The sequence below is a fragment of the Mustela lutreola genome, chromosome 15 (assembly GCF_030435805.1).
Source record: "Mustela lutreola isolate mMusLut2 chromosome 15, mMusLut2.pri, whole genome shotgun sequence".
NCBI lineage: Eukaryota > Metazoa > Chordata > Mammalia > Carnivora > Mustelidae > Mustela > Mustela lutreola.
Genome location: NC_081304.1, coordinates 53,338,736 through 53,400,863, shown reverse-complemented (window position 1 = coordinate 53,400,863; position 62,128 = coordinate 53,338,736). Strand labels below are relative to the sequence as shown.

The 62,128-nt window shown below is 43.6% G+C and overlaps 1 long non-coding RNA gene across 1 annotated transcript; it reads right to left on the bottom strand.

Moving 5' to 3' along the window:
* Positions 1–2,247: 2,247 nt before the first annotated feature.
* Positions 2,248–31,177, bottom strand: LOC131816238 (uncharacterized). The gene is made up of 3 exons (XR_009347984.1): positions 31,061–31,177; positions 14,007–14,190; positions 2,248–2,368 (listed from the first exon to the last, which is right to left on the bottom strand). It is a non-coding gene; the product is annotated as an uncharacterized LOC131816238 (long non-coding RNA).
* Positions 31,178–62,128: the final 30,951 nt, after the last annotated feature.

Below are 62,128 nucleotides of genomic sequence, written 5' to 3'. Positions count from 1 at the left end.
TTATTCATGCACTGATTTCTCATATTTTTGATTCTCCATTTCCTTTTTTCTTTCTTTTTTCAGGTTTTTTTTTGGAAAGTCATACATGCCCTTTAAAACTTCGAGGACTCTAACCTAGGTGACATCCCCCTGTGCTGTCTACCCACTTTCCCGCTCCTTTCTTTTTTTGTTTTAAGATTTTATTTATTTATTTATTTATTTGACAGACAGAGATCACAAGGAGGCAGAGAGGCAGGCAGAGAGAGAGGAGGAAGCAGGCTCCCCGCTGAGCGGAGAGCCCCATGCGGGGCTCAATCCCAGGACCCTGGGATCATGACCTGAGCCGAAGGCAGAGGCTTTAACCCACTGAGCCACCCAGGCGCCCCAGAAGACACTCTATTTCAACTCATTTTACTCCCTTCCAAGTTTCCTGATGCCAAATGGCTCACAGATCCCATTTGATTAGTGGATGCATGGTTCCTGCTAAAGTCTCAAAAGTTTCTGGACGTTAATCATGTCAAAAATAAAGATTCAAGGTAAGTTAAAATGAGATTTTCTCAGGCTGAGCGCACAATGAAGATTAGCTCAATCTGTGATGAAAGACCGTTTAATTCTATAGAGAAAAGTACCCAGTTGTCTGCAGCAAGTTACAATTGGAATTGTGTAGAGGGACAACATTCTTTTGTTAGTACTAATTGTTAATCTAGTACTAATTTCTTATTACTAATTTAGTACTAAATTATTTTATTTTATTTATTTCTCAAGATTTTATTTATTTGACACAGAGAGAGAGCACAAGCAGGGGGAGCGGCAGAGGGAGAGGGACAAGCAGGCTCCCCACGGAGCAGGGAGCCTTACCTGGGGCTTGATCGCGGAACCCTGGGATCATGACCTGAGCTGAAGGCAGAGGCTTAAGGGACTGAGCCACCCAGGCACCCCAATACTAAATTGTTTTAAGGTATACTGCCTTTTAAAATGTTTTAGTTAATCCATTTATTTAGAATCTATTTCTTGAAGACCAACCATATCCTGACCGTGGGCAAGAGTGTGGAGAAAGGCGTGTGACCTCTGACCTCAGGCAGGTGACACTCTACTGAGAAGTAAAAGGAATCCTGTCTCTGTTTCAACGTGTGGTTTTTTCCAGGACCAGCAGGCAATTAACGTAGTTCTGACCCTGTCGACCCAAGACAGCGTTGGATCCCACAGGTTAAGGTTCAGCCTCACGGGCTGCACCTCACCACCGACTTCAGAATCCAATCAAAAGTCCAGCGGGTCACCTATGCTTCTGACCTCTCCTTGGGTGGGGTTAATTTACTACGGTGGCTCCCAGAGCTCAGAGAAGTATTTCACTTACAAGATGACCAGTTTGTGATAAAAGGATATAACTCAGAAACAGCCAGATGGAAGAGATGCACAGGGGCGGGTGTGGGGAAAGGGCATGGAACTTCCATGATCTCTGGATCTGACACCCGCCCCATCTGGCACATGTTCACCAACCCAGAAGCGCTCCCAACTTTATGGAGGTTTCATTACACAGGCGCACTTGATGAAATCGTGGGGCATTGGTGACTCAACCTGCAGCCCTTCTCCTCTCCAACAAGGTCCAAGAGGGACTGAGGGTTCCAAACCCTGATCATGTGGTTGGCTCCCCTGGCAACCAGCCTCCCTCCTCAGGTGCTCTCCCCCACCCGCCAGAGTCGGCTCATTAACATAACAAAAGACACATTAATCACCCTCATTACAAGAAATTCCACGGTTTTAGGGAGTCCTGTGCCAGAAGTGAGGAAGAAGACCACACATAGGTATTTCTTATTATAAATCACAGTATCACAGGAGGAGATGAGCAGTCAAGAGATAACCACAAGTAATTACAAATCAATAGGCAATTGCAAAGTGTGGTAAAGATTCAGAAAGAATACATGCCTTTATATGTAGGGGAGCATGATTTCATCTGAGGAATTCAGGAGAGGATTGTGAGTGAAAGTCTGAACAACAAACAGACGGGAACGAGTAAAAGAAAAAGAGAAAAGAATAATGCAGATAAGTAAACTCTACACAAAGGCTTTCATATCCAGATAATATCACAGAACTCATGATTTAAAGCTACCGTCGCTTGAGGACTATCATTTTGTGTGGATGGGCAGCTTTGGTTGGTGGTCCCAAAGATGAATGATTTTGGAGCACTTTTCACAATAATAGCCATACCCTTTTGAATGTCTTAAAAAACAAAATTCAACTGAGTATGTTTAAAAGATCTCATTGGCTTTATTCAACAGTTCATGCATGAATCAGGGAGCTTCCCGTCCAGCACCTCGCCAGGAGCTTGGAGGAGCTGTGCAAAATGGTAGACCTTCACAGGCAGAAGGGGGTCAGAACAAGGAAGCCATACCTGCCAAAAAAATATAGGTTGGTTATTGCAAGGTCACTAATTTTAGGGGATGACGGGGGTCTGCCAGGCAGTTGGCCTCACTCGTGCTGATCAGGTGATTCCTGACTGCTTTGGGGTTCTGTTTCTGGGAGAGCTAAGACTGTCATTAAGTCTCCGTTTGGTGATGTGGGGCTCAGCAGAAACAATTCCATTTGGGGGCTTGTCTTGTCTTTTAATGCCTGCAATTTGCCAGACACACTGCCTTAGGTTTCTGATCCAAAATTGGCTTTATGAGCTGTCTGCTTTTATTACTATGCCTGTTTTAGAGAAGGGGGTGGGAGAGATGAAACAACTTATCCAAAGACCCCTGGCTCAGAGCTGGAGTAGCCAAGTCTTGAACGCAGTCACCGGATTCTAGAACTCCTACTCACTGGTACGTTGCCCTGCCTCCCATGCTCGGAATACGACCCATTTTTATGCTCGAGTGTTCAGGGAAGGTAGCACATGGGTTAGCTGAGGATATGTATTATTAGCCTCTTTTCTATTCCACTGTATTGTTTAAATAATAAGTATTTATGAAACCTACAAACGCCACAACTTACCCCTATTAACGCAGTGTCGTTTATAAAAATAACAACGTACTTGGTAGTACCAATGGACTGCGAGGAACTTCCTTTCTGCCTCAGGGACAAAGCAGCAAGAGAAAGCCCTGTTTGGGCAATGGCCTGAAGCCTGCTCTCTAGTCCCGAAATAGTACTTGGCCATGGGTGGGAGTTTCACCACTGCTCTATCTTCTCGTACCTTCCTTCTTCCCATCTGACCTCTGCCCTTGAAACGTATATAATCCCGGACTTAAACCGGAGCCATCTGTGGGAGCCACAAGGGCTACAGTGAGTATTTGCCGCACGTTCGCTTTGTTTGAGTACATTGACACACTTTTCCCAGAGCATACATTTATAAAGATATATAAATATATTATTTTTAGGGCGTTAGGCTTTTTCCAGAACATGTCCTTTCAAACTTGTTTCAATAGAATGTAGAAAGAGATGGAAAAACAGCTTCGTATTTATTGGGCCGATTCGAATGGTAAAAATCACCTACTTTCCCTCCATCCCGACTGATAATTTTCTGTGCATACATAGGTATGTGAGGTATGTATACAATTGTGTAAAACAGTCATTATTCCTTAAAAAGGGCTCTGTTGGGCACTTGAGTGGCTCAGTCAGTGAAGCGTCTGCCCTAGGCTCCGGTCGTGATCTCAGGGTCCTGGGATACAGCCCCGCGTCTGGCTCCTTGCTCAGTGGAAGCCTGCTTCTCCCTCTCCCTGAACCCCCACTCCCGTTCACGCTCACACTCGCTCTCTCTCAAATACACAATTAAAATCTTTAAAAAATTGCTCTATTAAATAAATACTTTTTACTCAAGAAAATATCGTGCTGTGTCAATAGAACCATTTTGAAGTGTAGGATTCCCTGCTCCACGATTTTACTGAACTATTCCCTTGGTGGTTTCCAACATTTTACCAGAATAAAAATTGTTGCAGTGGATATTTCTACACATGTGTATTGCATAGTTTCAGATTCTCTCCTTAGGGTAAAATCAGGGACAGAGGACTTCTGGTTAAAAGTGTAAAATAAACATGCTAAGCTGTTTGATGTACATGGCAACGCATCTCAGCAATGAGAATACACCCATTTTCCACCAAATCTTGTAAGAGTTCCTGTTGACTCGTATCTCCCAACAATGGGATTCACCACTCTTTCAAACACGTACCTCCCTTGTAGACTAGGAACGATAGCGTGTTCCCATGTTGTCCGGTCGGTCTGCGCGAAAAAGCTTCAGAGACACCGTCTAAAGGAAAAGACTGGCCAGAAGAAACGGACCCTCTTCTTTGAAGATCCAGAAACTCACTCTTTCTCCCTCGCAAGGATCTGATCCCAGGAGAGTGACTCTCGCCAACTAAAATGCACACGGTGGTGAGAATGATATCAAGATATCCATTACTGATGGTCAATGGAAACCATGACCATGGCAAAGACCAGAAATCCATATGTGAATAAAACCAGTGTATTTGGCCTCAGAATGCTATACATGCACTGAATATCCATCGGAGACCTCTCTATGATTTTGTGTGTGTGTGTGTGTGTGTGTGTGTGTGTATTACTGTCAAAGGGAATAGAAAAAACCATGAAATCCATGTCACCAGCATGGTCATCAAAAAGTTGTTAGATGAACATGGGATCAAAATTAAGGCGAGGAGAGAATTCGATTCCATCATAGATGGGTGGGTTTGCCGGAAGGAACAGTGTTTGGAGGCTGTTGGCTATCATCTCTCCACTTTGGCACCCATCTAAGGACAGCCTGCGGTTGAGATGGGGAACATTTGCAAGAGGTGGTTACCTGGGGCAGCATTTGGATAGAGATGACACTTATTTTTTTTTTTTTTCTTCCTATGTTGATTCATGAAGTGGGCTGTCGTGGAATTTTGCTGACCACCCAGTGCATGGAGCTCAAAGTAGGGCTCGATCTCATGACCCTGAGATCTCCACCTGAGCCAAAATCAAGAATCGGATGCTTAACCGACTGAGCCACCCAGACGCCCCTCCTCTTTTTCATTCAGCAAATCAATGGTATGCTTATTTGCTATATTAATAAGGATAGAACCCTGGCTTGGCTTAGCTCAGAGAAAAAGCAGGAATGTTTACTGGCTCAAAAATGAGAACCAAAGGAGTGAGGTAGATGGGCTGGTGGGCAGCCAGAATGGAGATCCTAATGCCATCCAGTTCTTGGTTTCTCAGTGTGGCGCTCAGTTGCTCTGGTTTCATGCCACAGCGGGCCAGGGAGAGAGGGTGTGAATGTGTGTGTATGTATCAGTGGGGCAGGGACAGTTTATAGATGTGACTCCGGAAAGTTCCAGACTCAAGGCTTTCATGACTTGAACAGAGACCCAAAGACTCTTCTCTGCCAGATACCGTTGAAATAAGAATCCTCCTCCTCCCCCGCTTTTTTAAAGACTTTACTTATTTGAGAGAGAGAGAGAGCGCAAACATGAGCGGGGGGTAGGGGAGGGGCAAAGGGAGAGGAAGAAGCAGATTCTCAGCTGATCAGGGAGCCTGATGTGGAACTCGATCCCAGGACCCTGGGATCGTGACTTGAGCCCAAGGCAGAGGCTTCACCAACTAAGTCACCCAAGTGCTCCTGAATAAAAATTCTTAAGAAGAATTCCATTCATCCAGCTTGGGTCCCCTGCCCCAAGAAAGGTGAGTAATATATCCATTAGCAATACCTACTTGAGGAGAACATTTTCCAGTAGAATTTGGAGAGTCTTCTGCGCAGGTGAAATAATACACATTCGCCATGTGTCTCTATCATTAATAAATAGTGGGACTCCATTTCTAGTTTGTCTGTATTGACTCGTCTATTCAGGCTGTGATTTTTCACAGCTAGGTTTTTATGAGACTGACACGCTGCCTACTGCGCTAAGGAGGCACCTCACAGCTAGGTTTTTTTTTTTTTTTTTTTTTTTTTTTATAATCTGAAGCCATCTATTTACTTTATAAGTTATAAAACTTTTATGAACTCACAAAATATAAGAAATACTGGAGTGTCTTCATTTGGAAATGTTTTTTTCCAAGCTAGTGTCATTTTTGGAATGTCTCCTTTCTGGATTCTTTTTTTTTTTTTTTTTTTTTTTATTATTTTTTATAAACATATATTTTTTATATACATATATTTTTATCCCCAGGTCTGTGAATCACCAGGTTTACACACTTCACAGCACTCACCAAATCACATACCCTCCCCAATGTCCATAATCCCACCCCCTTCTCCCAAACCCCCTCCCCCCGGCAACCCTCAGTTTGTTTTGTGAGATTAAGAGTCACTTATGGTTTGTCTCCCTCCCAATCCCATCTTGTTTCATTTATTCTTCTACCCACTTAAGCCTCCATGTTGCATCACCACTTCCTCATATCAGGGAGATCATATGATAGTTGTCTTTCTCTGCTTGACTTATTTCGCTAAGCATGATACGCTCTAGTTCCATCCATGTTGTTGCAAATGGCAAGATTTCATTTCTTTTGATGGCTGCATAGTATTCCATTGTGTATATATACCACATCTTCTTGATCCATTCATCTGTTGATGGACATCTAGGTTCTTTCCATAGTTTGGCTATTGTGGACATTGCTGCTATAAACATTCGGGTGCATGTGTCCCTTTGGATCACTACATTTGTATCTTTAGGGTAAATACCCAATAGTGCAATTGCTGGGTCATAGGGCAGTTCTATTTTCAACATTTTGAGGAACCTCCATGCTGTTTTCCAGAGTGGCTGCACCAGCTTGCATTCCCACCAACAGTGTAGGAGGGTTCCCCTTTCTCCGCATCCTCGCCAGCATCTGTCATTTCCTGACTTGTTGATTTTAGCCATTCTGACTGGTGTGAGGTGATATCTCATTGTGGTTTTGATTTGTATTTCCCTGATGCCGAGTGATATGGAGCACTTTTTCATGTGTCTGTTGGCCATCTGGATGTCTTCTTTGCAGAAATGTCTGTTCATGTCTTCTGCCCATTTCTTGATTGGATTATTTGTTCTTTGGGTGTTGAGTTTGCTAAGTTCTTTATAGATTCTGGACACTAGTCCTTTATCTGATATGTCGTTTGCAAATATCTTCTCCCATTCTGTCAGTTGTCTTTTGATTTTGTTAACTGTTTCCTTTGCTGTGCAAAAGCTTTTGATCTTGATGAAATCCCAGTAGTTCATTTTTTCCCTTGCTTCCCTTGCCTTTTGCGTTGTTCCTAGGAAGATGTTGCTGCGGCAGAGGTCGAAGAGGTTGCTGCCCGTGTTCTCCTCAAGGATTTTGATGGATTCCTTTCGTACATTGAGGTCCTTCATCCATTTTGAGTCTATTTTTGTGTGTGGTGTAAGGAAATGGTCCAATTTCATTTTTCTGCATGTGGCTGTCCAATTTTCCCAGCACCATTTATTGAAAAGGCTGTCTTTTTTCCATTGGACATTCTTTCCTGCTTTGTCGAAGATTAGTTGACCATAGAGTTGAGGGTCTATTTCTGGGCTCTCTATTCTGTTCCATTGATCTATGTGTCTGTTTTTGTGCCAGTACCATGCTGTCTTGATGATGACAGCTTTGTAATAGAGCTTGAAGTCCGGAATTGTGATGCCACCAACTTTGGCTTTCTTTTTTAATATTCCTTTGGCTATTTGAGGTCTTTTCTAGTTCCATATAAATTTTAGGATTATTTGTTCCATTTCTTTGAAAAAGATGGATGGTACTTTGATAGGAATTGCATTAAATGTGTAGATTGCTTTAGGTAGCATAGACATTTTCACAATATTTATTCTTCCAATCCAGGAGCATGGAACATTTTTCCATTTCTTTGTGTCTTCCTCAATTTCTTTCATGAGTACTTTATAGTTTTCTGAGTATAGATTCTGTGTCTCTTTGGTTAGGTTTATTCCTAGGTATCTTATGGTTTTGGATGCAATTGTAAATGGGATTGACTCCTTAATATCTCTTTCTTCTGTCTTGCTGTTGGTGTAGAGAAATGCAACTGATTTCTGTGCATTGATTTTATATCCTGACACTTTACTGAATTCCTGTATAAGTTCTAGCAGTTTTGGAGTGGAGTCTTTTGGGTTTTCCACATATAGTATCATATCATCTGCGAAGAGTGATAATTTGACTTCTTCTTTGCCGATTTGGATGCCTTTAATTTCCTTTTGTTGTCTGATTGCTGAGGCTAGGACCTCTAGTACGATGTTGAATAGCAGTGGTGATAATGGACATCCCTGCCGTGTTCCTGACCTTAGCGGAAAAGCTTTCAGTTTTTCTCCATTGAGAATGATATTTGCGGTGGGTTTTTCATAGATGGCTTTGATGATATTGAGGTATGTGCCCTCTATCCCTACACTTTGAAGAGTTTTGATCAGGAAGGGATGTTGTACTTTGTCAAATGCTTTTTCAGCATCTATTGAGAGTATCATATGGTTCTTGTTCTTACTTTTATTGATGTGTTGTATCACATTGACTGATTTGCGGATGTTGAACCAACCTTGCAGCCCTGGAATAAATCCCACTTGGTCGTGGTGAATAATCTTTTTAATGTACTGTTGAATCCGATTGGCTAGTATTTTGTTGAGTATTTTCGCATCTGTGTTCATCAAGGATATCGGTCTATAGCTCTCTTTTTTGGTGGGATCCTTGTCTGGTTTTGGGATCAAGGTGATGCTGGCCTCATAAAATGAGTTTGGAAGTTTTCCTTCCATTTCTATTTTTTGGAACAGTTTCAGGAGAATAGGAATTAGTTCTTCTTTAAATGTTTGGTAGAATTCCCCCGGGAAGCCGTCTGGCCCTGGGCTTTTGTTTGTTTGGAGATTTTTAATGACTGTTTCAATCTCCTTACTGGTTATGGGTCTGTTCAGGCTTTCTATTTCTTCATGGTTCAGTTGTGGTAGTTTATATGTTTCTAGGAATGCATCCATTTCTTCCAGATTGTCAAATTTATTGCCGTAGAGTTGCTCATAGTATGTTCTTATAATAGTTTGTATTTCCTTGGTGTTAGTTGTGATCTCTCCTCTTTCATTCATGATTTTATTTATTTGGGTCCTTTCTCTTTTCTTTTTGATAAGTCGGGCCAGGGGTTTATCAATTTTATTAATTCTTTCAAAGAACCAGCTCCTAGTTTCGTTGATTTGTTCTATTGTTTTTTTGGTTTCTATTTCATTGATTTCTGCTCTGATCTTTATGATTTCTCTTCTCCTGCTGGGCTTAGGGTTTCTTTCTTGTTCCTTCTCCAGCTCCTTTAGGTGTAGGGTTAGGTTGTGTACCTGAGACCTTTCTTGTTTCTTGAGAAAGGCTTGTACCGCTATATATTTTCCTCTCAGGACTGCCTTTGTTGTGTCCCACAGATTTTGAACCGTTGTATTTTCATTATCATTTGTTTCCATGATTTTTTTCAATTCTTCTTTAATTTCCCGGTTGACCCATTCATTCTTTAGAAGGATACTGTTTAGTCTCCATGTATTTGGGTTCTTTCCAAACTTCCTTTTGTGGTTGAGTTCTAGCTTTAGAGCATTGTGGTCTGAAAATATGCAGGGAATGATCCCAATCTTTTGATACCGGTTGAGTCCTGATTTAGGACCGAGGATGTGATCTATTCTGGAGAATGTTCCATGTGCACTAGAGAAGAATGTGTATTCTGTTGCTTTGGGATGAAATATTCTGAATATATCTGTGATGTCCATCTGGTCCAGTGTGTCATTTAAGGCCTTTATTTCCTTGCTGATCTTTTGCTTGGATGACCTGTCCATTTCAGTGAGGGGAATATTAAAGTCCCCTACTATTATTGTATTGTTGTTTATGTGTTTCTTTGATTTTGTTATTAATTGGTTTATATAGTTGGCTGCTCCCACGTTGGGGGCATAGATATTTAAAATTGTTAAATCTTCTTGTTGGACAGACCCTTTGAGTATGATATAGTGTCCTTCCTCATCTCTTATTACAGTCTTTGGCTTAAAATCTAATTGATCTGATATAAGGATTGCCACTCCTGCTTTCTTCTGATGTCCATTAGCATGGTAAATTCTTTTCCACCCCCTCACTTTAAATCTGGAGGTGTCTTCGGGCTTAAAATGTGTTTCTTGGAGGCAACATATAGATGGGTTTTGTTTTTTTATCCATTCTGATACCCTGTGTCTTTTGACAGGGGCATTTAGCCCATTCACATTCAGGGTAACTATTGAGAGATATGAATTTAGTGCCATTGTATTGCCTGTAAGGTGACTGTTACTGTATATGGTCTCTGTTCCTTTCTGATCTACCACTTGTAGGCTCTCTCTTTGCTTAGAGGACCCCTTTCAATATTTCCTGTAGAGCTGGTTTGGTATTTGCAAATTCTTTCAGTTGTTGTTTGTCCTGGAAGCTTTTAATCTCTCCTTCTATTTTCAATGATAGCCTAGCTGGATATAGTATTCTTGGCTGCATGTTTTTCTCGTTTAGTGCTCTGAAAATATCATGCCAGCTCTTTCTGGCCTGCCAGGTCTCTGTGGATAAGTCAGCTGCCAATCTAATATTTTTACCATTGTATGTTACAGACTTCTTTTCCCGGGCTGCTTTCAGGATTTTCTCTTTGTCATTGAGACTTGTAAATTTTACTATTATGTGACGGGGTGTGGGCCTATTCTTATTTATTTTGAGGGGCATTCTCTGAACCTCCTGAATTTTGATGCTTGTTCCCTTTGCCATATTGGGGAAATTCTCCCCAATAATTCTCTCCAGTATACCTTCTGCTCCCCTCTCACTTTCTTCTTCTTCTGGAATCCCAATTATTCTAATGTTGTTTCGTCTTATGGTGTCACTTATTTCTCGAATTCTCCCCTCGTGGTCCAGTAGCTGTTTGTCCCTCTTTTGATCAGCTTCTTTATTCTCTGTCATTTGGTCTTCTATATCACTAATTCTTTCTTCTGCCTCATTTATCCTAGCAGTGAGAGCCTCCATTTTTGATTGCACCTCATTAATAGCTTTTTTGATTTCAACTTGGTTAGATTTTAGTTCTTTTATTTCTCCAGAAAGGGCTTTTATATCTCTCGAGAGGGTTTCTCTAATATCTTCCATGCCTTTTTCGAGCCCGGCTAGAACCTTGAGAATTGTCATTCTGAACTCTAGATCTGACATATTACCGATGTCTGTATTGATTAGGTCCCTAGCCTTCGGTACTGCCTCTTGTTCTTTTTTTTGTGGTGAATTTTTACGTCTTGTCATTTTGTCCAGATAAGAGTAAATGAAGGGGCAAGTAAAATACTAAAAGGGTGGCAACAACCCCAGGAAAATATGCTTTAGCCAAATTAGAAGAGATCCAAAATCGTGAGTGGGGAGAAAGGGGATAAAAAGAGGTTCAAAAAGGAAGAAAGAAAAAAGAAAAAAAAAAAAAAAAAAAAAAAAAAAGAAAAGAATTTTTTTTAAAAAAGAAAACACCTACGAAAAATGTAAAAATATATATATATATATTAGATAAACTAGTAAAAAATCGTTAAAAAAGAAAAAGGTAACAGTTAAAAAAAAAAAAAATTTTACCCGAAGGCGAGAAAAAAAAAAATGAAAAAGAAAAAATTAAATTAACTGCAAGACTAAAAAAAATCACAGGAAAAAAGCCATGAGTTCCGTGCTTGGCTTTCTCCTCCTCTGGAATTCTGCTGCTCTCCTTGGTATTGAAACCGCACTCCTTGGTAGGTGAACTTGGTCTCGGCTGGATTTCTTGTTGATCTTCTGGGGGAGGGGCCTGTTGTAGTGATTCTCAAGTGTCTTTGCCCCAGGCGGAATTACACCGCCCTTACCCGGGGCCGGGGTGAGTAATCCGCTCGGGTTTGCTTTCAGGAGCTTTTGTTCCCTGAGCGCTTTCCGTAGAGTTCCAGAGGACGGGAATACAAATGGCGGCCTCCTGGTCTCCGGCCCGGAGGAGCCGAGAGCCCAGGGCCCCACTCCTCAGTGCGCCCTCAGAGAACAGCGCCCAGTTACTCCCGTCTGCCTGACCTCCGGCCGCGCTCCGAGCTCACCGAGCCTGCGACCGGTTCAAGGTAACACGGAGCTGCGAGCTTACTGTCGGCTCTGTCTCTGTAGCCGGCTTTCCCGTTCCAATACCCGCAAGCTCTGCGACACTCAGACACCCCCGATCCTTCTGTGACCCTGCGGGACCTGAGGCCACGCTGACCCCGCGTGGGCTTCGCTCCGGTTTAGCCTCTGGAGCGATGTCCCTCCGCGGAACAGACTTTTAAAAGTCCTGATTTTGTGCGCGGTTGCTCCGCCGCTTGCCGGGAGCCGGCCCCTCCCCCCGGGGTCTATCTTCCCGTCGCTTTGGATTCACTTCTCCGCCGGTCCTACCTTTCAGAAAGTGGTTGTTTTTCTGTTTCCAGAATTGCTGTTCTTCTTCTCTTCGATCTGCCGATGGATTTTCAGGTGTTTGCAATCTTTAGATAAGCTATCTAGCTGATCTCCGGCTAGCTGAAGCAGTCTCAGCTTGCTACTTCTCCGCCATCTTGACTCCTCCTCCTCACAGCTAGGTTTTTAAACCGAGCCCAACATTGGCCCGATCCTCATGTGCACACACACACACGCATACACACACACACACACACACACACACACACACACACCTCGGTCACAGTACAAATCTGTAGACCATGGGACTCAAATGGGCATCCAGCTGCTTGGCAGGCTCAAGGGAATTCCTCTGTGACCTATCAAGGGATTATGGTGAAGGTATCAAGAGACGGTACCGCTCTCATCACCCTCTCCGCTGCCGCTCTTCTCCTGCCCGGCAGAGAGTACATCACAATTGTCTGGCTAACAGGCTTGAGAGGACGCACTGAGCTCTGTGCATCTAAGCTCACCAGCGAGGGACCCTGAGCCGTGGAAGAGAAGAAAATTAAGGTAGCGTGATCACAGGAGATGATTATCCTCCGTATATCCAGGGATATGTTTATTGTATGGTGGTTAAGAATCCTGACCTGACCAGCCCCTGATAATATGGGTTTTAGGAAATCATTCCATGTGTGAAGCCCTAGGTGCTTCCATCTGAAAAATGAAGGTGACCCACAAAACCACCTGAGCAGGTGATGCTAAACTAAGCATGTCCCCGTTTCCTATTGGATGGATTCATTTTTCTCCTTGTTATTAGTTACTACCATACGGGGCAGGTTTGAGATTTCAGTTTGGATGCTCAAAACCTTCAGAGCAACAAAAAATTCTTTGGGAGATCATCGGCCCTATACCATGTGGTCTCCTACTGGAATGGAATCATGAAACTCTACTGTGCTCTGTGGGGAGAACAGGGGTTCTGTGATCGAACTTCTTTGGAATGTACTGAACTTAACAGAGTTAAACAGGCTGTTGGAAGCTTCTACTCTGCTCATAGCCACAGAGATTTTTTTTTTTTTTTTTTTTGAAACAGAAATAATGATCAAGTCACCTTTTTGACCTGAAACTTTCCAGTGGATTCCCTTTGCACTTGGAATCAAATCTTTGTGCTTTGACCTCTACATCCTTATGTAATTTGACCCTTGGTCTCTCCAGGGTCCCTGGGTACCCCTCTCTGCCTTGCTCACTAATCTCTTGCTCTGTGCATCAAATCCTCTGCCTCCAAGATTTTACACTTCCTCTTTGTCCTCTCTGCAGTGATTTCCCTCCACCTCGTTCCATAGCAGTGCATTTGCACTCTCTAGGTCTCCGAGGGCTTCCTCCCCGACCACTGTCGCTCTCGGCCCGCAAGAACGACCCGCAGACGAGGTGAGTGGCAAGCTTCTTTATTACTTCTTTAATGGCGGCCCCCCGAACCAAGCATTTACAGCAGTATATATTCACGTGTGTACGCCCCCCTTCCTGCCCAATCAGAATGCCGTGCATGCAGTGTCCTCGTGCGCTCTTATGTAACCGTGCAGGATTCTTTTGTTCTCTAGCAGTGATCATGCATATATCTCTTGGCTTCTAGTGCTGTTCACGCGCCGGCCATGAGCGCGCCCACATCCTCCTAAACCAATCACTCTCAGTTCCTCTATCTTCAGGCACTCCCATCTACGTGACTCCTTGCATCTGCTGGATGGCTCTCCACAGACCACCCCATCTAAAGGAGGCCCTGCACCACCTACCTTGTTTCCCTCAAACAAACTCTTGGTTCACACCGGTCGAATAGTACCTCACGGGTGCCTTGGAAATGTTACATATTTTGCCGTGCTTTCCGGATCTGCCCCAGTTCTCCATCATCAAAGAAAACGGGTCTTCCTTCATCAAGCTGAAAATCCGTCCGTGTTTCCACCTGTCACTTCACGCAGCCTGGAATTAAGTGCAGTTGGAATATGCATGATGTCAGCATGAATATTTACAACAAGGCAAGAGAATTGCATCAAAGCAACCCTTGCCTTGAATGACTTGCATCAAAATTTTTTTCCACCTTGAATTCACTCAATGAAACCATGGGATCGATTAATGGGACTTTGGGGGGGTAGATTTAATGAAATTGTGAGCGTTCTCCCTGAAGCAGGGAGGTTTAACGGGCAAGCTGGTGGGTTTCTGTAACCCATTGTGTAACCCCACTGAAGGATTCCCCTTTCACGGGGCAGCCCTGTAAGGATACCTCCATGTACAAGTCCCTAGAATGTGCTTTCACGGGCATTGTCAGCAGACTTTAGCCTGAAAATCAACCAGTTGGGGCCAACCATATGGGACTCCCCGGGAGTCCTACACAGGGGAATGTGCTGTTGGGTGCTGAATGTGTATTCCCGGGAGGAATAAGGCAGGTTGATAGAATGCTGGAACTTGAGCCCTCTGAGATGTTGGAGCTGGAGCCATTCTTGATTTTGCAGGTGGAGGAACTGAGGCCCACAGAGGTACAGGATTGTGTGTGGAGGGGAGGGATGTGATGTCAGAGATGTTGAAAACCTGGCCACTTGATTCTCTGTCCAGAGAATCTTCCACCGAGTCACAACACCAGAAACACATAGGGCAGATGTAAGCCGTCACCCACGCAGAGGCACAGGAGGTGAGGCCCCAGCAGTGGAGGGATGGGTGCTCTACCACAGCAGGGAGCCGGCAGGTGGCTTGGGGGGCTGGGGCTGTGAAGGTTACACTCGGATGGTGGGTATGAAGTTGGGTCTTGAATGGGAGCAGTGACAAGAGGCTGGAGCATCCCTGGGGGTAGCATTTCAGAGTCTTTTTTTTTTTTTTTTTAAGATTTTGTTTATTTGTCAGAGAGATCACAAGGAGGCAGAGAGGCAGGCAGAGAGAGAGAGAGAGGAGGAAGCAGCCTCCCTGCTGAGCAGAGAGCCCGATGCGGGGCTGGATCCCAGGACCCTGGGATCACGACTTGAGCCAAAGGCAGAGACTTTAACCCACTGAGCCACCCAGGCACCCTGGCATTTCAGAGTCTTGAAGAGTGAGGGGAAAGTGGACACATTCACGATGTCCTGGGTCCGTCACTGATCCCTCTAACATCTCTGTTCATTCTCTGTCCAAGTCCCTTGACCAGCTTCTTGATGCTTGTTCAGCATCCTTCTGGTTTGGCGATGGGGTCCGTACCTCATGCATGGGTGACCTCTCACAGGTCCCCAGTGTGTCAGTCAGTCCCGGTGTCTCTCCATCAGGCCTAGGTCCTCAGCATGGGGGCAGGAGCTCTCTTATTGCGGATGATTTCATGCTCCCTCCTGTCCCTGCTGGAGCCTTCCCTGATGATCCTTGCTCTGCCATTTTTCCATTTACCGGATGCCTTTGGCCCTTGCCGCCATTGCTGGGTGTTTAAATACTCCACTGTCTGGTGACCTGCTCTAAGTTACCTGGATCTCTCACACTGGGTCATAAGCAGAGATTGTCCTCTCTGCTCCTCTGGGCCCGGCTCCCTGCTCAGGAGCAGTAAGTAACCCTAAGGCTCGGTTAGATAAGGTGGGTCTCTGCTCTCCACAGACAGTGGCTTCTGCTATGATCTGAAGGTTTGTGGCCTCCACAAAGTTTGTATGTTGAAACGCAATGGTATTAGGATATCGGGCCTTTGGGAGGTGATTAGGTCTTGCGGGTGGAGTCTTCATGATGGGATTAGCACCCCGATGAGACACCTCACCAAGTTCCCTGGCCCCTGCCACGACATAGGGACCCAGCAAGAAGCACGTGGCCCGGAAGAGGGCTGTCCCCCAACCACACCAACCTTTGACCTTGGGCGTCCGGTCTCCAGAACCATGAGAAATAAATTTCTGTTATTCACAAGCTACCCCATCTGTGGTATTCTGTTAGAGCAGATGGAACAGACTAAGACAACTTCTATCTGGTTTACCCTTTTGAGATCTCCAGCCGGGGCTCTGGGGGCATTGACTTGGTGAGCTCTGGTGTGGAGGCACATGCTTAAATATATGTGTATTTTTAAAATTTTGGTAACATATACATAAAATTTACCACTGTAACCATTCAAAGGGCACAGTCCAGTGGTACTAAGTACGTTCCCATTCTGGAGTGATCATTGCCACCCTCGATCTCCAGCACCCTTTGCAATACCTAGAGCTGAAACCTAATAACCTAATACTTAAAACTAAACACCAATCCAGCCCCTGTGTGCCTCCCACTCCCCTATCCCCCACCCCCCCTGCTGAAGCTGCCTCTCTACTTTCTGTGTCTCTGACTTTGGCGACTCTAGGAACCTCACTCAGTCTTCGTCCTTTTGGGACTGGCTTATTTCAGCGAGCAGTGTTTCCAGAATTCACCTATATTATAGCCTGCATCCAGAAAGTCCTGCCCTTTGGGGTGCCTGGGTGGCTCAGTCAGTTAAGCGTCTGCCTTCAGCTTGGGTCAAGACCCCTGGGTCCTGGGATCGAGTCCCTTGTCGGGCTTCCTGCTCAGTCGGGAGTCTGCTTCTCCCTCTCTCTCAGTCCCTTCCATCTCTCAGATAAATAAAAATCTTAAAAAAGAAAAAGGTCATTCTCTTTTATGGCAAAATAATATTCCACAGCCCGGGTACAGCCTGTTTTATCTACCCATTCACCTGTCTCCGGACATGCCAGTTGTCTCCACCTTCCAGCTGTTATGAAGTAGGCTGGATTGCACATGGCGGTGGAAACATCGGTTTGAGTCCCTGCTTTCCATTCTTGCTGGCTTTCGGCTCTCTTCTCCAAGGGAGAGGCTCACAGTCATATTGGTCCTCCTCCCAACTCACAAGTGAGAGGTGGACGTGGCTTGCACGGGGTGGGGGCAGGTGGACAACTCTCTGGGGCTCACAGGGGTGCCTCGGTCCCCACTTGTCAGACTTTCCAATGACTCTCCCGGGTGCACACCACGGGACACTTATGGGAACTTCAGCCTGAATGTTTTGGCTGACCTCTGCCACCTCCCCCACTAAATGGTTGTTAAAATGGGGGAGTTGCATGGGTGAGGGATTATCGTTACCTTAATTATTTTTGAGTCTTGAGAAATTAATCAGTGTCCCTGTGATTGTTTACGTTAGACCATGCGAGAACCCGTCCCAGCATAGCCGGCCCGTCCAGCTGCTTGCAGATGTTGAAAGGGGCCATCAGGAAAACCTAGTAGGCTCATGAAGAGTGGAGCAGAGGATATTTTCCTAATGATGTGTAACTAGTCAGAAATGAAGTATTTGGTTCCTGCCCCAAATTTAATTTAATCCGTGACCCTGGAACACTCAGAAAGGAGGGAGTTAGAGAATATTCTGCAGCCACCGGACCCCTTCAAAGGGGGATTTTCTTCCTGGGATGAAGTAGGCACCTCCATCGCCGGTCAAACGGGACCACAGACACAAAGGCCCGGATTTCGGAGGGTCTGTATTATTTAGCAACGTGACTGACTTGTAAACGGCCTCACATTGGTTTATGCAAATAAGCAGATGCCCCTTTGCACCCCCCCCCCCAGTCTGTTTTTACCTGTTCCTCTTACGGGGTTCTTTATCTTCAGTGAAAGGGCTTGCTGCGCTGTTAACCCCAAACCAGCCCGAGAGAGAGAGTGGATTCAGTTGTCTATCCACGCAACCAGTATTTATTGAAGAGCTACTAAGAGTCAAGTATGTCAGCTGGGCTCCCTCCCAAGCGGGCAGGGGTGGGGAGGGGAGAGAGCTGGGGTATGGCAGGGGGAAGGAGAACCCACGGAGGACATGCTGATGAGTGGGGTTTAGTCATGTTGCGGACACCTGAGAAAACAGGTGGTGGGGGTCCCAGGATCAAAATGATCGTGGTGAAAGCTATTGCAAGGCTCCAAACATACTGTTGACTAAATAAAACAGGACGTAAAGCTCATATTTGGTGTAATTTCAACCACATATAGAAAAACACGAGTACACACAGGCACACATGATCCTGACCTTGAGGTGATACTACTGTGATCATTGGATGGCCAAATGATATTTTGTAGCGTGCATATATCATAAGTTGCTTTCTATTGTGGAAATAGTAGTTGCTTTCAGGTTTCAATAGGGCAGTGGATACCTTGAGCGCTAACCTGGGTCTGAATGTTTGAAAATTTCCTAGTGTAGATTTTTGACATTGCCATTTCTGAGTTGGAAAAAAAAATGAATATGTTTAAGGCTTTTCATAAATGTTGTCAAATTAGTTTCCAGGACAGCTGAAGTGTTGATAAATGTTCGGAAAACTACTCAAACTCTTGAATTAGACTGATAAAACTCTTTTGTCAAAATAATCAATCCGGTCATCCTGAGTATTTATAGATTTTATTTGTTTATTCATGAGAGAGTAAGAGAAAGTGAGTGTGCCCACAAGTGGGGGGAGGGGGTGGCAGGCAGTGGGAGAAGCAGGCTCCTCACTGAGCAAGGAGCCCAGTGTGGGATTCGATCTCAGGACTCTGGGATTATAACCTGAGCCAGAGGTAGATGCTAAACTGACTGAACCACCCAGGTGTCCCTCGAGTTTTTAGATGCTTTTATTTTCATTATAAAACTCACAGAAATTCATTCAATGATACTGAGAAAAGAGAGAACAAAAAACATCACCTTGGCTTTAAATTGCCAGATAAAATTCCAAAGTTGCTTTTTATATAAATTTAACTAAAATATAATTTTAAAGTAGTTATAGTTTCTGTCTCTCCCTTTTTTTAGTCGCCCCTCTCCTTTATGACATCATCATCATTCTGAGCCATGTTTGTGAGTTTGCACAGGGAAACCCACCTATGTGCACGTATGTGAGTGTGTGTGACCAACGCAAAGCTAGACATCTCCCTTTTTTTTTTTCCTTTTGCAGTCCCTGTTGGTGCATTTTTCCTTGATTACTATTTTTAAATTGGGGATTTAGAGATGGTTTCTGAATGACCTATTTATAGCCTCACCAAGATACATCTTTTTTTTTTTTTTCTTAAAGATTTTATTTATTTGACAGAGAGAGACACAGCAAGAGAGGGGACACAAGCAGGGGGAGTGGGAGAGGGAGAAGCTGACTTCTGCCAAGCAGGAAGCCCGATGCAGGGCTCAATTCGAGGACCCCGAGATCATGACCTGAGCTGAAGGCAGATGTTTAAGGACTGAGCCACCCAGGAGCCCCCGAGATAACTCTAGAGATAACCATTGCCCAGGGCATGGATGCCTTAGGGAGGAAGTTGTGTTTTCCAAAAGAAGTTTTCAGAATGTTTTAAGAGTTCCACATGAGATGAGTCTGACACAAGGTTTTGCATTCCTTCGACAAGTCCCTTTTGTGAGCTGGTTGCCAACACAGCTTGGGAACCTGGTTTTTCTGCTAGCAGGTGTCTCTTACTGCTCAGGTCACGGTAAGAGGGGCAAGCAGGAAGCCTTGAACCACTCCGGCCTTGCATTTATTGACGAATTCTATCAGGTTGACCATTGGAATCAGTGAGTCGATGAGGTGTCCTGGTTGACCAATGCAAGTTAAACAAGTTCCTTGCTCTTAAAAAAAAAAAAAAAAGAAAGAAAGAAAAAGGGCACTTCTCTTCTTTTCTAACCATTCTTTCTGTCTCGTTCTGTGTTTGTGCGATGTTGACGGTCGGTGGAGGTGGCCAGGACAGAGTGGTGACAAGGACAAAAGAGCGCGATAACACTTGAAGTTGGGGCCGACAGAGGGGTGAGAGGTCAGAAAAGCAAACAGAGATCAAGGGGCACAGATAACGGGGGGCAAAGCCCATGCAAACAGCGGCTCGCGGGCGGGCTGGGCGCCGGGCTGTCCTGCAGGGAAGGCTGCTGGCCTGGAGGCAGCTGCTGGCCCAGCCCAGCTGCACTTTGTCCCCTCTCGCCCTGTGGAGACCCGGCCCCCACTGAGTTCTTCCTGGGGACCCTGTCCTCGATGAAAACTGAAAGCAGCTGGCAGGTAGCTAAGCCTGGGGCAGAGGGAACCCAGACCTTCGCCCAAGACAGAGCCCTAGTGTTGCTTTTGCAAAAGAATAAGATTCCATGCTTCCTGTCTGTTTCAGGAACCGTTTGATTCCGTCCCGGCGAGAGGAGGTGCGGCGGGTGCTGGGAGCAGGGTTCTCAGTTTGCAAAAGGCTCGTCATCCGAACGAGCAAAAGAAACAAAACAAAACAAAACAAAACAAAAAAAGATGTGTGCTTCTTTAAATTAAGTCCTAGCTTTATTTTTTTTATTTTTTTTTTTTTTAAGATTTTATTTATTTGACAGAGAGATATCACAGGCAGGCAGAGAGGCAGGCAGAGAGAGAGAGACAGGAGGAAGCAGGCTTCCCACTGAGCAGAGAGCCCAATAGCCAGGCTTGATCCCAGGACCCTGAGATCATGACCCGAGCCCAGGGCAGAGGCTTTAACCCACTGAGACACCCAGGCACCCTAAGTCCTATCTTTAAATTAAGTTCTAGTTTCCCAGAAGCAGGGCCAGAGACCAAGAGTTTTGTGCGAATTAATTTGGAAGGTGAATGGAGGAGAAACACCAGAAAGGTTGGAGGCAGTTGGGATGCCCCCAGGAGACCAGTTAATGTTTGCACAGTTAAGCAGGTTAGCAGGGTGGATGACTGGTCTCAGTGTCCCTGGGGAGCTCTGAGACCAGCGGAGGGCATGCTCCAGAGTTACCCCTCAGAGAGGAATGGGAGCTGAGCCATTTATCCATCAAGCCCCGAGAGTCACGGGTTGAGGACTTTTCCAGGAGGCATTCTGTCCCTGGCTTGTCCTCCTCACTCTGGCCGAGTGGGCTCCCAGTGGCCAGACAGATGCCAAAGGCAAGGAGTCCGGGTGCGACAGTGGGAGACATTCCGGGGGCTGCTCATGGTAGTGACCAGTGCTAAGGGACATGGGCAGAGGTCCGAGAGTGTGTGCCTCCAAAGGGAAGTGGGTGTTCTCCGTGATTGAGAAAATTCAACATTCCACTCAAAGAGGCATTCGAGATTCCGCCAGGAAAGCCCTCTCCCCAGTGAGCCCCTCCCCAGTGATCATTCCAACCATTTCATTGATCCAAAGTGGCAAGAATGTTCTTCCTCCCCCAGCCTGGCCCCCAGCCCTTTTACCTATTCTAGTGGCTTTTTGTTGTAAACCCTAGGAGTGTGTTTTACGTAATGAGGTTTGTTCGTTGTTGCTGTGTTTTGGGGGTATTAATTACCCGTTTATACAAATCCAGGATTAAGACACAATGTGATACGAGTTACAATTTTCCAAGGCAGCAAAAATCTGGATAAAACAATTAAGGGAAAGTACTCGGTGGACAGACGGTATCTGCTTTGCCAAGTTCATGATTTGTGAGCCAGCATCCTCCTGACAATTTTGATGTATGTTTCACATACTCATCTATTATCTTAATTTGTAACATTTCTTCTAAACTCACCTGAGGGCATGTTCTTTCAGAAACTTAATTACGGGGCCGTTAGTTGTTTGACAACACTTTTGGCAAGTGGTTATTGCGGGAGTGGGGTCTGGGTGTTTGACAGACAGAAGGACATAGCGGGGTTCTCTACAGGTGGGAATCCCAGGAGTGAGAGAAGCCTCCCGAAGGTTAGAAGATCACGGAGCCCTAGAAGTCCTGACTTGTTACTCAGCAAGGAGTGGAGGGGATGAATGTCATTCAGGAAGTGTTAACTGAGCATTTACCATGTGCTAAAACAGTGATTCTTTACTGGTCTGACTGCTTAATACGCTGGAACATCATTGAAGACCGCAAAGAGCTTTTACATCTATACGGTTATATCTATGGATATTTTTCATATTAGAAATTAAAAGAGAAAAATATGAAAATTTTATTACTAATTGATGCCGAAAATAGCCATAATAAGGCCATTTCATGGTAACATAAGTAACATATTTTTATGGAAAATAACTCTATTTTCCAAAACAAAAGAAATGTATGGCAGGGGGAGTGGCATAGCTTTACATTTGTGCAAATGTCTTTTATGTCTGGCTTGATAGAAGTCAGCTGGATTTCTATCTGCTTCTGCATTCAATTTGTTGCAGTAAGTTGTTTTCGCTGAAGTCTGTCAAGAACATCTGACCTTGCAGAGATGCACGGTTGGAAAAAGGAGGAGTATTTTAATAGCCTTTTAGATAATTGTGGTTGTTTTTTTTTTTTTTTTTTTTTTTTGATGCAATACCCAAACTTGACAGTTCCCAAACTAACTTCCTTTCTTCCTTCCTTCCATATCTCTGTAACCATTTTAAGCATACATGTTGCTTTGCAAAAGAATAAGCTTTCTTGCTTCTTCTCTGTTTTAGGAACACTTTGACTCCCCCTAAGAGAAGGGACAGGTGCTGGGAACGGAGGTCTCCGTTTGTGAAACGCTGCTCATCCGTGTTTTGACCAAATCTAAGAGGAACCATCAAAAGAAAACAAAAGCCAGTTGAAGACTCAACTTTTGATGAATGTTTCTTTAAAATGACCTTGTTGGGCAACTCTCTCCGTGGTCTCCTTCCAGAACTCTTCTCATCTTGCAAAACGGAAAGTCTGTCCCCATTCAACACTAACTCCCCATTCCCCTCCCCCTTAGCCTGTGGCAACCACTAGTCTACTTTCAGTCTTTGTGACTTTGACTACTTTAGGTATCTCGTATGTGTGGAATCATATATTCTTTGTCCTCTTGTGACTGGCTTATTTCACTTGGCATAATGTCTTCAAGGTCCATCCACGCTGTAGTGTGTGTCAGAATTCCCTTTGTTTTTTGGCTGAAAAATAGTCCGTGGTATCCCTTGTTTTGTTTATCCATTCATCCATCAGTGGATTCTCGGGTCTCTTCTGCCTATTGGCCATTATGAATAATGATGCCATAAAATATGGGTGTGTAAATATCTGTTTGAGTCCCTGCTGTCCAGTCTTTGGGGGTATATATCCTGAAGAAAAATTGCTGCATTGTACCGAGGTTATGTTTGTAATGTTTTCGGGAACAACCCTACTGTTAAGTAGTAGTTTCTTAAAAGTTAGTTACAAGGTGGGATCTGAAACCATATCTGTGAATGTTATGTGATCTGTTATGTTAACATTTATTAGTCTGTCTTGCACTTGGGATGGATTTTTAACCCATGCACAATTCTTAAAACAGTACGCATTGGTCATTTGGAATAGAGCAGCGCAGTGAGCTTTGCAAATCTCCCCACTAATGATTCATTTTCAATACAAGATAAAACAATCATGTTCATTCATTTCACTGCCGATATTAAAGCCTTTAATGCATTTCCAAGCTGTCAAGCTCGTGGTGACAGATATAAGTTTTCTAAAATTCTAATTATTCCTTGAAAGCTTTGCGTTTTATCCTTGACAACCGATGCCGTCAGTTGTTTTCCTTGAAGTGACAGACTCACTTTGTTCATTTTCGAGAACACGTCTGCCAGATAGCCAAGCGTGAATCACCCGAGCTTGTCACTTTTCAAGTAATGACGATATTCCAGGGAGGGGGAAAAGCTCTGGTTCAGTGTGTAATTCAGACAACTGTCCAAGTACTTTTCTGTGAGACACTGTCCTCCTTCGCTACACAGAGTTACCCATGGAAGAGTCTGTGTTGTGCGAATGGAGGTTTTGGTTCTTGGATTTACGACAAAAGTTACATGGGTATTCACGCTCAAACAAAGACATCTAGGAGGAAAGTAACAAGCACAATATAGTTTATTAAGGACGGCACACAGTCTCATTTTCCAAAGATTTTATTTATTTCAGAGAGAAAGAACATGATCGGGGGAGGGACACTGGGGGAAGCAGACTCCCAGCTGAGCTGGGAGCCCGATGTGGGACTTGATCCTGAAACTCCAGGATTGGTGACCTGAGCTGAAGGCAGACGCTTACCTGACTGAGCCACCCGGGGGCCCAGGACTGCATTCTCAAGAAGGGAGACCAGGCAGGCCCTGAGGTGGCAATGGCACTAAGGTTGGGGGGGGGTGTCTTTTCTTTTTATGTTACAGAGGGTCTGGGTCATAGCTAGGTCAGTCTCCTACCAAGGTTGTCTTCAATCATCAAAGGGATCCCACGTAGCGATCGGGAGGGAGGATTTGGGGCCATATGCTGGAACTGACATGGCTGTCTCTCCCCATCGGGGGATGGATTTGAAACCATGATGTAATTATGTTATAATGAAGCCCTCGGTTGCACTGGAGCAGAGATGGAAGAGGGGAGCAAGTGCTCTGCACCTGGAGCTTGGTCTCTCAGCCCCCCAGGGGCATTGGAAGCTGGAAGGTCATGATGCTGTGCCCTCAGCCTTTGAAGGGGTCACCTGTTTATGCATAATGCGTCCCCTCTGACGCCAGCCCACAGCTAACTAACTGCCTACCAACAACGGAAGTGTTTTCTGTATACTTTCCATGTCGTTGCTCAGAATATTAAAAACACTGGTATTCAAGGATCAGTCAGGATTTTTAAAAAATTTTAGTTTTAAAAAGATTTTATTTGTGTGAGAGAGAGAGTGCACAAGTGGGGTCGAGGCAGAGGCAGAATGAGAAGGAGGTTCCCCACCCAGTAGTGAGCCCGACACAGGACTCCATCCCAGGACCCCGGGATCATGACCTGAGCTATAGGCAAAGCCCAAACGACTGAGCCACCCAGGCATCTCATAATCAGTGAGGATTTATTTTGATTTCTATTTATTTATTTATTTATTTAAAGAACTCTCTAGTTTTTTTTTTTTTTTTAAGATTTTATTTATTTGACAGAGATCACAAGTAGGCAGAGAGGCAGGCAGAGAGGGGGAAGCAGGCTCCCTACTGAGCAGAGAGCCGGATGCGGGGCTCAACCCCAGGACCCTGAGATCATGACGTGAGGTGAAGGCAGAGGCTTTAACCCACTGAGCCACCCAGGTGCCCCATCAGTGAGGAATTTTATTTTTTTTTTTTAAGATTTTATTTCTTTGACAGAGATCACAAGCACGCAGAGAGAGAGAGAGGAGGAAGCAAGCTCCCTGCTGAGCAGAGAGCCCAATGTGGGGCTCAATCCCAGGACCCCGGGATCATGACCTGAGCCGAAGGCAGAGGCTTTAACCCACTGAGCCACCCAGGTGCCTCTGCCATCAGTGAGGATTTAATAAAGTTCATCAATGTGACAGTTTGGTCAGGGGCACAATTTAGTGACATTGCATTCTCTTACCGTCTGTGTGTTGGTGGGGAAACAGAGACTATGCATGGGTATAGTTTGGTTATTGCCTCTCCTTGGGCTAAGGCTACTGCAGGTCCCCCACCAGCACCCCCTCACCCCTGCTTTCATGTCATCAGTTTAAATATCACACAGTGAAGAAGGCACATAACAGCTTAGTGTGTTTTTCACGGCTTATGTTTGACAAAGAACATTATGTTAGTTTCAGGTGTCCAACATAGTGATTCCACAGCTCTGGACCTTAAATCGTGCTCCCCTCAGGTGTAGCTTTCATCTGTCACAATACAGGGCTCTTTTTTTGTTTTGTTTTGTTTTATTAATTTTGTTTATTTATTTATTTGTCAGAGAGAAAGAGTGTGAGCTTATCAGCGGTGGGTGGGGGGGGGACCCGCAACCAGAAAGAGAAGCAGGCTCCCCATGGAGCAAGGAGCCTATTGTGGGGCTCAATCCCAGAACCCTGGGATCATGACCTGAGCTGAAGGTAGACACTTAACCGACTGAGTCACCGAGATGTCCCACCGCATGGGACTCTTACATCCATTGACTATGGATTCCCCATGCTGCACCTTCTGCCCCCCTCCCCTGACTCATTGGTTCCCACTCCCCTTCCATCTTGCCACCCATCCCCCACCCCCGGACCCCTCTGGGCCCCATCAATTTGTTCGCTCTATTTATGGGTCTGTTTCTGCTTTGTTTGATTGTTTCGTTTTTCAGATTCCCCATGTAAGTGAAATCGTATGGTGTTTGTTGGTCTCTGTCTGATTTAGTTCACTTAGCACATGTTCTGGGTCCATCCGTGCTGTCACAAATAGCAAAAAAAACCTCGTGCTTTTTTTTTTTTTCAAAGATGTTATTTATTTATTTGACAGACAGAGATCACAAGCAGGCAGAGGGGCAGGCAGAGAGAGAGAGGAGGAAGCAGGCTCCCCACGGAGTAGAGAGCCTGATGCGGGGTTCGATCCCAGGACCTTGGGATCATGACGACCTGAGGTGAAGGCAGAGGCTTTAACCCACTGAGCCCCCCGGGTGCCCCCAAACCACATTCTTTGTTATGGCTGAGCTATATTCCATTTATACATACACCTCATTTTCCTTATCCATTCATCTGTTGACGAATGGATAGATTACTTCCATACCTTGTTTATTGTAAACAATGACCCTTAGTATTTTTTAAAAAGATTTTATTTATTAATTTGTCAGAGAGAGAGAGAGAGCACAAGCAGGGGGAGCAGCAGGCAGACGGAGAAGCTGGCATCCTGCTGAGCAGGGAGCCTGATGAGGGACTCTATCCCAGGACCCTGGGATCACATGAGGCAAAGGCAGATACTTAACTGGCTGTCTTTAAAAAAAATAATAATAATTTGCTATCTTTGCTTTCAGCTAAAGACCTATATCTACATCTTTTTATTTACATATATACTCCTTTAAAAATTGAATCATATTAAGCAAGCTGTTACATAACTGGCTTTGCTTGTATAATGATACGGCATAAATATTTTTCTATGCAATTAAAGAGTTTTACACAAATACAAGTTACAAATACAAAGCAAATGTAAAACAAATAGTTGGTATCACAACCTGGGGCACAGCTAAAATGTATTTTAACCAAACTCAATTGTTGTGAACATAGCTTATTTCCCATTACTTTGCTATTGCAAAAATTCTCTACCCACCATTGTTATACCTGAAGTGTTTAATATATCCTTGATGTTTTCTTTCTTATTTTATGTATTTGTAGTGGTGGAGTTGGTAGATCATGGAATCTTCATGTCTTGAAATAAAAATGGATTTTAATTGTCCTCCAAAAAGTTGTATCAACCTACTCTTTCATAGGACAGTAGAAGGATGTCCGGGTGCCAGCTGCTGTTTATTGATTGATTGACTGATTGATCTATGTATTTATTTATTGGAGAGAGTGTGGAGGAGTGCAAGCAGTTGGGGAGGGGGAGAGAGAGAGAGAATCTCAAGCAGGCTCCATGCCCAGTGTGGAGCCCAGTGAGGGGCTCGACCTCATGACCCTGAGATTACGACCAGAGCTGAAGTCAAGAGTTGGTCACCTAAATGACTGAGCCCCCCAGGTGCCCCCAAATGTACTCTTTTTAAAAATTACCATTTTGGGGCACCTGGGTGGATCAGTGGGTTAAAGCCTCTGCCTTTGGCTCGGGTCATGATCTCAGGGTACTGGGATCGAGTCCCGCATTGGGCTCTCTGCTCAGCGGGGAGCCTGCTTCCCCCCCTTTCTCTTTTAACAATTACCCTTTTAACAATTTTTATGCATATAATTCAATGGCATTAAGTACATCTATGCTGTTTTGCCCCACCATCCATCTCCGGTACTTTTTTTTTTTTTTAATCTTTTTTTTTTTTTAAGAATTTTATTTATTTGACAGAGAGAGATCACAAGTAGGCAGAGAGGCAGGCAGAGAGAGAGGAGGAAGCAGGCTCCCTGCTGAGCAGAGAGCCTGATGTGGGGCTCGATCCCAGGACCCTGGGATCATGACCTGAGCCAAAGGCAGAGGCTTTAACCCACTGAGCCACCCAGGCACCCCATCTCCAGTACTTTTTAATAAAAATGCAGTTGAAGTGAATCTGCAGTTCAATGATTTTTTTTTTTTTGAAGATTTTATTTATTTATTTATTTGACAGAGATCACAAGTAGGCAGAGCAGCAGGCAGAGAGAGAGGGGAAGTAGGCTCCCTGCTGAGCAGAGAGCCTGATGTACGGCTCGATCCCAGGATCCTGGGATCATGACCCGAGCTGAAGGCAGAGGCTTAACACATTGAGCCTCCCAGGTGCCCCAAATTACGACTCCAGTACTTTTATCCTGCTCACCTGAACTCTGTCCGCAGTCAACACTCGCTCCCTATTCCCTTTCTCCAGCCCCTGGCAGTCACCCTTCTACTTTCTCTCTCTATAACTGTGATGACTCTAGGTATCTCACCAAAGTGGAATCATACAGTATTGGTCTTTTTTGTGAGTGGCTTCTTTCACTCAGCATGAGCACCCACTGATATTTGCATAATATTTCACTTTCACAAGTCCCCACACAGCAACACTGGGATGGTTCGATTGCACTGTGTTTGCAGGTGGGCAACATCAAGGTTGTCATGTTCCTCAGCAAATTCGGTCAGGAAAGGGGATGTACGCACAGAGTCTGCTCTTTGGAGGGATAATTTGTCTAAATGCATTGTCCGAAGAAATGACACTAGCTGTGAATGAGGCTTCCAGGGACTGCCCGTCGATCTAAACAACAAAACAGGACTTTCAAGTGTGTATTTCCTTGCAACGTCTACGGTAAAGAGCACAGTGACCAGGGCCAGGAGGATTTCTGAATTCCTGGGATGTCATTGTCTTACTCATCCTCTTACACAGAAGGAGCCCTCATTCCAAAGGCTGGTTTGGATCAGGTGCTCTCGTCCGGATAGAACATTGCGGAGCTGGCTTTGTCTACAGAAAGTACGGTATTCACACCCCCAAGCGCTGGGTCCGTGACCGTCCAGTTCCTTATTAAGATCAAGCTATCGGCAGAGTCGGAAGTACTCAGATGCTCGCAGGATTGCAGAGTATGATGTATAGAGAAGCTGAGGACTGTCTTTTTCAGATGCTCATAGTGGTAGGATCTGACTTCTCCTGAGGGCTTGGTGTGTACCAGGCACCGGATCACTGGCCACATTAGCTCATTTCATTGTGCTAAAACGCCGTGCCCTGCTTCTTCTCAATGACTTCTTTTTTCAAATGAAGAAATAGAGGATAGAGAGATTCAATAAATTCCTAAAATTGCAGTATGCGGCAAAGCAGGATTTGAATCCAGGCAATCTAGTTCCGAAACCTTGGGTCTTCATAAACCAACCTAAGTTTCCTCATCTCCCAACAGATTTCCTGAATATTTATTAGACTGATCTGCTGAAGGAAAAACACCTCTTAAGTTCCCTGTAACCGTTTCATTTACAAATATCAATAAATACTGTATTTGAGTTATATTCCTTGCAATTATGGAAACACAAGGTACATTTTATTTAAATTTTTGAAATTATTCTTATATTATTCTTATTCTTAAATTTAAATTCTTAAATTATTCTTGTTCTTATAGCCTTTCAGTTAGCCAACCTGTAGTACATCATTAGTTTCTGGTGTAGTGTTCAACAATTTGTAAGATAAATTTTTTTTAAAGCAATTGTTTTTGAAAATATTTTGTGGGGTTCTGCAAACAAAAATGTTCAAAAACCCTGTTCCGTTCACAAACGATGTCGTAAGAGAATAATGATGATCTATTTTGATGGGAAAGGGGGAATGATGAAAAATTTTTTGAAAGTGATCTACAAAAAACAGTGCTTTGATTGTCACTTTGATGACCTTATTTTACCGTATTTACTTACTTAATTAAATCAGTAACTTTAGTTAATGTCAGTGCAATATTAGATGAAATGAGAGGCTGTCCTCAGTATAGTACATGAAAATTATTTCCTTTATGAAAAACAGAATCAGGACTAACTCTGCTCCGAGAAGAACGTTACGAAACAATGCAGGTATCCAAGGCGTCCATAGACTTGGCAAGTGTAAGTAAAATTTTAACAGCCTTTCTTCCTCGTTAATAGTGATCTATGAAGCTATGCGCTAGCAGAATAAGCCTATGCTTTTCATCCAGGATTATGACAGCAGAGTAGGCAAGGTCCAGAGGGAGGGGACAGCTGGCGTCAGGACTCCCAACCGCCTACTGAAAATTTAAAGAAGTTTTCTGTTTTCTGATCCCTATCACACACGTCCCCACTTTACTGCAAGAGGCAGATTATTACAATCCCCCCGGGAGCCCCTCAGAGGGACCTCGGGGCAAAGAGGTCATGTGATTCAATTGTAAGAATATTTGATGAGCATCTACAAGGAACTGGGAGCTGTGGTGGTTGGGGACCGTTTGGGGGAGACAGAAAAGCTGGATTAGACTAAGGTTCTTGTTCTTATGGAGTTGATGGTCTTCTTAGGAGAGGAGGCAAAGCGTGTGCAAAGTAAAGAGAACACGGGGACAGGAAATGAGCAAGTGGGTGTCGCATTCAGGGGGGGCCTGATGAGGGCCTGGCAGAGAGACAGAGCATAGGGATCGTGCTGGAAAGAGGAGACCAAGTTGGTATGGGCACTGTATCCAATAAAAGCTTAGCCGTGGTCCCCAGGACGAAAGACAGAGGAGTGGAACGGACCTAAGAGCTATAATGCAAGAGAAATTTCCTAAAATCAAAAATACAAAAAGATTGGAAGCTACATATGGAAAGGTACTACGTCCCTCAGAATATCAACCCAGAATGATCTATGCCAAGACATAGTCTCATGAAAGTTTTGGGCTTTTTGTTGTTGTTGTTAAAGATCTTTTTTATTTGACAGAGAGAGAGAGTGTGTGTGGACACACAAGCAGGGGGAGTGGCAGGCTGAGGGAGAGGGAGAAGCAGGCTTCCCACTAAGCAGGGAGGCTGATGCGGGACTCGATCCCAGGACTCGGGGATCATGACCTGAGCTGAAGGGAGACGCTTCACCGACCGAGCCACCCAGGCGCCCCAGTTTTGGCCTTAAAAAAAGTGAGAGGAGAAAAATCCTTTGGACAAAAGGCAAAACCAGCCAGTGACATGGAAAGGGAATTAGGTTATCATCAGACTTCTCACAGCACTGCGTTACGCTAGATGAAAATGGAGTGACGTCGTTAAGACAGTCCCTTACCGAAGAATGTTCCAGAGGGCAAGCTTCAGACAGCTGAAATGGCTCGGAGCAGTTCCATGAGGGCTGGTGTTGAGTATTTGACGTGGGTTACTGTAGAACTCGGATCAAGGGAGTGGCAGCAAGGAGACAGAACCACACATGTGAGGCTTGGATGATGTCACAAAGCAGGTAAGGAACAACCATACAAAGAGAGGGGACATGGGGAGCGCATACTTGGAAATATTTCTAAACAGCTCTCAGAAACTCAGAGTATGGTGTTGCTCTTCTGAGACGGCTGACGTGTGTAAAGGGGTAAGCTACGGCCTTTTCACATTCTTGTCCTTTTACCTGCCCGAGGAACAGGTACCCTAGACATGGCACCGGCCTTTTGTAATCTCTTTTTCATCGATTTTCCCCTTCCCTTCCCGTTCCTTCCCCTTGCTTTGCCGTTTCTTTCCTCTCTTCTCATCTCCTTTTTGTTGTTTCCTTTTTCTCAGTAACCATGCCGGAAGGTCTGTATCTTACACTTCTCCTTCTGGACGTAGCAGGTCTCTGGTTCTGGGCTGACGGCCTCTGCTCCTTGCTATCGGGATTCTTGCAGTATTCCTGGGCTGTCTGGCTTAGCGTGTTTTTAAATCTCAAAGAGTATTTCTGTTCGGATTGATAAGGACTTTTTGCGTCTTGCGTTAATCTCTCAATGTCTGTCCTGGGCCACTGATAGCCACTGACCACTTCTAACCTGATTATAAACAACTAATCCCTCGTTTCGCTGGAATACTCTGTCCGGTCGGAAACACAGCATGGTCCCCCATGAATTTATTTGTCATAAATACTCAGCACAGTTTGTTTTTATGTCATCAAATGGCCAGTGGCTTAATTCTCCTCTCTCCTTTTTTGCATTTCCTGTGGCAGGAAGGGGAAAATGTCAGGTCCCCATGATGCAGAACACGCCTTTGGCTTTTCTTTGTGACACTGACCGTTAGGTGACTTCTGTTTATGCCTTCCTCAGCTCTCTCCCCATGGCCCCCCGGGACATTGTGCCTTTGTTTCTGTTCCCCAGCATCTGACAGCAATGGTATCTTAACAAATATTTGTTTATTGAATGAATGAAATGCTTTCGGATGTTATGCATTCGTGATAAAGCAAATATATGTGTTCTTCAAGGGAGGCCCCATTAAGTGTTCCAGGCTCTATCATGGTCATGAAGAATAATAGAAGAGGAAGAAGTTTTAGGGAAAGTTCTGTCAAAATCCAGAGAAACAGGGGCACCTGGGTGGCTCAGTGGGTTAAAGCCTCTGCCTTCGGCTTGGGTCATGATCCCAGGGTCCTGGGATCGAGCCCCATGTCGGGCTCTCTGCTCAGCGGGGAGCCTGCTTCCTCCTCTCTCTCTGCCTGCCTCTCTGCCTACTTGTGATCTCTATCTGTCAAATAAATAAATAAATTCTTTAAAAAAAAAAAAATCCAGAGAAACATTCCCAAAGATTCCTCTAGAACCTATTGTTGAGCTTATCTACATACCAGGGTGACTGACTGGGTGGCTTAGATCGTTGAGCATCTGACTCTTGATGTCAGCTCAGGTCATGCCCTTGAGGTCCTGGGATCAAGTCCTGCTTTGGGTTCCCTGCTCAGAGGCGAATCTGAGTCTGCTTGTCTCCCTCTCCCTCTGCCCCTCCCTTATACCCCACTCCCTCAAATAAATAAATACATCTTAAAAAAAAAAAAAAAAAGATTATCTACACACCTTCCAGACATGAGGGCATTTTTCATACCAAATAACTGTGGTAGGTGCACGATGTTTCACTTAAATAAATAAATGAGTAGATAAAACAAATGTTAACCTTTTAATACGCTGAGATGGGGTCATCACTCAACGACATTACACACCACCGCAAAATAGTGTATCTTTAGTAAGAAAAGCAGGTCGTTCTGCAAATCTGAGAGCACATGAGTGTGGACAAATTCTGTGAAGCGGACTCTGTGGACAAAGGGCGTATGTGTTTGGGATTTTGATAGATCGTGCCCAGTTGCTTACTGTGGAGAGGTGTATCAATTTACACACCCCTGCCATTTACGAGAGGGCCCTGTCACCACTCTGGGACCTTCTATGTGCCCAGAGGGGTCTGTGAAAAGCACAGAAGACTTGGATCCTTTCCGAATGAAGGCAACCACTGTTTTGGACTGAGACCCAAGGACCCAGGCAAGTCAGCTTACTGGGAAACAGGACTCGTTTCTGTTCAGAAGGCTGTGAATTTTCTGGAATGCGTGCTCCCCGTGCCATGCTCAGGCATGCATGTAGGTGCATGTAGGGATCCGTAATGAGTAGGTAGGTGCCCATCGCCCAAAGTACCAGCTGGCAGCGGGCGTGCTAGCGTTCCAGAGGCTGGGTCTCTTGCCCTCAGACCCTGGGGCCAAGGCATTCTTTGGCTACTGGACCAGTTGATTCTTAGCTGGGATTTTCTTCTCGTTTGAAGGAAGGTCGGTGGGGGTGGGGGGCACCACATATCACGGAGTGATTTCTGTACAATCGATGAGCTCAGCAGTGGCATGGGTCCAATTTCGTCATTAAGGCCGTGTGTACATGATGTGAAAACAGCCTGTGAATTCCCTGCGTTCAGATATTTGGTCTGTTTGCTGGGGTGGGGTGGCGGGGGGAGATCAGTTAAACTGATTGTTAGATTTAATTGACTGGCGGCTTGAATTGATGAGACAGTTCCATTAAAATGGTCGATCCAATTAGGCTTGTAAGATGATTGAAAATACAGGATCAATCGCTTCTGGTGTACTGTTTTCACTCGATGCAGGCTGAGGGGTGGGAGCTCCTGCCCTGTCTTCCTGCCACGGGTCTGGTGGTAATACCTGGGTGGCCCGAGTGTGGCTGGGCTGGAGATTGGGGGTGGGGGGTGGTCCAAAGAGAGGCATTCCATCCGGGCAAAGTCCAGGCAGTGCAAAAAATCTGCCTCAGGAATAAGCAATGCACTTTCCAGTTGTTTTTGTTGTATTTTGAATCACAAAAGGAGAGGGCAGCATAATCTCTTTTTGAGTGTAGCCTTCTAAAGGACTTAAGCCAGTCCTGTAAAAACAATTGATTTTATATATATATATATATATATATACACACACACATGTATATATATATGTATGTATACATATATATATGTTGTCATTATTTTAGTTAACATGTATTTTTAAAAATTATTTATTATCTTCAGTAATCTCTACATCCAAGGTGGGGCTTGAACTCACCACCTGGGCATCGAGAGTCCCACAGTCTTTGAGCCAGCCAGCTATCATTATTGTATGGGTACGTTTTCCTAAGCTCATTGCCCAAAAAACTCTTGGTTAATTTCTTTAACATTTCAGCACAAGCGACTACCAGACATCCCAGGGAGCCACGCCATTTGCCGGTGGTTAAATAATGAGCCTCGTGCTTTTTCACTCAGTCTCCGATTGGAAATAGTGCCTTTTATATAAACAGCCAAGCTTAGCAACGTTAAATAATGGATTACACATCATAGTAATGCTTTTCCACTGTGGAAGAAAACAGCCATGCCAAGTGTGGAGACAAAAGAAGAAGGAAAAAAAACACCAAAATATCTCCAGAGTTATGGAGATATTTTGTTATTATCTACTTAAAAGTTTTGGTGAAAAGAGGGGAGTAAGAATAAGTCAAATTAAACTTGTTTTTTACAATTTTACAATTACAACAATGTTAGGATTCATTCCTCCCTGTACTGTAAGAAAACTGAGCATATAGTACCAAAAAAGCACGTAAGCATGAATAGTGTCGTTGGTGTCCATTTGATCCTAATTGCATGAGTATGTTTTACTGAAATTTTTTCTTTTAATTTGGGAATAAAGCTCTTCCACAACTCTGAATTTCATATCCAAATCCTTCATTTATCTGGTTTTTAATTCTCTCTCTCTCAGGAGTGAGAGTTTATCTGATGCTGCTTTTTGCAGACATAAGGGAAAACCTTCGTTTTCCTTACAAATGTTCACATTAACTCCTCAGGTTTAAGAGATAAGGAAGCTTGTCTCGGTGGGACAGGTGTCTCTGAGACAGTTGGTCCAATTTCTACCACAGGGCCTTTGCAGTGAGAATTGTCTGGTGAAGGTGACTGGTCTTTGGAGTTGGGAGTGAAATAAGTTGACTTTTTCTTCCCTCCCCCTGCTGCTGTTTTATGAACTGAATTCGAAGTAAAACCATTAAAGCAGCTATTTAAAAACCCTGTTTCAGGGTGCCTGGGTGGCTCAGTGGATTAAAGCCTCTGCCTTCAGCTCAGGTCATGATCCCAAGGTCCTGGGATCGAGCCCCGAATCGGGATCTCTGCTCAGTGGGGAACCTGCTTCCCTCTCTCTCTCTGCCTGCCTCTCTGCCTACTTGTGATCTCTGTCTGTCAAATAAGTAAATAAAAATCTTAAAAAAAATAAATAAAATAAAAACCCCGTTTCCAACACTGAGTGTGTCACTGTTACACCACCATTAAGCCAAAGAATGTGTTCTAAAAGAACCAAGCTGTCTTTCAACAAAAATAATTTTAAGGGAAAAGTAAATATAATTCTAATGGAATATTAAGTTGAATAAGATAAAAGAGAGAGGGATGCCAGACTTGGCCCCTACAGTCTCAATCCCACAGAGTCATTGTACTGAGTGCCTATGGTGAGTGCGAGTCTTGCATTTCTACCCACCCCACCTTATTTAACCGAGGTAAGGACAGCTGAGGGGTACATATGGTGGGAGGGGGCGTCGGGTTAGGGACAGAAAGGAATGAAGGAAAAGAGGTTGTTTCCAGTTTCCCTTGATTTCTCTAGAATTATTTTTATAGCATAAACTATAGAATATGACACATAACATGAAATTTGGCATTTTCACCATTTTAAAAGAGTGCAGTTCCGTGGTGTTCATTGTATTCCCAACATTGTACAACCATCACCGCTATCCATTTCCAAAACTTCATCTCACAAGCGAGAACTCTAGAACCAAAAAATAATGTCTCACCCCTTCTCCTTGCAGTGCTGGCTAACCTCCGTTCTACTTTCTTTCTCCATGAATTTGCCTCTTCTGGGTTCCCCATACAAGCGGAATCATACTGTATCTGTCTCTTTGTGTCTGGTTGTTCGCTCAGTGTGATGTCTTTGTAGCTTCCTCGGAACGAGGGTCGGAACTCCCATTCCTTTTTACGGCTAAATAATATTCCTTGGTACAGGCTCACCACATTCTGTTCCTTCATTCCTCTGTTGATTGTCCTTGAGTTGCTTTTCCTTATATCGTCAAGGCTGCTATGGCATTGGCATACATGCGTATCTGTCCAAGTCCCTGCTTTCGGCTCCTTTGGGTAAATCTAGAAGTAGTTCCCCTTTTAAAAGTTACCTTTCTGGGTGTCCCAGGTAGACTGACTCTACATTATAGAAGTGGGAACAGCCGATTCCGTATCAGGAGAGCAAACCAAGAATTAGCAACAGAGGGTTTTTATTTTGTGTTTCAAACTGGAGACAGACTTTAAGGGGGAAAATCCAAATAAAAGCAAGGACTCCCATTTTCCCCTCTGTCTTCTCGTTCCTTCCCCCAGCCCTCAGTGCACTGCAGACACCCCCTCTCTCCTTTCAAGTTTATAAGGCCACTCTGCAATGTGATGGCTCCTCTAGGACCTTATTAATGACATTTACAATTCCCATAATAACTAAACCGTGCCGTTCTCCCAATACCAGACCTCGGAGAAGTCATTACCCTGGTGATCACAACAAAACTGAATTCTAACGGGCTGCCTGCTGCTACAATACTCTGGGAGGAACTCTCTGTGTTCTGGCAGTAAAAACAAATTAAATTAAAGATCCCTGTTCACCAAGGGCCTAATTCTAATTTTTGCAAAGTTTCCATTAAACAGTATTGTCTACGGAAAGTACACACTAACATGCTCCCCCTTGGGAACTAACTGGAAAGGAAATTCTAATAGGAGAATTATTAAATTTCCCCATTAATTTTGTGTTACACCCTCTTAGCATTTATTAAGAATATTAGGAAGATTCAAAGATCTGTCCTCTTTGAATTCTGTAAAGCATTTATGGAAATTGCATTTCATCGGGGAGACGGGAATTGCTGAAAATCAGAGATGAACAAAGCAGTAGATTAAAAGGAGTTTGCTTTGGTAATAAATATGGTAATGGCGTTTCTTCCTTTTATTAATGGCACGGAAACAGTTCAGGGGATATTTTAATATTGTGTTCCCCCGAAGAACCTCCATCTAAGTAGTTTTTCTTCTAGCATTTAATGACAGTGGTTTTCACCTTGCCTTTGATTTAACAGTCCTTGGAAACAGTGCATGGTGTCTGGGAAAAACAGGTGTGGTTTCCACACAGCTGGGGGCGGGGATAAAATGACGCCTCTGGGAGAAGGTGTGTGGGTGGGCTTCCCACACTGGTCTGGGGCTTGGTTGATTGTTACTGCAAGGCTCCAGTGAGTTATTCCATTTCTTCCATTCCCCTTTATTTGAAATGGATTCAAGTGTTCTCAGACTGTTTTTCCCAGGTATACGGAAGCAGCGTTATGCTAAAACAGGAGAGTGGAAGAAGGTGGCAGAATGGGGGAGATGGAGACTTCTGGAGCCTCCCCGACCATATATCAGAGACTTTATGCTAGATGCTTTTGTATATCTTGTTTTATTTTGATTCTCACAGTAAACCTCTGAGGTACCTATTTTTATTCTGTTATGGACAAGAAAACCCACGTAAGGTCACAGCTTTTCAGTGAAGAACTCTCATTCATTCATTCATTCATTTAAATATTCAACTACTATTTTGTGGTATTGATTTGTGCTAGGAGTAGTACTAGGCTCTGGGGTTCAACAATTGTGACCAACATAGGTGTTTGTTATCTAGTGGGAGGGAAAAACAAAAAAAAGCAATCATCATAAAGAATGAGAGAACATGGAAACACTTTCCATGGCTTCAAATCCAGGAGTGACCATTTCCAAATTCCATTCTCTTTCCCCTGAACCCTTCTGGATTTACTGATGTGGTTGTAAGATTTTGCCAATCACTTAGGTACCCAAAGCATCTTGATCTACAATTACCACCAGCAGGACTCAAAACAGTTATACAGATGCCTGTGCCTGCTGCTCCAGGGGCCACTCTTAAAGTGTCATTCAGATTTTGGGGTCCACAAGTCTACAAGCCCTGGGTTTAGGTAAAAGAGGATCCTCAGGGCTAAGCAGTCAAGAAACAGTCTTCAAGAGAAGTCTTCAAGGGTCTCTGTTGGGATAGTCATAATCCCTGGCAAAGCAGAGAGTATCATGTCCAATGAGGCTTCCTGGGTCTGAATGAAAAGCAGCTTAAGGAAAATCCATCTGGTCTTGTCTGAGTGGGCCAGAAATATATCTTAGTGATACATCGTCAAGGCAATTGAACAAGGTTATCTTGTTCAGTGACATTCTTGAGGAGAGTAACTAGGCTTCTACAATCAGAGTTTCTAGAAACATGGGGATCAGAATGGTCTGAGGAGCTGTAAGAAGGGGCTCGTTGATATATCAAGGGACTTAATAATGCCCCATTGGGTTCACTGTCCATTGGGGGTGGGAGGTTTGACTGGAGCATGGGGACTTGACCAGTGTATCGGATAACATGGGCCTCTGGCCTTCTGTTCCCTTTGCTTCATTCTGGGGCTTCCTGCTTTCCTCTTCTGATTTATGTCTTTCCCTTGTTTCATTAGGTTTTCATTATTTGAAATAATGAAATAATTTCATTATTTCTATATCTTAGGTTGGGTCCTCCAGAGCAGGGAGGAGGCTGGAGATGAACGAGAAGGTGAATTCTATCTGAAAAGGTTCTTAGCAAAAGCTAGTAGGGAGCTAAGGAGATGGGACCAGGACAGGAAGAAGGCCAAGGTGACAGAGTGATACCTTGCAAAATCCCATGGAGGGTGGCATTGGCCCCATGCTTGCAAGGGAAAGGGAACCTCACACCCAACAGTCATCCCTGGGAAGACAAAGAGCCTGCGGAGTGCATCCCTGCGTGGCCGGTGAAGGGTTGGTTCTCAGGCACTTCCAACCCTCAGGACTCTCAGGAAAGTGGCGGGGAGATTTGGGTGCTGGCCACATGTGTAAGCACTTGGGCAGCTGGAGTGCCCGATGAGGACAGAGGCCACGGTGGAGAAGGGCAGTGTTTACCGCAGCATGAAAATGATTCATGCAGGCTCCTTTGTATTTGTGTTATTTATTGTGATGTTTTAGGTAGGACCCTTTTTTTTTTTTTCCCCCTTATAAAGCAGGTGGAGTTGGATGTTGCATGTTTTTTTTAAAACAAATTTACTGATGTGTCCTGGTGTTTTATCTGCAAGTTCTGATGATTTTTTCCTTTTTGCAGTTCCTCTACAGCAGAGCTTCTCAACGTGTGGTCCTGGGACCGCAGAGCCAATATTGTGGGGACACTTTTTTAGAGATGCAGATTCTCAGGCTGCATCCCAGCCCTCTCCACCCAGAAACTCAGGGGGGCGGACAGTAACCTGTATTTTAACAAGTTCCCCTGGTGATCCTAATGCTTCTGAAAGCTTGAGAAATAGCTGGGCAAGAGTTACAGAGATAAGAAAGGAAAGAGGGGGAAATTCACATTTAATAAACACCTACTTTATGCTAAATAGAGTCTTAAGTACTTCATGCTCATGACCTCATTTATTACTTATGACTCTACCTTTGTATGAGGTTAACATCATAAGCCCCCTTTTCACCAACTAAGAAGCTGAAGGTTAGGAGCATAAACTGACTTGCCTATAGTTAGAGTCAAAGTCAGGATTTGAACCCAGGCCTGATTTTAAAGACCATGCCTTTTCTCTTTCTTTTTTTTTTTTTTTTTTTTTTTTTATTAACATATAATGTATTATTAGCCCCTGGGGTACAGGTCTGTGAATCATCAGGCTTACACATTTCACAGCACTCACCAAAGCACATACCCTCCCCAGTGTCCATCACCAGCCACCCTATCCCTACCCCCATCCCCCAGAAACCCTCAGTTTGTTTCCTGAGATTAAGAGTCTCTTATGGTCTGTCTCCCCACCAATCCCATCTTGTTTCATTTTTCCCTCCCTACCCCCCATGACCCCCAACCCTGCCTCTCAAATTCTTCATATCAGAGAGATCATATGATAATTGCCTTTCTCTGATTGACTTATTTCGCTTAGCATAATACCCTCTAGTTCCATCCAGGTCGTTGCAAATGGCAAGATTTTGTTTCTTTTGATGGCTGCATAGTATCCCATTGTATAATTATACTACATCTTCTTTATCCATTCATCTGTCGATGGACTTCTAGGTTCTTTCCATAGTTTGACTATTGTGGACATTGCTGCCATAAACATTTGGGTGAATATGCCCCTTCGGATCACTATATTTGTATCTTTAGGGTAAATACCCAATAGTGCAATTGCTGGGTCATAGGGTAGCTCTATTTTCAACTTTTTGAGGAACTTCCATACTGTTTTCCAGAGTTGCTGTACCAGCTTGCATTCCCACCAACAGTGTAGGAGGGTTTCCCTTTCTCCGCATCCTCGCCAACACCTGTCATTTCCTGACTTGTTAATTTTTGCCATACTGACTGGTGTGAGGTGGTATCTCACACAAATCTTTGATTTGTATTTCCATGATGCTGAATAATGATGAGCACTTTTCATGTGTCTTTTGGTCATTTGGATGAAGACCATGCCTTTTCTAATGCATTGCGCTGCCTTAGGAAAATAGATGCCAGAGAGTAGGGTTCACCGTGAAAACTGGAGACAAGCACAGATCCATAAGCACTGCTTTGGAGGGGTTGCAGTCTTGCCTGGGGTTCTGGCTCTGATCCCCACATGTGCACGTGGACTCAGCAAGGAGTAGTCAAGTCTAGTGGAGGAGCAGAGAGGGGAGTGTGAATCACTACCACAATGGATGTGAGCTGAGAATCTCTCTCTCTCTCAAATATTCTGGAGAAAGTTGAGCCTGGAAGGGAGTAGGGGGAAGCTAACTAGCTTCTGTTATTATGAGAATGCGGGGTTTCCAAGTAACAGATATTTGGCTTTGTGATAACAGTGAAATGATAATTGCATAATCATATGCTAGTGATAGTGGGAGTGATGATGGTGCTGGTAGTGTGATGATGGTGGAAGTGGTGGTGATGGTAGAGGTAGTGGTGGTGGAGGTGGTGATACAGAGGTGGTGGCAATGGTAGTGATGGAGATGCTGATGGTTGTGGAGATAGGTGGTGGTGGTGATGGTGGAGGTGGGGGTGGCGGTGGATGTGGGTGGTGGTGGTTATGGGGTGATGTGGTGTTGATGGTGGAAGTGGGTGGTGGTGTTGATGGAGGAGGTGTTATTGATGGTAGTGGTGATAGTGGAGGCTAGTGGTGGTGCTGATGGAAGAGGTGGTGTGATGGCAGAGATTGTGGAGATGGTGGTGGTGGTAGACGTGATGGTTAAGGGGGAGGTAGCAGTGATGGTGGTGGTGGTAATGGTGGAGGTGGTGGTGATGGTGTAGCTGTTGGTACAGGTGGGTTTTGGTGGTTATGGTGGTGGTGGTGATGGGGGAGGTGGCAGTGATGGTGGAGGTGGTGATACTGGCAATGGTGGTGGAGGTGGTGCTGTGGTGGTTGTAATGATTATAGCAGCTACCACTTACCAGGTATTGCATTATAATAAATTTCACATGTATTGTCTAATGTAGAGTCTCACTTTAATCCTCATGATGATCCAATGTGAGGTAGGGGATACAAGGCATCGTTACCACCATTTTAAGGATGGAGAACTATAGTCTTCTGAAAGAATCACACTTTCCCAGCTTTAAAATCCAGAAGCTAAACTAGTGGTGATATGTGTATTGATCATAAATTAATCACTTACTTAATCCTCACAAGATCTTTATTAGGCAGCTATCATTGCCTAGCAAAGAAACAGAAGCACAACAGGAAAGTATTGTATCGTTTATAGATCTATAAGCAACAAAGCCGGGAATTGACCCAGGGTCCACATTTGACCCCTAACCTGTACTTGTCTCTCAGAGTATGTTCAGTGGGGAGTGGAATCTTTGGGATATGCCTGATTCTTTGCAAGATTTCATGATGACTTACTGGAATTTCCTGGTGCTTGCATAGAGAAATTGTTGCAGTTCCTGACTTTATAAGTCCCTGGGAACTCTAGTTCCCAAGTTTTAGTTGCATCAAGGAGTTGCGTGTGTTTGCAGTTCTTTCCTGTTCCACATTTGGCACAGAAAATTGCACTTCTCCAATGCAAATTCCATACTAATTGACTGATTGAAACAGGATTCTATTTCAAGTGTGCTTTGTAACTGAGCACTCTTCTCCGGCTATAGCTTCAGGTCACTCATATAAAGAAAAGACAAATCTTGAAGTTTTATCTCTTTCTGAGAGAGTAACCATAATTTGGCATATTTTGCATCCTATTAGAGTGGGTTCAAAGCTATGCTAAGTTACAAAAGGCTCCAGCTGTCACTCTGGGAGATGTCTTTTTGTACATCCGTCTGGAAAGGATTTGTTCCCGTGGAAGCTTCTATACCTTACAGATATCAAATGTGGCTTGGGATATGTGGGCTGGGACTTAGAAACCTTTCATCCTTGTAAGATTTTTTTTTGTACTTGGGGTACATTTTGATAGTATTTGATCAGTACTGACTTCTTCTAACACTGCTGGCTAACAATCCTAGTATTAACGGAAGTGTGGATGCTGGATATTATGTGAGAAGCAGAGTGTCTTATATGAAGGGTAGCTGGAGAGGTAGGATGGTGTAGTGGTTTATCAGATCACCCAGTCAAAGTGTGATTTGCCAACTATTGTTGTTCTAGAACATTCTGGTATTGATTCACAAGGAGATCTTGAGGTTGAACCAGAATGTAAGTCAGTGAGGAAACTAAGCATGCTGTTTAGCTCAGCATCTGTGTTTTCCTAGCAAGACTTTTTCAATGAAGGATGTGCTGCATTGATTTATAATCTGGTATGAACTCCTTATTTTCTCCAAGATCAGTATGAAAAAGTTGGAAGTCCAGCACTTTGGGTTTCTCTGGTTTAGAGCAGAAATTCTGGGACCAAAATGGGTGGGTTCAAGTCCTAGCTCTGCCACTTATCAGCTGGATGATTTGAGGTAGGCTATGTAACTTCTTTGTGACTCACTTTCCTCATGAATTAATTGAGAATAAAATTAATGCCTATCACTATTTTTAAAAAGCTTTTGTTTACTTGAGAGAGAGAGAGAGAGAGAGAGAGAAAACACAAGCAGGGGAGGGGTGGGAGGGTGGAGGGAGAGGGAGAAGCAGGCTCCCCACTGAGCAGGGAGCCTGATGCAGGGGTTGATCCCAGGACCCTGAGTTCATGACCCAAGCTGAAGGCAGACACTTAACCGACTGAGCCATCCAAGTGCCCCAGTGCCTACCACTATTAAATACCTGTGTATATATGTATACACATGTATGAATATGTATGTGTGTATGTATATATACCTATATCACATAGTAGCACTATACACGTCATTCATGACGTCAATAAAAGCACACCAACAATTATATGAATGGAACAACCAGTGTGGTCGTTCAGGGGCAGCCAGAGGTGTGCCTGTCCTTCGACCAGAGATGACCAATGGGTGAGCTGGTGAGTTAAATCAAGGAGAAGCTGGGGCTGGTGTTGAGTTTTGTGGCTGATAGTTTTATTTACTGACTTCCCAAATTGCCCTGTCATGTATTTCTGAAAAAATACAGGAGGATCCCAATTAAGGAATAACGTAGGTGGCACCCGGGTGGCTCAGTCAGTTGAGCATCCGACTCTTGATTTCATCCCTGGTCATGATCTCTGGGTCGTGGGATCGAGCCTTGGGTCAGGCTCCATGCTGGGAGTCTGCTAAGGATTCTCTTAGTAAGCAGTTCAGCCTGCTAAGGATTCTTTCTCCCTCTTGCTCTCTCTCCCTCTCTAAAAAGGTGACCAGGGTTGGAGGAAGGAGGAAAATGGTTATTGTATATTCCAGTAGATTTGTTCTGTTGAGTGCAAGCGCTGGATTGCGAGTTCCATGAAGATGGTATTTGTTACACAGCAGATACTCATAAATATTTGTTGGATGAATAAAGGAAGGACGGCTGGCATCACCAGGAATGCAAATTCTTCATTCTGTGGATGCTTTCAGGTCTAGAAATTAACATGCCCTAAGAAAGCAATTTTGCACAGACTCTATTTGTCGCTTCCTTCTATTGTCATATTTGTCACTCTCTTCCCACCACCGGCTCCACGCAGCCTCTCCAAGATGACCTGTAGCTTTTTGTTGTTTCCTTAAAGACCTGAGCTTCAAGCAACTCACCTTTTATGCATCACAGTTACATTCTCACGACACTGTGAACAGAACTTGACGTTCGTTTTAGAAGTTTGGCCTCTTTGGGTCCTAGCATTAAAATTTTCAGCTTTCCTCCATGCTGTCAAATGCTGTTTAGTTATGGTGTTGGAAAGTCATGGCCTTCAGAGCCCCTGGGAGAACAATTCTGAAGTCTCCTAAAAGCAGAACTCCAGGGATGTTGTGTTTAATAAAGAAGGGCAGGAAGGGGAGCAGTCATGTTGTTTTTATTTATTTTTATTTCCTCTGATTTCCCCAAGGGAAAAATGAAGGCTGGCAGAAAACGCTGGGCTAAGCTGGAGGCTGGATCCAGAGAACTTAGGTGAAGGAAGTAGGGTACTTTCTCAAAAGCTGATTTTGATTTTACTTATTTTAAAAAAATTATTTTTAATTGGGGCAAAATGTATACCGTATTAGCATTTTTCAGTGTACAAGTTCAGTGGCATTAAGCACATTCACACAGCTGTAGCGAACACCACCACCATTCTCCTCCAGAACTCTTCCTTCTGCAAAACTGAAACTCTGTCCCCATTGACACTCTCTCCCCAGCCCTTGGAACCCAATATTCTAGTCTCTGTTTCTATGAATTCTCTGTCTCTGTCTCTGTCTCTACGAATCCACTGATCCACATCAGGGGAATCACACAGCATTTATCTCTTGGTGACTGTGTTATTTGACTCGGCATAATGTCCTCCAGGTTCAGCCATGTTGGAGCAGGTATCAGAATCCCCTTCCTTTTGTAGGCTGAAGAATACCCCGTTGCATGGATATGGCACATTTCGTTTAGCCATCGGTTTGCAGACAGACACCTGAGTTGCTTCCATCTTCTGCCTCTTGTGAAAATACAAACACGGGTGTACATGTGTCTCTCTGAACTCCAATTTTAGTCATTTTCATAATGAGTCCTGATATTTTCATCTCAGCTCCTGTAGCCCAAGACAGTGACCTTCAGTAGCTGCCCAGGTGCTTTTAATAGAAAAATTGTGTCTTCTTTTTCTTTTCTTTCCCTCTCTTTCTTCTGTCTCTTTGTGTCATTCTCTCTCTTGGTGGGTCTCCCTCCTTTTCTCCCTCCCTCTCTAGAGCTTGCTCTTGTTGGAGGGCGCTTATAGGCAGAAACAACCCCTTCTACCCTCGCAACACCTTGCAAAATGGTTAGATTTTATCAAAGAACATATTGGAGAATTACCACCAAATGGAAATAATAGATTAAGCTTTGGTTTAAGGGAGAGCTACTGTAAAAGCTAATGTGTTTTGGTATGAAGATAGATCCCCTGGATTTCATGCTTATTCTTAGAAAATGAACTTACCATTAGATGAGAGGCAATTCTGCCCCCTTTGCAAAGTAAATCATTTGAACCAATAGGCCTGTTGTCCGGGCAAAACAAAAAGAAGGTTAGATTTGGGGCACGGCACAGAGTACACTCTTTGTAGAGCAATGGAGTTCCGATTTAACTGCAGAGAGATAGAGATGCGCAGCTGGGTGCAGAAAGTAGCCCGTAGAAAGCTACCAGCAGTTACAACTCTGCTCTCCTGTCTCTCACCCACGGCTTGCTTGGTCTGAGCAAGTCATGCATACCCCGCTACGAGTGGGCAGCGGTGTCGAAATGGAAGGTGGAAGTTTTTGTGATCATGAAGAAAGATGCAATGGGAAAAAGACTGATAGGACCTCCCTTAACGCCCCCTTCTGCATCAGCCCCCCTTTCTCCTGCTCTGTCTGTTGGGAGCTGTTGTGAGAACTGGACACTGACGTTGATTCTCTTTTCCTAAAACACCCAGATTTCCTTCTGGAGAATTACTTCTCCACCACTGGGTGCTCTGTGGGTGGATATTGTGTTGAGTAGCGCCTGCCTTCTTTTTATGGACGCCAAAGGGGCCCTTGGAATTCTCTGCTACCTTTTTCTCTTTCTGCCTCCTGCTTCAGAAAAGGAGCAGACCTGGGACTTGAGTCTAGCCATTCCGATTTGTTTCCTGAGATCCTGAATGTTGAATGGCATGTCCCAAGATGGGGAAAAACTGTGTTGGCACTTCCGTGACCCCCTGGAAAACCCATTGAGCAGTGGTTGTCTCTAAGCCTTTATGGAGCTGCCTGTGTTAGCCTGTTCTGAGCCTTCCCTTGGTTCCCCTGCCTTCCCTTTTCTCCATTCCCCTTTTGTTTAAGATGACGAGAATCAATCTCTTGCTTGCAGCCAGAGTTCTCATTGAAATCCCGAGCAGTGGAAACCAGTAAGTAGTCATTTCAAGGGTCCTATCAAATTTTGTTGCTTCGCAGGTGCTCATACCACAACAAGGTCAGATGCTAGGCTGGGCAAGAGGAACCAGAGAAGGACACTCAAGGTCCAGCAAGAAGCAGAATCCTAGGCACAAGGGTCCAGTTGAAGAGAACCTAAGCTTCGGGACAATTTCATGACTACAGTCAGAGTTTAGCAAACCTGCAAGGAATATTGATCACAGGAGGACTAATGAGAGTGGGAAGCCACTACCACTTTCAAGACGGAGGAGGGAAAATGGTGTCTCTTGACCTGAGACGGAGCTGGAGCCTGGAGTTGTGGAGGAGGGGCTCACTCCAAGGCAGGTGGTCTTTTTTTTTTTTTTTTTTTTTGGTTTTTACAATATCATTGAGATAAAATTCATGTATTATACAATCCCCCAGTTTAAAGTATATGATTCAATGGCTCATAATGGAGTCACAGAGTGGATCAACCATTTGTTTGGAAGCATTCACATCACCCCAAAAAAGGGTTGCTGTGCCCATCAACAGTCGGTCTGAACTTCTTCCCAACTCTCCTTTCTCGCAACCCCTACCAACCACTCCTCTACTTTCTGTCTCTGTCTGTTTGCCTGTTGTGGATGTTCACGTACATAAGGTCGGTTCTCGTGGTTCACAGTAGGGGCATTTTCTACGCGTGCAGCAAACCTTGAATTAGTGCATATGTGCCTCTCATTGCTCTCCTGCGGGACACAGAGGAGCCTTGGGTCATGACATTTGCATCAGCAGATCAAATATATAAGCTTGTACTATGCGTATGCCTGTTTAAGGACACCTTATTTAACACCGATCGTTGATTTATTACCATTGAACTGAGGTCAACAGCACTGCAATGCCGCTGATCTAACACGTATTGTTTTGCTAGAAAGCACCTCACAGACTTCTTGCACTTAGGAAAACTGGACATCACTTCAACACTATCCTTGGGGGGATGTTTTAGGAAGCAGAATCACCAAACAGAAGCATAAAAAGGTGGGAACGTGGCATTAAGTTGACGGCGGAAGGAATGCTTGTTTGTGGTGGGTTTGCCGGAACAAGAAGACAGAGCCTTGCCTGGGAGCGCACTCAGGGTTTTCACCATTCTGCGCATGTCTGTGAATGGCCACAAATGCACCATATCGATTTTGCGGTTGTAAGTAGGGAACTTGCAACCAGGAAACCTCTAATGAGGGTTAACCATGTTATCATGCAATATGTGGCAATGGGCTTCTTTCACTGGGCATGACGTTTTCTGGCGTTCTTCATGTTAACGTGTGTCAGAGCCCCGTTCCTTTTTATTGCCACGTAATATTCCATTGACTATTGTGGATAATGTGTAAGGGTCTGTGTGATATATGTTTTCACTTCTCTTGGGTGGAGAAGGAAGAGCAGAATTTCTGGATCGTGTGGCAATTCTCTGTTTAACCTTTGGAGTAGCTCCTGGACGGTTTTTTCAAACAGGTGCAGCATTTTGTGTTCCCATGAGGAGCGTAAGGGGTTCCAATGATGAGCCTAAGGGGTTCCAATGAGGAGTCTGAGGGGTTCCAATTTCTTTGCATCCCTGCGAACACCTATTATCTGACTTTCTGACTACAGTCATCCTACTGCACATGAAGTGGTTTCTCAGCGTGGTTTTAATTTGCATTTCCCTAATTAATCGTGTTAAGGTATGTGTGTGTGTGTGTGTGTATGTGTGTGTATGCTTATTGGACATTTGTAGAAATGCCTATTCAGATCCTTTAGGATCTGATTCAGATCCTGAAGCTTTTTGGAGCCAACGTCACAGCGTGCTGATACTTTGGAGTCCTTTCTTGGAATACAGCTAATAGAGTTACAAAGAAAACCAATTATAGTAAAATAAAGTTATCAAAATATCTTAAAATACCAGATTTGTCATTTGCTTGAAAAAGACTATCCTTACTAACGTGTTAAATAAATTAAGGGGCAGATTCAATAATGCCTTCAACTGAAGGTAGTGATGAGTATCAACCATATTTGAAGACAATTGCAACAACGGTAACAAAGTCCAAGAATATGTTTAATTTTGATTGGGACACAGAATCACAGAACCGATACTCCTGATTACCATTACTCACTAATATTGCTAATTTTTTTCCTACCCTTATAACTGAAGGAAATGCTAAATTTTAGTTAGAAGTTCATGAAACAAATGGTGTAATTTTTTTTTCCCTTCTGAGATCACAGACCCCTGGAGTTCTGTGCAGGTGGGAGACCCTTCTGAGATCACAGACCCCTAGAATTCTCCCCAGGTGGGAGACCCACAGATCCTAGGTTGAGGAGATATCCTAGAAGGATGAAGCCTTTTCCAGAACTGTGATACCCCTGGAGGGAAGGACTGGGGAAGAACTATTCCAAACTTTCTCTCCTTTTACTCTCTAATCTCCTATGATATTTTCCACTGGCTGGACCCAACCAGAAGCCAGGAGGCTTCTTCATTCTGGATGATTGAAGGCATAGGATTCAGAGCCCCATGGTACAGACAGAGCTGGGAAGGTGGAGAATGGATTCGTTGGGGTGACGGGAAGGAAAGGTGGGGAGGGAGCTTGGGTGAGGTGCAATGGTGGCCACACACTGACCAACACTGTGACCCTAAGACTTGCAAAGTTTCGCTCTCTATTGAGCTTCTGTACCAGAAAATGGAGAGACGAGGAATTTGGCTTCCTTATGGAATTTGGTGGAGAGCAATGTTCTCTAAAGTGACCTTCTTTGGAACGTACTGGGAAACATTGCAACATCTATCCCTCATTTTGGTCTTGGAGACTCACAGTGGATAGCAGCCTATTAAAGCCTCTGGGAAGATCTGTAATGTTGAGGCTTTTTGAAATTCTAATTTCTCTGATTCGTGTGGTCCAGACACTTTCTTCACAACCCTCACAGAACAGAGCTGTGCTGAACACGAGTTTGGGACCTGCCAGTGTAGTGCATGGTAATTTCTACTCACAGGCAGCTAGCTGTCAAAAGTCTTGCATATTCCTTATCTTGTTTAACCTCACAGCAGCCCTGGGAGTCAGAATCGTGGGATTCAGAGAGGGTGCCTGACTTTCCCAAATCACACAGCCAGTTGGTGATGGTGCAGGAATTAGAAAAGCCAGTTCTTCTGGTGCCCTAAAACACGATAAACCCACCTTTTGGTTTTTGCTTTTTTTGGTTTTACTAATGTCTCATGCTTTCTCCAGATGGAGAACCTAATGAACCCAGTTGTTGGCTTTGACCACTTGAGGAACAGCTTTGAAGATAATTAAGCCAATGGCTTCCTCGTTCTGTGATCCTGTTATGTCTTCTGGCTTAATTGCAATTTCTTAATTGTTAAGTAACTTTTAGTTATGAACCCAGTGATTTTAAGGAGGAATGAAAAAAAAGCACTATTCTGCAGTTCTTCTTATTTGAAACTACTTTCCCAGGAGGTGTAAGGAAGAGGTCCCATCCCCATGGTCATTTTCAGAGTACCTTCCTACTTTTGGAAAGTTACTATTTCAAAAAAGGGGGGAAAAAAAGATCAATGCAAGTACTCAGATTAAGGGCAAACCAGTCTTTGCCCTCAGTCATAATGGGCTTTTCCTGAAGGGCACAGGAGTTCACAATAAGGATTGTGTCGTGAAACGAATGGAACATTTTAAGATATTTGGTCTTTTTTTTTTAAATAATTTTTTATTTTTTATAAACATATATTTTTATCCCCAGGGGTACAGGTCTGTGAATCACCAGGTTTACACACTTCACAGCACTCACCAAAGCACATACCCTCCCCAATGTCCATAATCCCACCCCCTTCTCCCAAACCCCCTCCCCCCAGCAACCCTCAGTTTGTTTTGTGAGATTAAGAGTCACTTATGTTTTGTCTCCCTCCCGATCCCATCTTGTTTCATTTATTCTTCTCCTACCCACTTAAGCCTCCATGTTGCATCACCACTTCCTCATATCAGGGAGATCATATGATAGTTGTCTTTCTCCGCTTGACTTATTTCGCTAAGCATGATACGCTCTAGTTCCATCCATGTTGTCGCAAATGGCAAGATTTCATTTCTTTTGATGGCTGCATAGTATTCCATTGTGTATATATACCACATCTTCTTGATCCATTCATCTGTTGATGGACATCTAGGTTCTTTCCATAGTTTGGCTATTGTGGACATTGCTGCTATAAACATTCGGGTGCACATGCCCCTTTGGATCACTACGTTTGTATCTTTAGGGTAAATACCCAATAGTGCAATTGCTGGGTCATAGGGCAGTTCTGTATATTTGGTCTTTTAACAGTCTTGTAAGTCAGGTAAAGCAGCAGGGGCTTAGCGAGGTCATACGGTTGCCTGGCTTGTAAGAATGTCAGCCAACACATACAATTAGGAGACCTGCTAATTCAGACTCCGGGTTCTTTCCATTTGTATGGCTCTGCCTCGAGCTTTGAACACCCAGAGCACAATAATGGTGTGTAATTGTTGGGTGCAAATCTCTAGGAAAGGCAGGTGGAGAGCTGGGAAGTTTCGAGCTTCCCAGGGGTGGAGATGCATGGGGATAAATAGAACAAGGAAGACAGGCGCCGTCCCAAGGTATGCCTGGTGTCCATGTTGGTGGGCGGGGGACCGTTGGAGATCTTGTGCTTGGATCATTTCAAGGATAATCATAAACCAATGTGCTGCAGTAGGAAGAGGGGAATGCCAGGAGACACCAAGAGTTGAAAGGCTTCCATTTTTGATCTGCCGCCAGATAGTTCTAAGAACTTAGGTTGGGTGTATGGCCCCTCTTTGCCTACTTCCTCATCTATACAGTTAGTAGAGTGTCCACAGTGAAGGTACCCAGGACCAGGTACAGGGTCAGGAAGACCTCCTCTCTTCAGGGAGCTTAGGGTCCAGCGGGGGCAGCAGCAAACGGAATGATAGGAAACAGTGTGGTGGGTAAAAGCAATGTGCTCTAGAGACTTGTAGCCTCCTGGACCAGAGATTGAGAAGGATTCCTAAAAAATGTGACATAGGATCTGAGAGTTGAAGGATGAATAGAAGGTAGTGAAGGGCGAGATTGATCGTGAGATGTGGGGGAGAACACTTCCTGGGGGACAGGAAAAGGATGTGCAAAGGCACCGAGGCATAACCTGTTGGAGGAATGAAAAGAAATTGTCTTGAGACCAGGTGGGGGAGGATTGGTGGAAGGACTTCTTTTCAGCTCCCTCTGACTGATTTACATATTATTTTTATTGAATTTTATAAGTACATGTTATGTGCACATCAGATGCCCCAAAAGTATAAAAAAAAGCGTAAAACGGGAAGTGTGACTTTCTTCTTTGCCCCTTAGCCATGCATTTCTGCTTCTGAGAGACTGTCATCAGCATCATTTCCCTGTCAATATTTTTAGAAATATTTTACAAATTTACAAGCATATAAATGTGTTTCCTTAGAAATGGCAATATTTTATATACCATTATTATTTTTATTACTTGACTGTATATCTTTGATTTTATTACTTAACCACCTTTCTTCCAGTTTTTTTTTCTTTTTCATGGCCAGTCTGAGAGGTGAAGGAATTTCAGTTCTTTTATTTTAAGCAAGGTTAAGCTTCTTTTGGGTTTGTGTCAGAGCATCTCTACTTTTTTTTTTTTTAAAGTTTTGATTTTAATTCCAGTTAGTTAACATGCAGTGTAATAATAATTTCAAGTGTACAGTATAGTGATTCAACACTTCCATACATCACCCGGCACTCATCATAATTGTGCCCCTTAATCTCCATCACTTGTTTCACTCGTCCCCCAACCCGCTCCCCTCTTGGTGACCATTAGTTTGTCCTCTCCAGTTAAGAGTCTGTTTCTGAATTTATCTCTCTCACTGTCTTATTTTTTCCCCATTGCTTATTTGTTTTGTTTCTTAAATTCCATATATGAGTGAAATCATATGGTCTTCGTCTGTTTTTGGTCATCTCACTAAGTGTTATGGTCTCTAGGTCCATCCATATCATTGTAAGTGGCAAGATTCCATTCTTTTCATGGCTGAATAATATTCCATTATATATATATATATATATATACCATAACTTTATCCTGTCATCTGTTGATGGACACTTGGGCTGCTTCCATAAGCTGGCTATTCTAAATAGTCCTGTGATAAACATAGGGGTGCATGTATCCTTTTGAATTTGTGTTCTATTTTTGGGGTAAATACTCAGTAGTGCAATTGCTATATCACAGGGCAGTTCTAGTTTTAACTTTTTGAGGAACCTCCATACTGTTTTCCACAGAAGCTGCACCCATGTGAGAGGGTTTCCTTTTCTCCACATCCTCACCAACACTTGTTATGTCTTGTCTTTTATTTTAGCCATTCTGAGAGGTGTTTTTATTTTTTTAAAGATTTTATTTATTTATTTGACAGAGAGAAAGATCACAAGTAGGCAGAGAGGCAGGCAGAGAGAGGGGGAAGCAGGCTCCCTGCTAAGCAGAGAGCCAGACGCGGGACTTGATCCCAGGACCCTGAGATCATGACCGGAGCCGAAGGCAGCGGCTTAACCCACTGAGCCACCCAGGCGCCCCCTGAGAGGTGTTTTGATTTACATTTTCCCGATGATAAATTATGATGAGCATCGAAATTCTGGTCTTCTGCCCATTTTTAAAATTGGATCATTTGTTTTTTTATGTGTTGAATAGTGTAAGTTCTTTATATATTTTGGATACTAGCCTTTTATCCCTTTATTCAAGATGTCATTGGCACACAATCGTCTCCCATTCCATAGGTTGCCTTTTAGTTTTGTTGATTGTTTCCTTCACGGCAGAAGCTTGTTATTTTGATGTAGTCCCAAAAGTTTATTTTTGTTTTTTTCCTCCTTGCCTTAGGAGACATATCTAAAAAAGAAGTTGTTATAGCCAGTGTCAAAGAAGTTACTAGAGCATCACTAATTTGAGTTCTGTGAACAATCTGTTTATGTATTTAGCAAGATTTTTATTGATTTGCCAGAACTTTTTATATATTGGGGAAATTAGTCCTTTGTGACATGACCTGCAAATATAGTTTTCCAGTTTGACATTTTACTTTTGGCTTTCTATGTTTTTTATTTTATTTTGTTTTGATATTTTGTCATACAAACTTTTTCAATTTTTGTAGTTAAGTTTATTATTTCTAATGGCCTCTGAGTTTTACACTTTTTAAAAAAGATTTTATTTATTTGACAGACCGATCACAGTAGGCAGAGAGGCAGTCAGAGAGAGGAGGAAGCAGGCTCCCTGCTGAGCAGAGAGCCCGATGTGGGGCTCGATCCCAGGACCCTGGGATCATGACCTGAGCCAAAGGCAGAGGTTTTAACCCACTGAGCCACCCAGGTGCCCCAGTTTTACACATTTTTAGGAAAGTTTTATCCTAAGAAAAATGTCTTATATGTAAAAAATACATATATATATGTATTATATAAATATATATAAAATATGAAATAAAATATGTATGAAATAAAATATTTTATTTTAACATTTTTATAGATTCATTTAAGATATTTCCAATATTTACTCACCTGTAAGTTACTTTTAGTATAAGGTATGAGTTAGAGACCTAAATTTATTTCTCTTTTTCCAAATGGCTATCCATTTTCCCCAGTATGACTTATCTTTTTTCCTTCATTGACCTAAAATGCCACTTTTATCATATACTAAGTTCCCAAATGTATTTGAATTTATTTCTAGATTTTTCCACTTGATTTCATTCCTCTGCCTGTCTGCTTCTGTCCTGTTACCACATCATTTCAGTGTCAAGTTCTATAACATACATGTATTTAATATCTGGAAACCTAGCATCTCCTCTTTCAAAATTTCCCTGCCTTTTCCTGCTCTGAGGGGAACCCTGGAGAGGACCAATAACTAGGTGGTTTGATTATCTTTTGCTTCATTGTCAGATCTTGAGATCTAAGATCTTTCCTTTAGTTTCTGCCTACCTCTGGCTGCTTCAAGGAATTACTGGATTACTAGTAATGAATGAATACTCTGCTTTGTGATCTGCTTTTCTGGTGTTATCAATCCTTCCTGGGCTCTGGGAAGAGGGACTGGACAGATTATTTGCGGTAGAGCTATGACTGGGACCTAGATTTTCCTGACTCTGGTTCAGGATTTACCACTATTAATACCACTATGATGATGACTTGTTATTATTTCTACTGATGTCATCATCCCCAACCCCCACCGCTCCTATTAAAAATGCAGTGCACCAGGCACTGTGCTAAATACTTTTGATATATTATCCTTCTTGTCTTTACACTGCACCCGGAGGAAGTGGAATGTGCTGCTCTATCCACACCTAGCTGTTGGTGGTCACTCCTGGTGCATCTCACCCTCAAACATGTTCCTTTTATTGGCTGCTTTCCAGCTCTGACCAGGAGCCCAGGCATGCAGACTTCCTAGTGCTCCAGCAGACAAATTGCTGCATGAGTGTGTTTTTATTTCCAAAGTTGTAAATTGCACCCAAATAGTTTTTATGCAATTTACAACGTGTCTGACAAGAAAACAAGTTGTTGCTGCCAACTCCTGACTTTTAATTGAATCTCTCGTTGAATGTGGGGCACAATAAATAACCCTACCCATGGGGGGCATAAGGCAACAGTAGAGGCATTCGAGAACGTCTCCCGGGAAGGCCAGGGGGCAAGGAGCCTGCAGGTTTCTGGATGCCCTGCTTACGTTGGTTATTTCTGGAAAGGTCTCTTAAAGGGCCATTGTAGGGAAGTCCATGAATTCATGGCTGCCATTTTGAAAAGAGTCAAGGAGCAAAGCAGTCCTGCTGAGCCATGGGGGCTGAACTTGGGCTTGATGTGATATTAATTGGACTTGGTAAACCCTAGATCACCTAGGTTTGTTCTACCCACGTCTGACAAGCCATTGTGCACACAGCGAGGCTTCCTTGTCTCACTGGACCTTTTGTTTGGGGAAGGAGTTTTGGAGAATGAGGATGTTTGACATTTTCCAGGTGGGCTGAGAGCCAGTGTGCGCAGCACTGTTCAAAGTCTTGGGTCACTCAGTCAGTGAAATGGCATCATAAGTGGATGCCTGTTGGTCTGTAGCATTCCGAGGGCAGCAGGGGCTGAGCTAAGCCTGCCAGGAGTTCCCAGCAGGGGTGAGAATGCTGGTGTGTTTGTGAGGAATTGTACCACGGCTGGTGCAACATCTGTTGTGAGAAGCGAGAGGAACCGGGAGATAGCAGGAGCCAATGGTCTGAGTCATGAATGCTGGAGGTGATTGCAGTGTGGATGATGGGTTTGACTCTTTTTTTTTTTTTTAAAAGATTTTATTTATTTATTAGACAGAGAGAGAGAGAGAGAGAGCACAAGCACGGGGAGAGGCAGAAAGAGAGGAAGAAGCAGGCTCCTGGCAGAGCAGGGGAATCCCGACATGGGACTCGATCCCAGGACTCCGGGATCATGACCTGAGCTGAAGGCAGAAAGGCTTAACCCACTGAGCACCCCCAGGTGCCTTGATGGGGGTGATTCTTGAAGGCTGGTGTCCACATAGCAGCTGTGTCAGTGCTCTGGAGTCTCCTAGACTTTCACTACTTACACTTATCCCTGATCTCATTTGAAATTCCACCAATCCTATACTCTGGGTGTTACTATTCCTTACTCTCTGATAAAGAAATTGAGACCCAGAGATGTTAACTTGTTCTGAGATGTGGGTGGCTACTGAGCCGTTTTTCCTGACCTTCAACTTCAGAATGTTGAGTGTGAGGTTAATCTTCTAGATAGGAAATAAAGGAATGGATATTTTTCTCTGAATACACCCAAATGTTTTGCCTTAAAAAATGATCTGTTTCTCCAACCCAATGTCCCCCACAAATTCCCTGCCGTACTCTTCAGGGTCACTAGGAGGGAATAGTCCTCCTGTTTTAGCTTCCCACAGTTAACACAATGATTCTGTTTCACACACATTTATTGATCACTTCCGGGACTCTGGCGCTAAAGCTGTTAAGATGTGATGACACGAAGTATGACATATTTTTTAAGATGCTTCTATGTGGAGACTTGAAAAGCCAATATGTTAAACTCTCAGACAGGGCTATTCTCCAATTATTTTTCACATACTTAAAAAAACAACTTTTCCTGCCCTGAAAATTATGGAACCTCTTTTTTATGAACTTCAGAGTTTGTCGTCTGTTCCTTTGACATAGTTTCATTAATGGAAGATTGAATCTTTTGAGAATGGATTTGGTTCTTTTGGATTTGAGTTTGGAAGCTGGAAAATCATTTAGAGCTGTCTGGTGAAGAAAGTGGATGATATAACTTTGTTTTTTTAAAAAAATGTGCTGTTAGAGAAGAGAATGGTTTTCTTGCATGTTTTGTGGGCATATTTACAAAGGTGATTGTTAAATACTTCACTAGGGGGAAAGGCTAGCAAGTAGTATAGAACTATGAAAACATTCATTTAAAAATTGTGCAGTGTTGGGCGCCTGGGTGGCTCAGTGGGTTAAGCCACTGCCTTCGGCTCAGGTCATGATCTCAGGGTCCTGGGATCGAGTCCCGCATCGGGCTCTCTGCTCAGCAGGGAGCCTGCTTCCTCCTCTCTCTCTCTCTGCCTACTTGTGATCTCTCTCTGTCAAATAAATAAATAAAATCTTTAAAAAAAATGTGCAGTGTTTGTTATAAAAACTCAGTATTGGTGTCATAGTTATACCTATGGTTTGAATTCAGAAGATACTTCTCAGTCAGCAGGTTATACCGCATATTCACAATAGAGAGAGAAAATGTTTTCCATTTTCAGGGCACCTGGGTGGCTCAGTTGTTAAGCGGCTGCCTTCTGCTTAGGTCATAATCCAGGGTCCTGGGATTGAGCCTTGCATTGGGCTCCTTGCTCAGTGGGAAGCTTGCTTCTCCCTCTCCCACTCCCCCTGCTTGTGTTTCCTCTCTCACTGTGCCTCTCTCTGTCAAATAAATAAATAAATAAATAAATAAATAAAATCTTTAAAAACAACAACAACAACAAAAATATTTTCCATTTTCCATGTTGTGCGTGTTAGCAGCCAACTTGGATTTCTCATAATTCTTAGATTATCACCAAGGATTTTGAACATGCTGCCTGAGAATCACATATGTGGTGAGTTAACCACATGGCCCAACTGTGCTGTCCAGGTCTTTAGTTTTTGTGAAGAAACCACAGAGACATGGGATTTCAACTAGTCCATTCTGTTCAAAATATGTTTTAAAATATTCAGAAAAGGGAAAAGCTATTCAAGTCCCTTTAAGCTGACAGCTGAAATAATTCACAATATTATGAAATCAGTCCAAAAAATTATGAAATCAGGTAATTGCAGGCCAAAGATTCACTCAGTTTAAAGGAGAATTAGAAATGTGGGTGGACTGAGTGAGGACTGGTGGCTTTGTTGTTATGGTAACCATAGCAACATTTACTCTTAAGAAGAAGGGGCAGGCTCAAGGAAATCATTTTGCGGGGTGGGGAGCAGGAAAGGAGAGAAATCATGACCGATCCAATGAGAGTGTTACGGGATCTTAGCCTTTTGATAGTGACATTGATATTTTGCATATAAAACATTCATTGGTTTGTGTCCATGTATCCCTCGCTTATTGGAGTGGACAAAGTTGGGTACCTCAAAGGATGACCAAACCAACAAAATATCTGAAGACTAGTTGGCCTTTTATGACAGGGTCGACTTAACATTGTTTCCATTTGTTTTTATTTACAGACTCTTAGTTATTTCCTTTCTCACTTGAAAAATGTTGAATTAATTATCCTGTTCCTTTGTCTGGTGCCTAGATGTTTTGGGTGTGACTACTTTGTCTTTGTCTTCTTCCTCTTATAATTTGAAGGACAACTATTTAGTAAAGAGATTAAGGAACTTGAAATATCTTAAGATGGGCAAGGTTTCAGCTCTACTGGGACGTGTGTCCTGAGGTGTAAGGGAAGATAGAAAATCAAAGGAAACCAATAACTGAATGTGATAATACAAAGTACTGAAGAGGACTCAGAGATGTTATGGTGGACTCAAAAGATGTTATGGTGAACAACTGGCATGTGGGGGAGACAAGTCGAGATCACTGAAGATCATTTTGAAGAGGTGATGTTTGAACTGAGACCCCACGTGACTGACTGCCAGAGGGAACAGCAAGCACAGGGGCTGAGATGGTCGTGAGGTTGAGGTTGGGTATGAGGGACAAGAAGGCGAGTGTGGCTAGAACAGGGACAGGGGCAAAAAAAAACCCCACCACCAACAAAAAACAAAACACAAAACAAAACAAAAGACATAAAGGGCTAGAAGTAGGTAGGGACCAGGGCGTAGTACCTAATATTCTATGAAATATTAGATACTTAGACTTTCTTTTAAAAATTTATTTATTTTGGTGGGGGGAGGAGCAGAGGGAGAGGGAGAGAGAGAGAAGTGCAAACAGACTCCTCATTGAGCGTGGAGCCTGACCTGGGGCTCAATCCTGGAACCCTGCGATCATGATCCGAGCCAAGTCTGTCACTTAACCAGCTGAGCCCCCCAGGTGCCCCAAGTAAGGGATTTTATAAGGAGAAAAAAACCTGAATGTGTATTTATAGCAATAGAGGAAAGAGGAAAACAGAAGAAGTTGAAAACATAGGTAAAGGGGAAAAAACGAAGGAAGGAAGAGTTTTTGGGGAGGGGTGCGGTTTTGATGAGGAGGACGGACTTGTGTGTGTCGGATGGTGGAGGTAGAATTTGTAGCCTTGCTTTGTAGATGGGGACAGACAGTTGACGTTGATGGCCTCGATGATCATGATGAAGGAAGAGACAAGGTTCTCTTCAAGTAAAAAGTTAAGTTTTAGTAGAGGGCCTGAGACGAGTGCAAACCCTTTTTAGATGGTTACTAGAGATAGAAGACAGAGTTGCTCGAGGATAAAGACATGGTCTTATTGGGCCTTGCTGAATATCCAGTTGAACCTGGACAGGGAGATGGGTCCAGAATGGGGAGTGGTTGGTTGATGTTCTTTGTAATAGTCAGTCAATCACAGCACTGAGGAAGTTGGTTGTGAGGCTGCTGTCTTGCTGTTTGGTGGAAGAACAAGGGTGTGAGAACTACAGGGGATGATCAAAAAATATTTCAGGTGGTCACTGGGATCCTCCAGACAGGGTTCAGAAGCAAAAGAAACTTCTGGGAGGCTGAGGGGATCCTAGGATATTTTTTTTCTTCTTTTTTAAAGGAATGACAAATCAGAAAAGTTGGCATAAAGGCAACTTGAAAAAAAAAATTCTCTACTTGCTTCATAAAGTTATTGTAAACTATAAATGAGTTAATTCATGCACGTTGGTTTGGCTACCACCTAGTACATTGGAAGAGCCCAGGGAAGGCTACTGGTGGTAGCAGATGCTCCTGCCTTCTGTGATCGCCTGGCCTCCTCTGGCTTTAGGTGCAGCTCTAGTGGACAGTTCCTGGGCATGTCCATGACCTCCCTCCCCCTCAAGGGCTTGCCATGTCCTTTACCCGATGTAGTAAGAATTTGTTCACCTGGAGCCTAGGTGCAGCTAGGAAATGGTACAAATACTAGAGTTGCATGCAAATGGCTCAGCCTCTTGTCTTCCAGCTGGAGGTGTGTTTTTGAAGCTTCCTTAGATGGTCTCTGGCAGGATTGATAGGAGTGGCTCCCAAGGGCAACCAGCTCAATTTCATGTGCTGTATTGGCTTTCTCCTTTTTGTCTCTCCGTTTTCTGTTCCTTCATGTCTGCTTTCTGGGATTACATTCCAAATAAACTATTTGTGCTCAAGTCTCTGCCTCAATGCTCTTCTTTCAGCATGGGTGTGGGGCAGGGGGAAGCCACATGAACATAACCATTATTCATGTTAGTATTATTGTTACTGTTACTTTCAAAACAACTATTAATTTATTATTATTATTATTTATTCTAGACATCTGGAAATTTTTATAAAATTTCTCATTTCTTTCCTGGACAGAAAAGAACCCGAGTCCAGACATCCAAAAAAGACTCACAAAGTATCAAGCAAAATTATTGGATGTGACCGAAACATAGACATATCTTGGTGAACTTCTGAAGATCAAGGAAAATTATTCAAAAGGCATTTGAACAGAAAAGTCTGTGGACCACACAGGAACAAGATTTAAACTGCTTCTGAAACTCTCTGCAACACCCAAGGGCAAGGGAAAGGAAGTGACATCAAACAGGGGTTGGGAGGGAGATCAGGATGAACAAGGCCATATTCAGGAGTGTCGTACAAATAAGAGAGCAATGAAAAACAATGTTCTTAGATGTGCAACTCAACTTATTAAAGTTATTAGACTTGCTGTGATGGATGGCGGGATGAATCAAAATACAGAACTCGAGAATTTGAAAGTCACACCAGCGACCATTGAAACAAACACACAAAAACACGGATTCTAGATGATTGTTTTATAAGTGGTGATATAACAGAATGGATGTGTGAAAAACAACCCTCAAAAATGAAGAGTGATTTAATTATAATTTAGGTCTAAGGTGTTGTCATATGAAAACAAAAACTAAGAGACCCAATAATAGAGGAAAATACAATTTCCTCATTGTTCCCAGGGGGATATTATTTCATTCTCAATAAAGACAACCGGACAAATATATGTTCCAGGATGTAGTTTTTAGACCCCAAAATAAGAACAAGTTGAGATAAAAACAGGATGCATATTTTCCAAGTCACTAAAGAGAAAGGCCAAGAAAACAAATTGCACGTATCAAACATACTCATCTAGCACACTGACATTGGGTCTTTAATCTTCTTGTCTCCAGGAACTCCCGTGATTCGTCATCCCCCCCAGATCTTAGCATCACCTCCAATATCATTAATGCAAGTGCTCCATTTCTGACCACAACTTCCTCCCTTTCCAGCTTAGCTTTTTAATTAAAAGCACGAAAATAGTTTTTGATCTCACTGTGACCCCTCACTCCATTATCCTCCATTTTTTCTACCCTTCCGCCATCTCCTTTCTTCACTTTGCTACCTATCCCACTTAGATTTCTGGGGCCATTTTTTTTCGTGTTATTACTGCCAATATCCTAAATTCCCCTCGTCCTTTGGGGGCTTTTGTCATGCCACATCTGACTGAAATCCAATCCCAGAGCAACCCACTATATGCTTTTTCTTTTTTCGTATTTGATCAGCTGGAGAAACACCCAACGGGGAAGATTGTTGATCTTGAATGGGCCCCGTGGTGCCAGTCAATCCTTAATGTATTCCAGGTCAACCCATGGTCCGACTTTCCACACTGGCTATTCCAAACCTCCTTCAGCTTCCTCAAATGGCCAACTTCCCCACCTCCCTATCAACTCTCAACACATGTCCTCATTTCATGGGAGAACAGATGCTGTTAGATAAAAATCCCTCAGAACCCTGCTACCAAACCCACCAATACCATCCCATTTGTATCTGTCTGTTCTTCTTCTTGCCTGTTACATGGAGGAGTTCTCTCTCTTCCTGATGGAAGCCAATTCCTTAAGAGTGTTTTGGACCCCATCCCCTTCCTCCTCCTCTGGAATTTTATACAGTAGATCGTCTTATTTCTCCTCAATATCCAGATT